Consider the following 72,089-nt stretch of genomic DNA (forward strand, 5'->3'; position numbering starts at 1 on the left):
ATAACCACTTTACAATATGTATTGTTTTTTTTTATTATTGTTTTTTGGGGGGTGGGGTAAGGGGGGGGAGAAGGATTACTTTATCCTATCCCAGGTATTCCTTAAAGAGGTGGGGTTTCAAGTGTCTCCGGAAGGTGGTGAGTGACTCCGCTGTCCTGGCGTCGTGGGGGAGGTTGTTCCACCATTGGGGTGCCACAGCAGCGAACAGTTTTGACTGGGCTGAGCGGGAACTGTGCTTCTGCAGAGGTAGGGGGGTCAGCAGGCCAGAGGTGAATGAACGCAGTGCCCTCGTTTGGGTGTAGGGACTGATCAGAGCCTGAAGGTACGGAGGTGCCGTTCCCCTCACAGCTCCGTAGGCAAGCACCATGGTCTTGTAGCAGATGCGAGCTTCAACTGGAAGCCAGTGGAGTGTGCGGAGGAGCGGGGTGACGTGAGAGAACTTGGGAAGGTTGAACACCAGACGGGCTGCGGCATTCTGGATGAGTTGTAGGGGTTTAATGGCACAGGCAGGGAGCCCAGCCAACAGCGAGTTGCAGTAATCCAGACGGGAGATGACAAGTGCCTGGATTAGGACCTGTGCCGCTTCCTGTGTAAGGCAGGGTTCGTACTCTCCGAATGTTGTAGAGCATGAACCTACAGGATCGGGTCACCGACTTGATGTTAGCGGAGAAAACGACAGGGTGTTGTCCAGGGTCACGCCAAGGCTCTTCGCACTCTGGGAGGAGGACACAACGGAGTTGTCAACCGTGATGGTGAGATCATGGAACGGGCAGTCCTTCCCCGGGAAGAGCAGCTCCATCTTGCTGAGGTTCAGCTTGAGGTGGTGATCCGTCATCCACACTGATATGTCTGCCAGACATGCAGAGATGCGATTCGCCACCTGGTTATCAGAAGGGGGAAAGGAGAAGATTAGTTGTGTGTCGTCTGCGTAGCAATGATAGGAGAGGCCATGTGAGGATATGACAGAGCCAAGTGACTTGGTGTATAGCGAGAATAGGAGAGGGCCTAGAACTGAGCCCTGGAGGACACCAGTGGTGAGAGCACGTGGTGCGGAGACAGATTCTCACCACGCCACTTGGTAGGAACGACCGGTCAGGTAGGACGCAATCCAAGAGTGAGCCGCGCCGGAGATGCCCAGCTCGGAGAGGGTGGAGAGGAGGATCTGATGGTTCACAGTATCAAAGGCAGCAGACAGGTCTAGAAGGACAAGAGCAGAGGAGAGAGAGTTAGCTTTAGCAGTGCGGAGAGCCTCCGTGACACAGAGAAGAGCAGTCTCAGTTGAATGACCAGTCTTGAAACCTGACTGGTTTGGATCAAGAAGATCATTCTGAGAGAGATAGCAAGAGAGTTGGCTAAAGACGGCACGCTCAAGAGTTTTGGAGAGAAAAGAAAGAAGGGATACTGGTCTGTAGTTGTTGACATCAGAGGGATCGAGTGTTGTTTTTTTGAGAACGGGTACAACTCTCGCTCTCTTGAAGACAGGAGGGACATAGCCAGCGGTCAAGGATGAGTTGATGAGCGAGGTGAGGTAAGGGAGAAGGTCACCGGAGATGGTCTGGAGAAGAGAGGAGGGGATAGGGTCAGACGTTTCTTGTAGTTGGCCACCAGTTTTGCACACATCTCAGGAGGAATTTTGTCCCACTCCTCTTTGCAGATCTTCTCCAAGTCATTAAGGTTTCGAGGCTGACGTTTGGAACTCGAACCTTCAGCTCCCTCCACAGATTTTCTATGGGATTAAGGTCTGGAGACTGGCTAGGCCACTCCAGGACCTTAATGTGTTCTTCTTGAGCCACTCCTTTGTTGCCTTGGCCGTGTGTTTTGGGTCATTGTCATGCTGGAATACCCATCCACGACCCATTTTCAATGCCCTGGCTGAGGGAAGGAGGTTCTAACCAAGATTTGACAGTACATGGCCCCGTCCATCGTCCCTTTGATGCGGTGAAGTTGTCCTGTCCCCTTAGCAGAAAAACACCCCCAAAGCATAATGTTTCCACCTCCATGTTTGACGGTGGGGATGGAGTTCTTGGGGTCATAGGCAGCATTCCTCCTCCTCCAAACACGGCGAGTTGAGTTGATGCCAAAGAGCTCCATTTTGGTCTCATCTGACCACAACACTTTCACCCAGTTCTCCTCTGAATCATTCAGATGTTCATTGGCAAACTTCAGACGGCCCTGTATATGTGTTTTCTTGAGCAGGGGGACCTTGCGGGCGCTGCAGGATTTTAGTCCTTCACGGCGTAGTGTGTTACCAATTGTTTTCTTGATGACTATGGTCCCAGCTGCCTTGAGATCATTGACAAGATCCTCCCGTGTAGTTCTGGGCTGATTCCTCACCGTTCTCATGATCATTGCAACTCCACGAGGTGAGATCTTGCATGGAGCCCCAGGCCGAGGCAGATTGACAATTCTTTTGTGTTTCTTCCATTTGCGAATAATCGCACCAACTGTTGTCACCTTCTCACCAAGCTGCTTGGCGATGGTCTTGTAGCCCATTCCAGCCTTGTGTAGGTCTACAATCTTGTCCCTGACATCCTTGGAGAGCTCTTTGGTCTTGGCCATGGTGGAGAGTTTGGAATCTGATTGATTGATTGCTTCTGTGGACAGGTGTCTTTTATACAGGTAACAAGCTGAGATTAGGAGCACTCCCTTTAAGTGTGTGCTCCTAATCTCAGCTCATTACCTGTATAAAAGACACCTGGGAGCCAGAAATCTTTCTGATTAAAAGGGGGTCAAATACTTATTTCCCTCATTAAAATGCAAATCAATTTATAACATTTTTGACATGCGTTTTTCAGGATTTTTTTGTTGTTATTCTGTCTCTCACTGTTCAAATAAACCTACCATTAAAATTATAGACTGATCATGTATTTGTCAGTGGGAAAACGTACAAAATCAGCAGGGGATCAAATACTTTTTTCCCTCACTGTAGTTGTGATCTTGCTTTATTCCTCTCAGAAATTGCTTAAGTTATTTCATGGACTAATTCTATGTAATTTAACACATATTTTGGTGATTTGTTAATGTGGGACCTACTTGGATTTATTTGCAAAAAAAATCTTGACTGGGGTGGTTGTTATCCTTATACTATTAAACAAGGAAACTGATCATTGTAATTTGTTTTCCTCAGAATGTAAAGTAGGTGAAATGTTTTACTGAAGTCCAGGACAAAATAATAATTTTTCATGTGAACTAATATGAAAATGAGAAACCAAGCCTGTCTTTGAAATGTGTTAATTAATGCTACCTTGTTATGTTGAATCTGAAAAGCCGTGAGGAAATATGAAATGAACTTGAGGCTAACTTGTGTCCTTTAACTCAGACTAAATGATGACCGTGATGCTCTACTTTAACTAGAGTTCTGTGACTCTGGACCTCAAAGGAACAGCGATGTGGTTTAGGACCATTTTAGATGGTTTTGATCATTATTTGATCTATTAAACTTTTGTTGCCACCCAACACATATCTGAATACTGAAAGGTATTTGAAGTTTCCCCTTAGCAAAAAAAAAGCTTGGTCTCTGGAGTAAAAGTAAAACACACTGTTTTTTAACGACACCAGCAAATATGAGAATTGGGTGCAATTCTACATGGGTGCAAATACTATGATTTTTTTTTTTAAATCAATCTAGTGATTACTTGGCTTTGCTCTAAGGCAAAAATGCTTTGGAATTTATCCAGGTTGTGTACGTGTGCATATGAATATAAATAATATCTATATATTTTATGAAAATATGTCTGACATTTTTCTGTTGTAAAGCATCTGTTCATATTTGTTCTTCTTGCGTTACATTTGGACTTATTGCTGATTCTACTGTTGTTGTATTATGTGCTTCACGTTGGGTGATCTGGACTTTTAAACAAAAAAAATGACAAATAAATCAGGTATCAATTGGGTCCTTTCTATCTATGGTTTTATTCAAACATTTAATTACAGTATTCTAGTAGCTACCTTCAACGTTAGGTAATAGAACCAAATTGTTTACTGTACATGCTCTTTGAAAGCTTGCAGTCATTTTGCTTACAATAAAGATATGAGAATAATAGTCTGATATACAGTATCCATTTCATGGTTTCCTGAGCAGATTTGTCTAACTTGTTAAAAATAATAATTATGTTATTAGAACGAATCAACATGACTGATTGGACAAGGAGAATGGCTTTAAAAAGTAATGTTTATTACAAAGTTAAAATACATTTTAAAATGTTTCAAGTCTTCCCACAGTGATTGAGTTAATGATAATGATTGAGTTAATGATAATGACTACGTCTCAAATTGCACCCCATTCCCTATATCGTGCACTACTTTTGATCATGACCCATAGGGCTCTGGTCAAAAGTAGTGCACCAAATAGGGAATGAGTACCATTTGGGACACACCCCCATCAGTCCTTAAAAAGCAGATTGTCATCATTTGGACAGTATTCATTAAATAGGTATATATTTTTGTTGTATGGTTTAGTGTCAGTGGATTAAAAGAACATTCATGCACTATATTGTTTGTATGCTGGAGAAATGTGATAGCGAGGATGGAAAACAACTGTGGTTATTTCTCATAGCAAATCATAATTAATCGTCTTCATCATCAAATGCCACCCCGGTTGCTTGACGCTTTCTGAAAAAGGTCAGAAAAACATAAATAATAGTCAACTTGTCTCTTTACATTATTTGTACCCAGATGCATGTAAATACAGTCCATTGCTACGTCCCAAATGCCACATTATTCCAGTTATAGTGTACTTCTTTTGACAAGGGGCCCATCCCTTTAAACTAGTGCACTATTTAGGGACAAGGGCCTATCCATTTATAGTGCACTACTTTTGATCTGAGACCTATGGGCCCTGGTAAGAAGTAGTACACTATATATGAGATAGGGTGCCATTTGGGACACAGGCACTGTCCTGATCTCAGAAGGTACCTACCTCTTAGTTCCTGGGTTGATGAGAGAATCTCCTGGGAGACGCTTCTTGACTGCCATATTTTGGCCACTCTGCTGCCGTTTCCTTGGCTCAAAGTCTGAAAAGAGCAAGAGTACCATTTACTATACAGTACCAGTCAAAAGTTTGGACACACCTACTCATTCAAGGGTTTTTCTTTATTTTTACATTGTAGAATAATAGTGAAGACATCAAAACTATGAAATAACACATATGGAATCACTTAGTAACCCAAAAAGTGTTAAACAAATCAAAATAAATTTAATATTTTAGATTCTTCAAATAGCCACCCTTTGCCTTGATGACAGCTTTGCACACTCTTGGCATTCTCTCAACCAGCTTCATGAGGTAGTCACCACGAATGCATTTCAATTAACAGGTGTGCCTTCTTAAAAGTTAATATGTGGAATTTCTTTCCATCTTAATGCATTTGAGCCAATCAGTTGTGTTGTGACAAGGTAGGGGGGTATACAGAAGATAGCCCGTGTAGCTCAGTTGGTAGAGCATTGCGTTTGCAACGCCAGGGCTGTGGGTTCGTTTCCCACGGAGGACCAGTATGAAAAATAAAAATAAATGTATGCACTAACTGTATGTCGCTCTGGATAAGAGCGTCTGCTAAATGACTAAAATGTAAATAGCCCTATTTGGTAAAATACCAAGTCGATATTATGGCAAGAACAGCTCAAATAAGCAAAGAGAAACAACAGTCCATCATTACTTTAAGACATGAAGGTCAGTCAATACGGAAAATGTCAAGAACTTTGAAAGTTTCTTCAAGTGCAGTCGCAAAAACCATCAAGCGCTATGATGAAACTGGCGCTCATGAGGACCGCCACAGGAATGGAAGACCCAGAGTTACCTCTGCTGCAGAGGCTAAGTTCATTAGAGTTACCAGCCTCAGAAATTGCAGCCCAAATAAATGCTTCACAAAGTTCAAGCCACAGACACATCTCAACATCAACTGTTCAGAGGAGACTGTGTGAATCAGGCCTTCATGGTCGAACTGCTGCAAAGAAACCACTACTAAAGGACACCAATAAGAAGAAGAGACCTGCTTGGGCCAAGAAACACGAGCAATGGACAGTAGACTGGTGGAAATGTGTCCTTTGGTCTGCAGTCCAAATTGGAGATTTTTGGTTTCAACCGCCGTGGCTTTGTGAGACACAGTGTGGGTGAATGGATGATCTCCGCATGTGTATTTCCCACCGTAAAGCATGGAGGAAAATGTGTTATGGAGTGGGGGTGCTTTGCTGGTGACTGTCTGTGATTTATTTAGAATTTAAGGCACACTTAACCAGCATGGCTACCACAGCATTCTGCAGCGATACGCCATCCCATCTGGTTTGGGCTTAGTGGGACTATCATCTGTTTTTCAACAGGACAATGACCCAACACACCTCCAGGCTGTGTAAGGGCTATTTGACCAAGAAGGAGTGTGATGGAGTGCTGCATCAGATGACCTGGCCTCCACAATCACCCGACCTCAACCCAATTGAGATGGTTTGGGATGAGTCGGATGGCAGAGTGAAGGAAAAGCAGCCAACAAGTGCTCAGCATATGTGGGAACTCCTTCAAGACTGTTGGAAAAGCATTCTAAGTGAAGCTGGTTGAGAGAATGCCAAGAGTGTTTAAAGCTGTCATCAACACAAAGGGTAGCTACTTTGAAGAATCTAAAATATTAAATATATTTTGATTTGTTTAACACTTTTTGGGTTACTACATGATTCCATGTGTTATTTCATAGTTTTGATGTCTTCACTATTATTCTACAATGTAGAAAATAATTTAAAAAAGAAAGAAAAACCCTTGAATGAGAAGGCGTGTCCAAACTTTTGACTGGTACATTTACATTTACATTTTAGTCATTTAGCAGACGCTCTTATCCAGAGCGACTTACAGTTAGTGCATACATAATTTTTTTCATACCCCTCGTGGGAATCAAACCCACAACCCTGGCGTTGCAAACGCCATGCTCTACGATCTGAGCTTCATCCCCTGCCGGCCATTTCCTCCCCTACCCTAGACGACGCTGGGCCAATTGTGCGCCGCCCCATGGGTCTCCCGGTCGCGGCCGGCTACGACAGAGCCTGGATTCGAACCAGGATCTCTAGTGGCACAGCTAGCACTGCGATGCAGTGCCTTAGACCACTGCGCCACTCGGGAGTATGGTACTGTACATCATCGTTCCTAATACACCTCTATATCTATGAGGATGCGCTATGTTCTATTGTAATTTACCAAGGCAATAAAAAAAACATCCATGGAAAAAATAAGATGAAGAGAACTTAGCACAGCACCTGTATTCCGTTTGTGCGGACTCTTCCCAGGACTGAATGAGGCAGGGCCTGCTGGACAGAACACAGTAACACAACAGAGAACATAAAGAGTATGTGTGTTAAGAGTACACATGCATTCTGTAACAGCAGTTAGCAAGACCTTCCCTAGATCAGAAAGAGTACAGTATGTGAGGAGAACTTTGTATGCTGTATGAGAGCGTTGTCCCTAACCTCACCAGTATTGTTTAAATGGGTCAGGCTGTCCGCCATTCTAAACAGCAGTTCTCTCAGAACCTCTTTAGCCTCTTGTTCTTTCAGTCTGGACAGAGTCACACTCAGCCCTCCTGGACTGGCCCCTACATAGAGCACTGCACTGGTGTCCTGCACCGATACTGACACACTCCCACTCCCACACGCAGACCTGGAACAACGTAGGAGAGGGGAGGAATAAAAGGAATATGCAAGTATTGTAAAGGCATGGAAAGTGAAAAGGATCTCAAGGAGTGCATGAGGTCCTTGGATTAAAATAAACTGGGAAATGGGATAAACATACTTGATTTTCAGGATATAATCCTCTGTTGACTTTAAGGCAAACTTCTGTCTCTGAAAATAAATGTGCATGTCATTTTGTTATCATATACAGAGGGGGAATGCCAATATAATTAGTTAAGAAATTACTACTTTTTACAGGATACGTACAAACTGGTTCAACGTCTCCTCAGTGAAATCTGTGCACCACACATCAGAGGCATTTGTCAAGCTGAAACAGAAAACAAGTATGATGTTAGCTGCATGTGTTACTACACCAATATCATGGATCTTTCTTTACAGGTTAATATTATACCAATCTCTATATGGCACCACTAGAGGTAGCTTTGTTGTTATTGTTGTTAGCACTAGCCTGAACACTGCAGCACGAGTTTACTGTGTTTCACCCGAGTCGATGAGATCGCCTCTCTATTTGAGCAAACATGTATAATCGCTACTGTATAATAAATAGTTAGCTACATGTCCAAAACTACTGTAGCGCGCTAGGTCAGTTCTCTGGTCAGTTTACGTTGTTAGAAACGCATGGTTTCTACCCATACGGAAATGGGTAGATAGCTATCAACACTCACCCAACAATGAATATCCCAGATTTTGTATGCGTGTAGCATATTAGTTTAGACTGGTCCTTTTTATCTACCACGGTGCAGTACGATGATTGGGTCAACGGTAGATTTCCATCCATATTTTGTGTTGGTGTAGGCTGATGGTCAGGGAACCTCCACTGTGTGTGGTTACCAGTGCTACCCCACGTCTCTGTAACATTGTGCCACGTTTCGATGCTGAATGTAGCCCTCCAGTCGGAGACGTCGCAGCGTTAATCAGGAAGTGTTTGCCAGCCGAATAGCTGCTTCACATGTATGTTTCTAACTTCTTTCTCAGAATATATGTTGATCTGTAAACAAAGATCGCTTATTGGGATATTATGTACGTTAGAATTAAGTCGAAATACTATAGTTTGAACGGTGTAGCTAGCTAGATGTTCGTCTTGATGCCTGTTGCTAGCCTTGTAGGGAGGTCAATTATAGCTAGCTAGTGCTTGTTTTGCTAAATATGTGCGCTAGCTGAAGGCTAGCTTGTTCGTGTTGCATGTATCTCAACCAGCAGTTCAATAGTTAGCTAGGTAGTTAGTTAACTAATATTTGATGCAATTCTATGTTATGTTACCCATGTTCATGTTGTTGATGGTGATAGTGGGCTGTGTTATCTTGGCATAATAATTGTTGACACTGTCCATATTTACAGATTTGACCGGTGCTGTGGTCCAGTAATATGCAGAACATCTTGCGATGGCTTGGAAGTCAAGGACCCGCAGTCTACAGGTGTTCGACACAGAGCTGAGTGCCGACACAGTGGAGTGGTGCCCCATCTCACAGTGGCACAACATACTGGCATGTGGAACATATCAACTGCAGAAGGGGCCAGATGCGGTAAGACTGTAGACACTATTGTTAGACAAACAGACAATCAAAGCCAAGGTACTTTTGTATATATAGGGTATGTGGATACCCCTTCAAATGAGTGGATTCCGCTATTTCAGCCACACAGCCATGCAATCTCCATAGAAAACATTGGCAGTAGAATGGCCTTACTGAAGAGCTCAGTGACTTTCAACATGGCACCGTCATAGGATGCCACCTTTCCAACAAGTCAGTTCGTCAAATGTCTGGCCTGCTAGAGCTGCCCCGGTCTACTAAGTGCTGTTATTGTGAAGTGGAAACGTCTAGGAGCAACAACGGCTCACAGAATTGGAGTGGTGAAGCATGTAACACGTAACAATCGTATGTTATCGGTTGCAACTGTTAAACTCGCAGCTATTGGACTCTGGAGCAGTGGAAACGCGTTCTCTGGAGTGATGAATCACCCTTCACCATCTGGCAGTCTGGGTTTGGAGGATGCCCGTAGAACGCTACTTGCCCGAATGCATAGTGCCAACTGTAAAGTTTGGTGGAGGAGGAATAATGGTCTGGGGCTGTTTTTCATGGTTCGGGCTAGGCCCCTTAGTTCCAGGGAAGGGAAATCTTAATGCTACAGCATACAGTGACATTCTAGTCTATTCTGTGCTTCCAACTTTGTAGCAACAGTTTGGGGAAGGTACTTTCCTGTTTCAGCATGACAATGCCCCCATGCACAAAGTGAGGTCCATACAGAAATGATTTGTCGAGATCGGTGTGGAAGAACTTGACTGGCCTGCACAGAGCCCTGACCTCAACTCCATCAAACACCTTTGAGATGAATTGGAACGCAACTGCGAGCCAGGCCTAATCGCCCAACATCAGTGCCCGACCTCACTAATGCTCTTGTGGCTGAATGGAAGTAAGTCCCCGTAGCAATGTTCCAACATCTAGTGGAAAGCCTTCCAAGAAGAGTGGAGGCTGTTATAGCAGCAAAGGAGGGACCAACTCCGTATTAATGCCCATGATTTTGGAATGAGATGTTTGATGAGTAGGTGTCCACATACTTTTGGCCATGTAGTGTATGACTGTATACACCCGATGTATTTCACTGACTGTATATCAGAAAGTTGTTACTTCTCATACACGTTGAGACTCTGGTGTGTGTATAAGGTGGTGTGACAGTTCTCTCATTGTGCAATCATCAGGGAGCAGAGGACGCGGCTACTCGGATTGGCCGACTGTACCTGTTCAAGTTTCGTCAACAAGGACCTATGTGTCCGCCCCTCAGTGAGCTGCAGCGGATTGACACACCAGCAATATTAGATCTGAAATGGTAAGATAATGCAAACAGCTACAAACTTTTTTCAGTTTGGGCTCGTTTCCTAGACTAGACTAAAAAGCTATTTCAATGGAGGTTCTCCACCTGGCCTTGATGATGACTTTGTTGCTGTACCTCTTTTCTCAGGTGTCATGTGCCAGTGTCAGAGAGGCCTCTGTTGGGCATGGCTACAGCAAGTGGGGAGCTACAGCTGCACCGACTCATAGACAGTCAGGTTGATAAGATTCACTCACTGTCGAATATCCATGTCCATTATGCTAAAGTGTGTTTGGGCTAGGTAACTTCCCCAAATTCCCTGGTTTTCCAGATATCCCGATTGCAATATTACTGGAATCAGGATGGAATAAGCACAAAATCCGGGTTTCTGAAAAACGAGGGAATTGTGCAACCCTAGCTTTGGGCCCTGCTCTTATGGATATGTGTCTCCAGTAGGAAGGCCGCTGTGCTCTGAAGACTGTGAGCAGTTTGGGACTGGGACCTGATAAGTTGGCTCTGTCATTAGACTGGTCCACTGGAAGAGGTAACAGGTGAGGATCATGGCTTCATTTGGGATATACTGAACGCTGCATGGGAGGTTACTAAAGACCACAGATTGGACAACTAATGTTCTAATAATCAGTAACATTTCAAAATGTAAGCATATGCGCGGTAAGTTTGTTTGTATGTTTCGAGTTAATAATAAGGAATTGTATGCATCTATAGTCACATTTGCGTAGTGGCATACAGTTGAACAGAGGCGTTTTATTTTTGATTTCCACACATGGGGATTTTTTTTTAGCAGGGTCTTGAAATAAATGGGCCTTTTTAGAAACGTAATTTACATGATAAAATACATAATTTGTATATTTTTGGGGGATAGAACAGCTTTAATATTGCAGATTGTAGGTTCTATCAATTTAATTGTTTGCATAATTTCTAATCCCCCTTATTTTCATTTTATTTTTAAACCTTGAGACATGGATTGTGTTTGTGTGTCATTCAGAGGGTGAATGGGCAAGACAAAAGATTGAAGTGCCTTTGAACGGGGTATGGTAGTAGGTGCCAGTCACAACTGCAGCGCTGTTGGGTTTTTCACGCTCAACAGTTTCCCGTGTGTATCAAGAATAGTCCACCACCCAAAGGACATCCAGCCAACTTGACACAACTGTGGAAAACATGGGCCAGCATCCCTGTGGAACGCTTTCGACACCTTGTAGAGTCCATGCCCCGACGAATTGAGGCTGTTCTGAGGGCAAAAGGGGGTGCAACTCAATGTTTTGTACACTCAGTGTATATTATAGGTTACAGTAGGCTACTAAATAAACTTTCCAGTTGCACTGAATGATGAAGATGAAGCTTAGACTACTCACCTGTGATGGCCGATGCACTCGTGCCAATAGCTTATCTCAAGATAAGCTACATAGAAAAACAGTGTTGTTCGCTCAGAATCGCTCAAAAGTTGTTGCAAAAAAAATTGTTGGCTTCTATGGACAGATTAGTCTTCTCTTTTCAATTGTACTTCCCACGGCTATGCATTTTAAGTCATTTTACGTTTTAATACTGTTAGGGATAGAACAGCACAATAGAATTGTTTAGGATATAGAACTAATTTATGTCATTAAAAGTAGTGCACAATATAGGGAATGGGGTACCATTCGAGACGCAGCCGGTGTATCCTCTCTTCCTCTCTGCAGTAGTGACGTGCGTGTGGTGACCAGTGACTCTGCAGGCTGTGTCAACGTCTTGTCCCTAGGGGAGAACAGTCTGACTGCTGTATCACAGTGGAAGGCCCATGACTTTGAAGCCTGGATCTCAGCCTTCTCTTACTGGGATACTCAGCTTGTCTACTCCGGTAACACTCGCTCTCAAAACACATCTATCTAATACAGGCTGCTTAGTGCTCATTACCCTCCTGTCAAGTTATGTGTTGCCCATCCTATTTTCTGTCTATCGGTCTGTGTTTCTGCACCTAAATGTTTGCCCCTCCTTGTGTGATGATGATGTTTACACTTTGCCTTAATAAGATGATCAGGGTTGTCATGCTTTTTGAGCAGACAGGGGATCTTCATGTTTTAAAAAGTATTGTGACATGCATCCTATGTTTTTATCTTCCATAGCAGCAAGCTGGTGACCTCATGTTTACTGTTGTCTGCATGCTAGCAGAATAATTTCAACATTACCAACCTGTCCTGTGTGTGTGTGTCTGTGTTGTCATGTGTGTGTGTCTGTGTTGTCATCTGAATGAAATGCACCTGGCAGGCGGGGATGACTGCAAACTTAAGGGATGGGATCTTAGGATGGGTCCCTCTTCGCCCACATTCACCAGCAAGAGGTGAGAGATACCAATGAATGTTGACACAATACGCGGTCAAAATGCATTCGCCATACCCATGGCAAAGGAAGTAGATGCATCAGAAACATGTCTTAAATCAACATGTAACCAATAATACATTTTATTTTTCTTCTTGAAGGCACTCGATGGGTGTATGCAGTGTACACAGTAGCCCACATCGGGAGCGCATTCTAGCCACAGGCAGGTAAATGAACATTGATTTCACTATTTGAGTCAAGTGTTTTATTTTCACAAGGCCAGGCTGATATTGTAATATACTATAATCCTTGTATTCATCAAGCTCCCCTTTATATTCACTATGTGTTCCTGGGAGAGAAGCTGAGTAATCAATTGTTTCTATCAACATACTAATTGATGTTACGGATTGGTGTCAAACCTTAAGGCCCGTACGATCACTATAGTGCTTGCGTCCGAAATGGCACACTGTTCACAATGTAGTGCACTACTTTTGACCAGGGCCCCTAGGGCTCTGTTCAAACGTAGTGCACTATATAGGGAATAGGGTTCCATTTGAGATGCAGTGAATCATGTGAACTCTCTCCTGTCCTGTAGCTATGACGAGCAGGTGCTCCTGTGGGATGAGAGGAACATGCGTCAGCCTCTCAGTGAGAGTGCTCTGGGTGGAGGAGTGTGGAGACTGAAGTGGCATCCTACCCATGAGCACTTGCTGTTGGCTGCCTGCATGCACAACGACTTCCACATCCTTCACTGCCAGCAAGCTCTGGGTGAGTCTGACTGTCTGGGACGTGATGCTGGTCACATGAAAACTTGCCGCTTTGCCACAACTACCATGTCTGTCTGATTAAAGAGCTGGGTCGTATTCACACGGAACCAACTGAAACAGGGAGGGGCCTACCTGAATTTGTCCAATAAGAAACACTTAGTATTTAATTGCAAACGTTTTTCTACCCTGTGTTCTAATGAATAAGACCCAAGTAATGTGGTCCTCTGTAGCTCAGCTGGTAGAGCGCGGCGCTTGTAACGCCAGGGTAGTGGGTTCGATCCCCGGGACCACCCATACACAAAAATGTATGCACACATGACTGTAAGTCGCTTTGGATAAAAGCGTCTGCTAAATGGCATATTATTATTATAAGTAATGTTTTGTCATTTTGTCAAACCTGTAATATTGACTTATTCCTCTAGAGGGCAGCGGAGGAGCGTGTTCTGTCCTAGCCTCCTACATCCTCCACAACTCCCTGGCCTATGGGGCTGACTGGTCCCAGGTTTCCCTGGAGGAGCCTCCTCCCTGCTCCCCTCTGGAGACCACAGAGCCAAGACAGTCCCATACAGAGAGCCATACAGGAGGACACCTGAGGATTCAATATGAATCTCCCACTGCCAGCTTCGACACCTCCTTGGAGGATGATGCAGGACGTTACATACCTGAGAGTTTATCCCCGCCATCTGCTAGCTCTGTGGCAGGCCCACCTCCCTGTCCTAACCCTGCAGAGGACAGCCCTGCAGTGTCCTGCCTAATGGCCAGCTGCTCATTCTATGACCACATGCTTCATGTGTGGCGCTGGGACTGGACCCCACAGGAGGTAGCCTGCACTGGGATGGCCCAGGGGGAGGGAGAAAGAAGGGCTGTGGGCGAAGGAGATGGTGGCCAGGCAGGAGCACCAGCAAAGGATGCAAAGTGCACTACACATAGAGAATAGGGTGCCGATGGGAATGCAGCCGAGGTTTGGAGACATGTTTTTGCTTATTGGTCAAGCCCATTAAATCAGGAGGCAAAGACCGAAGAATGCATATGATATCTCACCATAGCAGTATCTCACTACTACTAGAGGACTGTTCCTGCCTCGCTTATTTGAATGTTCACTTTCAAACAAAAACCACAAAGAACCAGCACCAATTTTATCATATTTTTTCAGAGCTTTTTTGATTGTCAATTGTTGCAAAAATCTCAAATGTTTACTTTTCTGTAAACATGATGGTTTCGTTCCAATACTGCATACATGATGTGAAAGCACCTGGCATTTATTCAACCATTCTTGGATAAAATAGGCCTACTTTGAGTCACTTGCAGATATCTGAACTGTTTATGATTGTGTAGATAAATATCATTCCACCCTGATTAATAATGTATTTAATGAAAAACCAACACCTTTTAGGTCAGTAAACATATTGGATCTTAAAGTACATATTAGATCTGAAAGCTTCCCTGATAAGTGGGTCATGGATTATGTTCCAGGAAAAACATTTGTTAAATCCACTTGTACAATTGTACTTTCATGTATATAATTTTTTGAGCAATACATTTGCTGTGTTTGAATCCCCTGGCTTCTATTGTTCTGTTAACACTGACTTTCTTTTATTTATTTAACCTTTATTTATCCAGGTTAGTCTCATTGAGATAAAATCAATTTTTCAAGAGAGACCTGGTCCAACAAAGAAAGCAGCAGCGGAGAAAAATGTTTGAGACAAATATCAGACATACTGTAGCAACTTACAGACATAGACACACCATATTTTATTAATTTTTTGACTTACGGTACTTGGTGGTGGATATCAAAGCTTAGTTGGACATCATGCAGACGGTTGCGGTCAAATATATTGGCACCCTTGCACTTTACAATGGAGTGCAATGGAGCAGAATGTTCTGTTTTCTCTTTTTAAAAACTGGTTGAATGGCTATTTTTAACCTGTAGGCACCTGCATCTTAACAAAGGTGAGATAAATTACACAGTAAATGAGAATAACTTAGCAACCTCTTGACCTCCCAACACAAACAAAATGGTCCTTGATGCTCAGACAGAGTTCCAGATGGATCGAACTGTGGGGTCTAGTTATTGTATAAAGTTCTTGGGATAGAGTTTGAATAACATTTAACATTTACATTTAAGTCATTTAGCAGACGCTCTTATCCAGAGCGACTTACAAATTGGTGCATTCACCCTATAGCCAGTGGGTTAACCACTTTTTTTTTTTTTGGGGGCTAGACGGATTACTTCATCCTATCCCAGGTATTCCTTAAAGAGGTGGGGTTTCAAATGTCTCCGGAAGGTGGTGAGTGACTCCGCTGTCCTGGCGTCGTGAGGGAGCTTGTTCCACCATTGGGGAGCCAGAGCAGCGAACAGTTTTGACTGGGCTGAGCGGGAACTATGCTTCCGCAGAGGAAGGGGAGCCAGCAGGCCAGAGGTGGATGAACACAATGCCCTCGTTTGGGTGTAGGGACTGATCAGAGCCTGAAGGTACGGAGGTGCCGTTCCCCTCACTGCTCCATAGGCAAGCACCATGGTCTTGTAACGGATGCGAGCTTCAACTGGAAGCCAGTGGAGTGTGCGGAGGAGGGGGGTGACGTGAGAGAACTTGGGAAGGTTGAACACCAGACGGGCTGCAGCATTCTGGATGAGTTGTAGGGGTTTAATGGCACAGGCAGGGAGCCCAGCCAACAGCGAGTTGCAGTAATCCAGACGGGAGATGACAAGTGCCTGGATTAGGACCTGTGCCGCTTCCTGTGTAAGGCAGGGTCGTACTCTCCGAATGTTGTAGAGCATGAACCTGCAGGATCGGGTCACCGCCTTGATGTTAGCGGAGAACGACAGGGTGTTGTCCAGGGTCACGCCAAGGCTCTTCGCGACTCTGGGAGGAGGACACAACGGAGTTGTCAACCGTGATGGCGAGATCATGGAACGGGCAGTCCTTCCCCGGGAGGAAGAGCAGCTCCGTCTTGCCAGGGTTCAGCTTGAGGTGGTGATCCGTCATCCATACTGATATGTCGGCCAGACATGCAGAGATGCGATTCGCCACCTGGTTATCAGAAGGGGGAAAGGAGAAGATTAGTTGTGTATCGTCAGCGTAGCAATGATAGGAGAGGCCATGTGAGGATATTACAGAGCCAAGTGACTTGGTGTATAGGGAGAAAAGGAGAGGGCCTAGAACTGAGCCCTGGGGGACACCAGTGGTGAGAGCACGTGGTGCGGAGACAGCTTCCGCCACGCCACTTGGTAGGAGCGACCGGTCAGGTAGGACGCAATCCAGGAGTGAGCCGCGCCGGAGATGCCCAGCTCGGAGAGGGTGGAGAGGAGGATCTGATGGTTCACAGTATCAAAGGCAGCAGACAGGTCTAGAAGGACAAGAGCAGAGGAGAGAGAGTTAGCTTTAGCAGTGCGGAGAGCCTCCGTGACACAGAGAAGAGCAGTCTCAGTTGAATGACCAGTCCTGAAACCTGACTGGTTTGGATCAAGAAGGTCATTCTGAGAGAGATAGCAAGAGAGTTGACTAAAGACGGCACGCTCAATAGTTTTGGAAAGAAAAGAAAGAAGGGATACTGGTCTGTAGTTGTTGACATCAGTGGGATCGAGTGTTGGTTTTTTGAGAAGGGGTACAACTCTCGCTCTCTTGAAGACGGAAGGGACATAGCCAGCGGTCAAGGATGAGTTGATGAGCGAGGTGAGGTAAGGGAGAAGGTCACCGGAGATGGTCTGGAGAAGAGAGGAGGGGATGGGGTCAAGCGGGCAGGTTGTTGGGCGGCCTGCAGTCACTAGTCGCAAGATTTTATCTGGAGAGAGAGGGGAGAAAGAAGTCAAAGCATAGGGTAGGGCAGTGTGAGCAGGACCAGCAGTGTCATTAGACTTAACAAACGAGGATCGGATGTCGTCAACCTTCTTTTCAAAGTGGTTTAACATGTAGGCCTACTACTAACTAAGTAAACCATTGTACCCAGAAAATGACATACCTTCCTCTTTACTACATTGGAGTACAAATACTTCCCTGATGAAACCCTCTCAGAATACAATGCACACTGGGCTGGGGGCCTGGGGCTGGAGGTATCAAATCACATTTTATTGGTCACATATACAGTGGGGAGAACAAGTATTTGATACACTGCCGATTTTGCAGGTTTTCCTACTTACAAAGCATGTAAAGGTCTGTAATTTTTATCATAGGTACACTTTAACTGTGAGAGACGGAATCTAAAACAAAAATCCAGAAAATCACATTGTATGACATAAGTATTTGATCACCTACCAACCAGTAAGAATTCCGGCTCTCACAGACCTGTTAGTTTTTCTTTAAGAAGCCCTCCTGTTCTCCACTCATTACCTGTATTAACTGCACCTGTTTGAACTTGTTACCTGTATAAAAGACACCTGTCCACACACTCAATCAAACAGACTCCAATCTCTCCACAATGGCCAAGACCAGAGAGATATGTAAGGACATCAGGGATAAAATTGTAGACCTGCACAAGGCTTGGATGGGCTACAGGACAATAGGCAAGCAGCTTGGTGAGAAGGCAACAACTTTTGGCGCAATTATTAGAAAATGGAAGAAGTTCAAGATGACGGTCAATCACCCTCGGTCTGGGGCTCCATGCAAGATCTCACCTCGTGGGGCATCAATGATCATGAGGAAGGTGAGGGATAAGCCCAGAACTACACGGCAGGACCTGGTCAATGACCTGAAGAGAGCTGGGACCACAGTCTCAAAGAAAACCATTAGTAACACACTACGCCGTCATGGATTAAAATCCTGCAGCGCATGCAAGGTCCCCCTGCTCAAGCCAGCGCATGTCCAGGCCCGTCTGAAGTTTGCCAATGACCATCTGGATGATCCAGAGGAGGAATGGGAGAAGGTCATGTGGTCTGATGAGACAAAAATAGAGCTTTTTGGTCTAAACTCCACTCGCCATGTTTGGAGGAAGAAGAAGGATGAGTACAACCCCAAGAACACCATCCCAACCGTGGAGCATGGAGGTGGAAACATCATTCTTTGGGGATGCTTTTCTGCAAAGAGGACAGGACGACTGCACCGTATTGGGGGGAGGATGGATGGGGCCATGTATCGCGAGATCTTGGCCAACAACCTCCTTCCCTCAGTAAGAGCATTGAAGATGGGTCGTGGCTGGGTCTTCCAGCATGACAACGACCTGAAACACATAGCCAGGGCAACTAAGGAGTGGCTCCGTAAGTATCTCAAGGTCCTGGAGTGGCCTAGCCAGTCTCCAGACCTGAACCCAATAGAAAATCTTTGGAGGGAGCTGAAAGTCCGTATTGCCCAGTGACAGCCCCGAAACCTGAAGGATCTGGAGAAGGTCTGTATGGAGGAGTGGGCCAAAATCCCTGCTGCAGTGTGTGCAAACCTGGTCAAGACCTACAGGAAACGTATGATCTCTGTAATTGCAAACAAAGGTTTCTGTACCAAATATTAAGTTCTGCTTTTCTGATGTATCAAATACTTATGTCATGCAATAAAATGCAAATTAATTACTTAAATCATACAATGTGATTTTATGGATTTTTGTTTTAGATTCTGTTTCTCACAGTTGAAGTGTACCTATGATAAAAAATTACAGACCTCTACATGCTTTGTAAGTAGGAAATTCGGCAGTGTATCAAATACTTGTTCTCCCCACTGTACATATTTAGCAGATGTTAATGCGGGTGTAGCGAAATGCTTGTGTTCCTAGCTCCAACAGTGCAGTAGTATCTTAACAATTTCACAACAATACACACATCTAAAAATAAAATAATGGAATTAAGAAATATATAAATATTAGATCGAGCAATGTCGGAGTTGCATTGACTAAAATACAGTAGAATAGAATACAGTATATACATATGAGATGAGTAAAGCAGTTTGTAAACATTTTTGAAGTGACTGGTGTTCCATTATTAGAGTGGCCAGTGATTCCAAGTCTATGTATATAAGACAGCAGCCTCTAAGGTGCAGGGTTGCGTAACCGGGTGGAAGCTGGCTAGTGATGGCTATTTAACAGTCTGATGGCCTTGAGATGGAAGCTATTTTTCAGTCTGTCGGTCCCAGCTTTGATGCACCTGTACTGACCTCGCCTTCTGGATGATAGCGGGGTGAACAGGCCGTGGCTCGGGTGGTTGATGTCCTTGACGATCTTTTTGGCCTTCCTGCGACATCGAGGGCTGTAGGTGTCCTGGAGGGCAGGTAGTTTGCCCCCGGTGATGCGTTGGGCAGACCGCACCACCCTCTGGAGAGCCCTGCGGTTGCAGGCGGTGCAGTTGACGTACCAGGCAGTGATACAGCCCGACAGGATGCTCTGAATTGTGTATCTGTAAAAGTATGTGAGGGTTCTATGGGCCAAGCCAAATTTATTCAGCCTCCTGAGGTTGAAGAGGCGCTGTTGCGCCTTCACCACACTGTATGTGTTGGTGGACCATTTCAGATCGTCAGTGATGTGTACGCTGAGGAACATTCCACCTTCTCCACTGCGGTCCCGTCGATGTGGATAGGGCCATGCTCCCCTTGCTGTTTCCTGCAGTCCACGATCAGCTCCCTTATTTTGTTGACATTGAGTGAGAGGTTAATTTCCTGGTATGGCTGGAGGCTGGCGCTTTAACCTGGCAGGCGCTTTGGCTGGGTCTGAAACGGGTTGGGAATAGGGCTGGGGCTTCAGCTTGGCTAAGGTTTGGGACTTGAACTTGCCTTTGGCTGGTGCTGTGGCTAGGGGTTGGGCTGGAGACAGGCCTAGGGCTGAGCCTTGGGCTTGGGCTTGGGGTTGGGGCTTACCTTTGGCTGGGGCAAGGGCTGAGGCTGGGGCTGGCTCTGGGGTTGAGGCTGGACCTGGGTAGCCTCGTACGAAACATCCTGATCTTGCGAGCTTACATTCTGTTTCGCAACACTAGGATGGTTCGTACGAGGCTAGGGCCTGGGGCATCCACGGGGGTACAAGGTGAGGACCACACTTTCTTCCTCTCTCTGTCTTTGTCTGAAGAAATTGACTTTGAAAAACGTGAGTTATAATTATCATGAAAAAAACATTTCACAAGGACAAAAGCCCATCCTCATCAGCCAAGAAAACCACCTATATTCGAATCAATCAAATCAATATATAAAATAACCTATACACGCACCTAAAAATATGAGTGATAATAGTTAAAGGTAGACTCAGCGATATGACGTAGATGCAGAAAGTAAACAGCAGAATCAGCAACAACTAAGAGCGTTGAAGCGCAAGGCTCAACTTCTCCGCTGTTTTGGTCCCGTGGCTACCCGTGCACATGCCTAGATACTGTGTGTGACTTTGAGAGCGAAGTCTTGCATCTCGCTCATCTCAATATCTGCGATGCTGCCCATGGCAACATTTCGCAAAGTCTACCTTTAACCACAGTTTCCAAACCCAGAGGCGCAACATTGCGAGACTACCAGGAATCCTTGCGAAGCAGCCCAGGCCGGGGTTGGGGGTTTGAGATGTCAATGAGAGAAGTGAAGAATTATTCCTTAGTTGTTGATTTTCTCTAAATCTAAAGGCACAACCTAGATTCAAGCCAATGTCTTAAGGAGTTGAGCATGTTGGTTGACTTCAGGAATCAGTGGAGGGAACATGCCCCGATCCACATCAACAGGACTGCAGTAGAGAGAGTCACAAGTTTTAAGTTCCTCTGCGTCCACATCACCGAGGACTTGTCATTGACCAACAACACCACCACTCTTGTCAAGAGGGCGCAACAGCGTCTTTACTTCCTAAGGCGGCTGAAGAAATTCGGCATGCCACCCCGGGTCCTCTCCAAATACAACCACTACACCATCGAGAGCATCCTGGATGGTTGCATCACGGCCTGGCATGGGAATTGCTCAGTCCACAACCGTCCAGCGGTTGGTGAAGATGGCCCAATATATCACTGGGACTGTGCTGCCACCCATCCAGGACATCTACTTGAAACGGTGCCTGAGGAAGGCACACAGCATCATCAAGGACCCCACACACCCCAGCCACGAGCTGTACTCTCCCTTACCGTCGGGCAGACGGTATCGGAGCCTGACGTCTGATACCAACATATATAGCGGCTTTAGGTGAAGCTGGTAGTGATGAGACATAGGATGTTGATTGACTGATATAGTAGTCTTATTGATGATGTCACAGATGATGGTTAAATCCAGTTGGAGATTAGTGAGGATCCGCGACAGCCCCATGGTGGTCACTTCACATCCTTTCAGGATTGTGATATACAGTACCTAGAGACTCACTTTGCTGCTTCATCTTCAGACAATCCATTAGGTGAATCTGCCTGGAGAATCTGCCACAAGCCTACACCTGCGCTTGCACACAAACACGAAAAGTAGATTCATCAAGTCTAAGCACATTACATTTTCAGTGTATTTTTTAAAATTTATTATTTTTTTACCCCCTTTTTCTCCCCAATTTCGTGGTATCCAATTGGTAGTAGTTACAGTCCCTGTCCCATCGCTGCAACCCCCGTACGGACACAGGAGAGGCGAAGGTCGAGAGTCCTCCGAAACACAACCCAACCGACCCGCACTGCTTCTTGACACAGTGCGCGCTTAACCCGGAAGCCAGCCGCACCAATGTGTCGGAGGAAACACCATACACCTGGCGACCGAGTCGGCGTGCACTGCGCCCGGCCCGCCACAGGGGTCGCTATGGCGCGATGGGACAAGGACATCCTTGCCGGCCAAACCCTCCCCCTACCCTGGACGATGCTGGGTCAATTGTGCGCCGCCTCATGGGTCTCCCGGTCGCGGCCGGCTACGACAGAGCCTGGATTCAAACCAGGATCTCTAGTGGCACAGCTAGCACGGCGATGCAGTGCCTTAGACCACTGCGCCACTCATTTTCAGTTTCAAGTTTTATTCCAAATCAAATGTTATATGTCACATGCTTCGTAAACAACAGGTGTAGACTAACAGTGAAATTCTTACGGGCCCTTCACAACAATGCAGAGAGAAATAAAATAGAGAAATAATAGAAAAGTAAAATATGTAATAAGAAAAGTAATAATAAATACACAATGAGTAATGATAACTTGGCTATATACACGGGGTACCAGTACCGAGACGATGTGCAGGGGTACGAGGTAATTGAGGTAGATATGTACATATAACTAGGAAAAAAGTGACAGATACAGTGGGGAAAAAAAGTATTTAGTCAGCCACCAATTGTGCAAGTTCTCCCACTTAAAAAGATGAGAGAGGCCTGTAATTTTCATCATAGGTACACGTCAACTATGACAGCCAAATTGAGAAAAAATTATCCTGAAAATCACATTGTAGGATTTTTAATGAATTTATTTTCAAATTATGGTGGAAAATAAGTATTCGGTCACCTACAAACAAGCTAGATTTCTGGCTCTCACAGACATGTAACTTCTTCTTTAAGAGGCTCCTCTGTCCTCCACTCATTACCTGTATTAATGGCACCTGTTTGAACTTGTTATCAGTATAAAAGACACCTGTCCACAACCTCAAACAGTCACACTCCAAACTCCACTATGGCCAAGACCAAAGAGCTGTCAAAGGACACCAGAAACAAAATTGTAGACCTGCACCAGGCTGGGAAGACTGAATCTGCAATAGGTAAGCAGCTTGGTTTGAAGAAATCAACTGTGGGAGCAATTATTAGGAAATGGAAGACATACAAGACCACTGATAATCTCCCTCGATCTGGGGCTCCACGCAAGATCTCACTCCGTGGGGTCAAAATGATCACAAGAACAGTGAGCAAAAATCACAAAACCACACGGGGGGACCTAGTGAATGACCTGCAGAGAGCTGGGACCAAAGTAACAAAGCCTACCATCAGTAACACACTACGCCGCCAGGGACTCAAATCCTGCAGTGCCAGACGTGTCCCCCTGCTTAAGCCAGTACATGTCCAGGCCCGTCTGAAGTTTGCTAGAGTCCATTTGGATGATCCAGAAGAGGATTGGGAGAATGTCATATGGTCAGATGAAACCAAAATAGAACTTTTTGGTAAAAACTCAACTCGTCGTGTTTGGAGGACAAAGAATGCTGAGTTGCATCCAAAGAACACCATACCTACTGTGAAGCATGGGGGTGGAAACATCATGCTTTGGGGGTGTTTTTCTGCAAAGGGACCAGGACGACTGATCCGTGTAAAGGAAAGGATGAATGGGGCCATGTATCGTGAGATTATGAGTGAAAACCTCCTTCCATCAGCAAGGGCATTGAAGATGAAACGTGGCTGGGTCTTTCAGCATGACAATGATCCCAAACACACCGCCCGGACAACGAAGGAGTGGCTTCGTAAGAAGCATTTCAAGGTCCTGGAGTGGCCTAGCCAGTCTCCAGATCTCAACCCCATAGAAAATCTTTGGAGGGAGTTGAAAGTCCGTGTTGCCCAGCGACAGCCCCAAAACATCACTGCTCTAGAGGAGATCTGCATGGAGGAATGGGCCAAAATACCAGCAACAGTGTGTGAAAACCTTGTGAAGACTTACAGAAAACGTTTGACATGTGTCATTGCCAACAAAGGGTATATAACAAAGTATTGAGAAACTTTTGTTATTGACCAAATACTTATTTTCCACCATAATTTGCAAATAAATTCATTAAAAATCCTACAATGTGATTTTCTGGATTTTTTTCCTCATTTTGTCTGTCACAGTTGACGTGTACCTATGATGAAAATTACAGGCCTCTCATCTTTTTAAGTGGGACAACTTGCACAATTGGTGGCTGACTAAATACTTTTTTCCCCCACTGTAATAAACAGTAGCAGTAGCATATGTGATGAGTAAAAAAAAAATGAGTGCAAGAAGGGTCAATGCAGATAGTCCAGGTAGCTATTTGGTTAACTATTTAGCAGTCTTATGGCTTGGGGATAGAAGCTGTTCAGGGCTCTGTTGGTTCCAGATTTGGTGCATCGGTACCGCTTGCCATGCGATAGCGGAGAGAACAGTCTATGACTTGGGTGGCTGGAGTCTTTAACTATTTAACTGACCTCCCTATAGGCTGTCTCATCATCGTTGGTGATCAGGCCTACCACCGTCGTGTCGTCTGCAAACTTAATGATAACTGTTGGAGTCGTGTGCGGACACACAGTCATGGGTGAACAGGGAGTACAGGAGGGGACTAAGCATGCACCACTGAGGGGCCCCAGTGTTGAGGATCAGTGTGGCAGATGTGTTGTTGCATACCTTCACCACCTGGGGACGACCCGTCAGGAAGTCCAGGATCCAGTTGCAGAGGGAGGTGTTCAGTTCCAGGGTCCCTAGCTTAGTGATGAGCTAGGAGGGTACTATGGTGTTGAACGCTGAGCTGTAGTCAATGAACAGCATTTTGACCTACAGTAGGTGTTCATCTTGTTCAGGTGGGAAAGGGAAGTGTGGAGTGCAATAGAGAATGCGTCATCTGTGGATCTGTTGGGGCGGTATGCGAATTGGAGTGGGTCCAGGGTGTATAGGATGATGGTGTTGATGTGAGCCATGACACGTCTTTCAAAGCATTTCATGGCTACAGATGTGAGTGCTACGGGGTGATAGTCATTTAGGCAGGTTACCTTGGCGTTCTTGGGCACATGAACTATGGAGGTCTAATTGAAACATGTAGGTATTACAGACTGGGTCAGGGAAAGGTTGAAAATGTCAGTGAAGACACTCGCCAGCTGGTTAGCGCATGCTCTGAGTATGCGTCCTGGTAATCCGTCTTGTGAATGTTAAACTGTTTAAAGGTCTTACTCACACAGAGCGTGATCACACAGTCGTCCAGAACAGCTGGTGCTCTTATGCATGGTTCAGTGTTGCTCGCCTCGAAGTGAGCATAGAAGGCATTTAGCCTTTCTGGAAGGATTGCATCACTGGTCAGTTCGCAGCTGGGTTTCCCTTTGTAATCCATGATAGTTTGAAAGCCCTGCCTCATCCGATGAGCATCAGATTTGTAGGATTCGATCTTAGTCCTGTATTGAAGCTTTGCCTGTTTGATGGTTCATCGTAGGGCATAGCGGGATTTCTTATAAGCGTCCAAATTAGTGTCCCGCTCCTTGAAAGCGGCAGCTCCAGCCTTTAGCTCAGTGCGTATGTTGCCTCTAATCAATGGCTCCCGGTTGGGATAATTACGTATGGTCACTGTGGGGACGACATCGTCAAAGCACCATACACTCCTCAATGCCATCGGATGAATCCTGGAACATATTCCAGTCTGCGCTAGCGAAACAGTCCTGGAGTTTAGCATCCGCTTCATCAGACCACTTCCGTATTGAGCGCGTCACTGGTACTTCCTGTTTTTAGTTTTTGCTTGTAAGCAGGAATCAGGAGGATAGGGTTATGGTCAGATTTGCCAAATGGAGGGCGAGGAAGAGCTTTGTATGCGTTTCTGTGTGTGGAGTAAAGTTGATCTAGGGTTTCTTCACCTCTAGTTGCACACGTGACATGCTGGTAGAAATGAGGTTAAACTGATTTCAGTTTTCCTGCATTGAATTATTAGTCGTATGTACGGGATAAACATTGTATACACCGTCCAACGAAATGCTTACTTCCAGGTTTCTTCTCGACAATGCAACAATAATAAGAAACAATAGAATATAAGAATATGAACATAAAGAAAATGGCTCCGTAGAATAGAATACATTTTTTAGCATTGCCGGTATAAGGGGTTAGATTCAATCAGTAGCGTGGAAGATCAGCCTTATAGCTGGATAATTTTCTATTGAACTGACATATGCAGCGTTTACCATTTAGGGTGAATCCAGTCTTCGCTAAAGCGGGAACATTGTCTTTGAATTTAAATCGCACAATAGTGCGGCTCTTCGGTGCTACGGATTGAATCTAGGCCCTTAGGTCTCTGATCTCATCCACTTGCAATGTGTAACACAGCATTTTGCGGCAGAACACTCAACATTGGATATTGTAGTGGATAGGAGTGCGAATTGGAATAAGGGTATGATTAGCTGCTATGACAATAATAGCAGAACAATTACTATATCAAATGTTAGGAAGGTATTTCAAATGTCATAGTCCACCAACAAGCAGTTTAAAGACACTTCTCATGGCTTTTACGGTTGTCCTAACACTTTAGCTACAGCTAACAATTTGAGCCTAATTGCACAGATTTATGCTTTAAGTACTCTACAGGTTTTAATTGTTACTTTTTTCACCTCTTGACCAAAATTGTTTAATTGTCATCCCACAGAGACCGACAGAGACACTCTACACTCACCTGTCCTAGACACACACACAAACACACACTAGATATACCTTCATTAAGGATAGCTTTGTTGAGGCTTGCTGCTAACGGGACACTCACTAGAGCGAACAGCAGTATCGCAATCTGGATCTTCATCCCTTCCTTAAGCAGAACTGGTCTTTCTCTATGAAAGCACAGAGAGCACACCAGGTTAACACAAATTCTGAGTCTGCTGTGACAGGGATGGACCGAGTTACGTACACTTAGTCATGTTTGTCCACCTGTATACATCTGAGATGAGCCCCAGTGAAAGCAAACATACCTCTGAGAGTTGGAAGATGCTGGTTGTCTAGCTGATGTCTTCTGGACTGGTAGAGTAGTGGATATAATTTGCATCCCTGTCTTATTCTCTGACTGCAGGTACCTGCCCCGCCCTTCCACACCTCTTGACAAACCAGGCTGTTGACCTTGGCCAGGGCCCCAGGACCAGTGGAAGCAAAATAGCTCCATAACATCAAAGATCCACCACCATATTTTACCGTACGTACAGTGCCTTGCAAAAGTATTCGCCCCCCTTGGCGTTTTTCCTATTTTGTTGCATTACAACCTGTAATTTAAATTGATTTTTATTTCATGTAATGGACATACACAAAATAGTCCAAATTGGTGAAGTGAAATGAAAAAAATAACTTGTTTCAAAAAATGTATAACGGAAAAAATGTATAAAGTGGTGCGTGCATATGTATTCACCCCCTTTGCTATGAAGCCCCTAAATAAGATCTGGTGCAATCAATTAACTTCAGACGTCACATAATTAGTTAAATAAAGTCCACCTGTGTGCAATCTAATTGTCACATGATCTGTCACATGATCTCAGTATATATACACCTGTTCTGAAAGGCCCTAGAGTCTGCACCACTAAGCAACACCACTAAGCAAGGGGCACCACCAAGCAAGCGGCGCCATGAAGACCAAGGAGCTCTCCAAACAGGTCAGGGACAAAGTTGTGGAGAAGTACAGATCAGGGTTGGGTTATAAAAAAATATCTGAAACTTTGAACATCCCACGGAGCACCATTAAATCCATTATTAAAAAATTGAAAGAATATGGCACCACAACAAACCTGCCAAGATAGGGCCGCCCACCAAAACTCACGGACCAGGCAAGGAGGGCATTTATCAGAGAGGCAACAAAGAGAACAAAGATAACTCTGAATGAGCTACAAAGCTCCACAGCAGAGATTGGAATATCTGTCCATAGGACCACTTTAAGCCAAACACTCCACAGAGCTGGGCTTTACGGAAGAGTGGCCAGAAAAAAGCCATTGCTTAAAGAAAAAAATAAGCAAACACGTTTGGTGTTCGCCAAAAGGCATGTGGGAGACTCCCCAAACATATGGAAGAAGGTACTCTGGTCAGATGAGACTAAAATTGAGCTTTTTGCCCATTGCTCGTCCCCCTCCCGAATCCTCACCAGGTTGTGCAAGTCCAGCTTGGTGAAGACCCGGGCTCCCTGCAGTGACTCGAATGCCGTTGTCATCAGGGGGAGTGGGTAGCGGTTCTTAACCGTGATGTCGTTGAGTGCCCGATAATCAATGCACGGCCGCTGCCCACCGTCCTTTTTCCCCACGAAGAAGAAGCCTGCGCCCGCGGGTGAGGTAGAGGGACGGATGTGACCCTCGACGAGTGCTTCGTCGATATACTCCATCATGACCAGCGTCTCCGGCCGGGACAAGGAAAACAATTGCCCTCGTGTGGGCATGGTGCCCGGCAGGAGATTGATAGCGCAGTCGTATGGCCTGTGAGGAGGTAGGCCCATGGCACGCCTCTTACTAAACACCTCCCCCATATCCCAACACTCCCGGGGAACGCCTGCCAGGTCTGGGCCGGTGACGGAGTCTGTAGCGGTTCGGAGTGCGGGACCTGGGGAAGAGGTGAGGACTGGTAGGTGGTCTGGGACGGTGGTTTGGGCTGATGAGTGGTCGGTGGAGACCGGAACACGACGGGGGCGGAGCCTCCCTCCAGGATGAGCCACCCTGTGGACCAGTACATCCGGGGTTTGTGGGCGACCAGCCAGGGGTGCCCGAGGATGAGGGTACACTCCGGAGAGTCCACAATGAAAAACTGGATATCCTCCCATAGCCCCACCGCCACCCAGACATGCACGGGGACAGTGCGCCGGGTGATGAAGCCCGACCCCCATCCAGGCCCATGACCGGAACCGGCTCGGAGAGTAACGGAACGCTCCACCCTTGGGCCAGCCCCGCGTCCATCAGGTTTCCTGCAGCCCCAGAATCCACCAGTGCATGGGCCCGACGCGCAACGCGGGCCCACTGAACCCTGATGGGGAGAAAAGTCTGGAAGTTTCTGGAGTTGGGTTTCGGTTCCGGCTCACTAGCACCCCTCCCGATACTAGCGAGCCCTCCCTTTTTCCCGGCTTCTCAGGGCATGAGTCACAGGGGTGACCTGCCTGGCTGCAGTACAGGCAATGTCCCTGGCGCAGACGCCTCTGCCTCTCCATCCTGGACAAGCGCATAGCCTCCTCCTGAGGCGTCTCCTCCCTGAATCGGCGGAAAGCCTCCGGGTTGATATGGGGACGCGGAGGTGCGCCTTGCGTCATCCCTCTCTCATGCGCCCTCTCACGATGCCGATTGTCTAACCGCACCGAGAGTTTGACGAGGCCGTCCAGTCGCTCAGGCAGCTCCCTGAAGGAGAGTTCGTCCTTCATCCCCTCCGATAGCCCCTGCGTGTAAAGGACGACCAGGATGGCATCATCCAATCCTGCCTCTCGAGCCCGGGTCCGGAACTCCACGGAGTAGTCTGCCACTGAACGGTCACCCTGCCGACAGGCTGTGAGTTGCCTCCCGGCCTTGTGCCCTGACACCACCCGAGGGATGTCGAACACCTTGCGTAGCTCCCGGGTGAATTTTGTAGGAATCGGGGGACGCCGGAGTGATGATGTAGGCCACCCGGCCCTGCTCCGTCTGGAAGGAGGAGGGTTGTAGGCTGAATACCAGGGAACACTGGGTGAGGAATTCCCTGCAGCCCTCTGGACGTCCGTCATACCTCTCCGGAGGTGGTAGGTGGGGTTCCCGCGATGTCGCAGGCGAGACTGGAGATGCCGCTGCTGGCTGCTGGGGCTGGTCAGGTGTCCACCAGGCTCTGCACGGCAATCGTCAGCTGGCGGAGATTCTTGATGATCTGCTGCAGGCTGCGGTCGTGTTGGTTCAGCATAGCTCCCTGTGTTGCCAATACGTTCCGATACTGTGCTGCCTCCGCTGGGTCCATATTGGCTCAGTTTTCTGTAAGGGTTGGTGTGAGGTGTGACCCAGGTGCGGTGCAGGATATACAGTAGGCAGTAGGCAGAGATGGTGAAACAAGGATCTTTACTGGTGGTCCCGAAGCCAGAATACAAAAATGGACTCATCACGATAAAAGAAAGGCGGAGCAAATAAGTCTCCAAAAACCGGCTGACAGCAAAATACGAAATACTACCTACGACTGAAACAAATAACGAAACAGGGAGAACACTTCTCAAGTACCTGTACATAGGTCTCCGATCAGACACTGAGTAGTACTGTTGGACATAGAGAAACTAACAGAGAAAAACTGAGCAAGGGAACCAGGGAAGTGAGGGCATAAATACACAGGTGAACAGGTAGACACAGGTGACACCAATAGGATACTGATTAGTCCAGACTGTGAGTGAGGAGGTGCCTAAGGTTGTCGGAGGATGACACCTAGTGGGTCGCTCCGGAACTGCAACCCCCTCCTGTAACAATTTTCCACAACAATTTGCCGTCAACAAACAGGATGATTGATTCTGCCCGCTGAGCTTTCCAGTGGGAGTCTGCGAGGAAAACCGGTTGCACATTTTATGAAGTGTGAGGGAAATTCCCGTCTGACCAAAAGACGACGAGACCCACCCAGAACAGACCCTTACTGTGAGCTGCCCAGGAGGAGACACATCATCCTCGAACAGTTGAGGGACGGCAACTGATTTCAGTAAGTCAATTTAAATGAATCTGTATAAAAACAAAAGAAAATGATTAAAAATAAAATCAAGGCGAGTATGCATAAAAAGGTACCCATAGTCTTATAGAGAGAAGGCTATTCACTAGTTTTATGAGAAGACTAGAGCGAGGGTGTAAAGGTACCATGGAAAGCCCAGCTGACAGCTGTCTGTAGGTATTTATAAGAAACGTCTACGTGGTCTGCAGCCACTACAAATAACACAGTGTTTTTGAATACGTGGTGTTATTAAATATGTACAGGAGATACATATGGTCCATAGTATGTAACGACAAGAGAATCGTTGAAGATGCACATGAGTGAGTTTGGGAATAGTACTTAGTGAATGTGGATGTGAAAGTTGTGTGATTGTGAGATATGACATATTAAGCTGATTGAAATGGGATAATAAATTTAATGAAATGATTACTATTAAGATTGGAATTTGGATAATGAGATTGAAATGTGAATATTAAGATTGATTGAAATTTGGATATTAAGCTGATTGAAATGTAGAGATGGCAATTTAACTATAATGTACTGAGTGAATGAGAGCTGTCAGGGGACTAGCTCCAGTCTGAATGTGAGCTGAATTTTCCAGTACCATCTATAATGTTATCTATGCGTTCTGTCCACCACCACCCATCGTAGTCTGGGACTACTAATAATAGCATGTGGTGTTTTTGAACACGGTGTTGTTTTATATGTATAGGAAGTAGCGGTCTATAGGCATTTCTGAATTGTCTATTTGGTCTGGGACCACTGTCTCTGGGAGGCTAGAACCGGTGAAGATACATATGGTGAATAGATGCACATGGAGTGGTGTGGGTGTGAATATCTAGGTATAGTTATATAGGGAAAATAATGAATACCCCAACCAGTTCTGTGTGAGTTGAGTTTGTTTTATCTATAACATTATCTAGGGGTTCTGTCCACCACCGCCCATCGATCTACAGGTAGTGAGCACTGACAGGAGAAACCATTGAAAAGTTTGAGAGGGTAACAGCTGAGATGGGTAAGGGCTGTAACAATGTTCATTGATGCCCCCGGACACTGATATTTCCTTGAGAACATGATATGTGTACCTCTCGGGCTGCTGCGCTGTGGTTGTTGCTGCGATGTGAACATGAATAACTAAAGATTTATAGCGTTGTATGGAGATATGAAAGAAGAGAGGATTATTCCCGAATATGCTGTTAAATAGAACAACTAGTGTAAATATCTAAACCCCTGTATGAATAGAACACTAGTCTAGATGAGAACACAATGTATAATGGGGTCATTATGATGATCTGATGAAGTAAAATAGAAAAATAATAATATCCAACTTGCACACCCACACGTAGACGTACTTAAGTGGTGTAAAAAGTATTCTGAGGAATGTTCAGAGTGGTCCTTTTATGGATCATTTGACAAAGATAAGGTTAAAGCATTGTACGGGACTTGACTTACCCCTCACCAATAAAACTATAAACGCTTATGAGATTTCTTCCACCCTAGTAATACATTTTGAAATAAACCCCATACCCTGTTGATTTTCTGTATTCATTTACTCAACCGTTTAACTTGCTAGGTAGTGACTTATTATGGACAGAGCACCATGCCATCTACAGGGGACTACATTTGTGTGCCCTTTAAGGTGCATCCTTTCTAACCTGTGAAAAACCCACTAAAACCAAATAAAAAGACCCCACACAATATTAACACCACTAACAAATATTCATAACAGGTGTGTTGTGTGTGGGTGCTTGCAAACCATAGAGTAAACCTAAAACCCATCAGATGATACAGTGTCCCGTTGAGCAGAACAAACACCTTCTAAAGTAAACAATCCCATAGCTCCTTTCCGGTAATCTTATCATTTTAACCTGTTGCATTGATTTAGTCAAAATATAAAACCTGTTGTTTAACAAATCTAGGACCTTGAAAAAGTTGGTGCTGTCTTATCAGCTTAATATTCGGTACTAAACCATTTACTTGGATCTCCCTTAATTTTAAACACTATTCCTCGTAATGGAAACAGATGATCCTTTTAAATGATATTACCTTCTTGCCTAAATTCACGGGTGTTACCCAAACTATAAAATTGAGTAATAATAATTAGAAATGGTCAAAAAACGTCTCCCATTCAACTATTCATACCTTTGCTCCAAATGTCCCATTTTGTCCCTTACAGCCTGTTTGAGTTCAGTGAGTACTACTCATTTTCACTCGCGGATTATCTATTTTGTCAGTCTCAAGGCTCAATCACTCTATTCATCATTTAACCTTGTATTTAAACCTCCACTTCTTCAATTTACTAAAATATGGCATTATTAGAGTGCTACAGTGAGGGGGAAAAAGTATTTGATCCCCTGCTGATTTTGTACGTTTGCCCACTGACAAAGAAATGATCAGTCTATAATTTTAATGGTAGGTTTATTTGAACAGTGAGAGACAGAATAACAACAACAAAAATGAAGAAAAACGCATGTCAAAAATGTTATAAATTGATTTGCATTTTAATGAGGGAAATAAGTATTTGACCCCCTCTCAATCAGAAAGATTTCTGGCTCCCAGGTGTCTTTTATACAGGTAACGAGCTGAGATTAGGAGCACACTCTTAAAGGGAGTGCTCCTAATCTCAGTTTGTTACCTGTATAAAAGACACCTGTCCACAGAAGCAATCAATCAATCAGATTCCAAACTCTCCACCATGGCCAAGACCAAAGAGCTCTCCAAGGATGTCAGGGACAAGATTGTAGACCTACACAAGGCTGGAATGGCCTACAAGACCATCGCCAAGCAGCTTGGTGAGAAGGTGACAACAGTTGGTGCGATTATTCTCAAATGGAAGAAACACAAAATAACTGTCAATCTCCCTCGGCCTGGGGCTCCATGCAAGATCTCACCTCGTGGAGTTGCAATGATCATGAGAACGGTGAGGAATCAGCCCAGAACTACACGAGAGGATCTTGTCAATGATCTCAAGGCAGCTGGGACCATAGTCACCAAGAAAACAATTGGTAACACACTACGCCTTGAAGGACTGAAATCCTGCAGCGCCCGCAAGGTCCCCCTCCTCAAGAAAGCACATATATAGGGCCGTCTGAAGTTTGCCAATGAACATCTGAATGATTCAGAGGAGAACTGGGTGAAAGTGTTGTGGTCAGATGAGACCAAAATGGAGCTCTTTGGCATCAACTCAACTCGCCGTGTTTGGAGGAGGAGGAATGCTGCCTATGACCCCAAGAACACCATCCCCACCGTCAAACATGGACGTGAAAACATTATGCTTTGGGGGTGTTTTTCTGCTAAGGGGACAGGACAACTTCACCGCATCAAAGGGACGATGGACGGGGCCATGTACCGTCAAATCTTGGGTGAGAACCTCCTTCCCTCAGCCAGGGCATTGAAAATGGGTCGTGGATGGGTATTCCAGCATGACAATGACCAAAAACACACGGCCAAGGCAACAAAGGAGTGGCTCAAGAAGAAGCACATTAAGGTCCTGGAGTGGCCTAGGCAGTCTCCAGACCTTAATCCCATTGAAAATCTGTGGAGGGAGCTGAAGGTTCGAGTTGCCAAACGTCAGCCTCGAAACCTTAATGACTTGGAGAAGATCTGCAGAGAGGAGTGGAACAAAATCCCTCCTGAGATGTGTGCAAACCTGGTGGCCAACTACAAGAAACGTCTGACCTCTGTGATTGCCAACAAGGGTTTTGCCACCAAGTACTAAGTCATGTTTTGCAGAGGGGTCAAATACGTATTTCCCTCATTAAAATGCTAATCAATTTATAACATTTTTGACATGCGTTTTTCTGGATATTTTTGTTGTTATTCTGTCTCTCACTGTTCAAATAAACCTACCATTAAAATGATAGACTGATCATGTCTTTGTCAGTGGTTAAACGTACAAAATCAGCAGCGGATCAAATACTTTTTTTCCTCACTGTATCAAAAAAACACTAATAACATATTACCATTCACATACTGTCAACACTCATTACATTTTACATCAACCCTCTTTATCAATGTCTTTGTCACTGTCACTTATCGTAAGGTTTAGAAAACAAAACAAACCAAACATGATAATTCTCTCCTTATTAGAAGGCATTGTTTTCATTGCAGTCTACCCTAACAATGTTACTCTATATTTTATGACCAACCTCTGTTGGATTTTCACTTTCTGCTTATAACTTCAATTTAATGTTGTTGTAGCCTTGTTTTATTATGCAATTATTAATGGCCATGTTTAGTTAATTAAATTGAAAGTTATCAATTGTGATCATGGTCACAGCTCTATCACAATTGCAGATCAGCTGTTATAAGAATGCATTAGATTTAGGTAACAGTCTGTCAGATTAGGCTACAGGCAAGCATCTATTCAGTTCATATCCATATTATTAATATTTGATTCAGTGATTGAAATTACGACCCCATTCTCAGTAGCCTATTCCAGCAGGCTATGGGGCAACACAACTTCTTACCTCGAAATCGCCTCGCTATTCATGTTTAATAAATTAGTTTGACAATTTGAACTAAGCAAGCTACTAAATCGTTCAGCTTACATCTTGCGACATCTATCGTATCAAATGATCCATAAGGGAACACTCTGAACCTCTCCGAATACTTTTCCCACCATTTATGTACGTCTACGTTTGGGAGTCCAAGTTTGTATATTATTATTATTTTCATTATTACTTTATCAAACTCTAGTAATCGATTATACACACACACACACAATTTCTCATGTTGTCATATCTTCACAGAATCCCTATATAGCGTTATAAATCGAAACGTATCACATTTTCAATCAACGTATAATGCTAATTTCTATATCTTAACACTTATTTCCACCCTCACACAACTCTCATATCACATTCACACAGTACTCTTCCCAAACACACTTAATCAATATTTTTATATCCTGCAGGAATATTTTCTTACTTCTATAGGTGGATTTGGTTTATAACTTTCACATGTGCACCTAACTATTTTAAACCGCTGCATATCATTAACTTATCTACTAATTATTATGCAGTCGGACATCCTAATCCTATTTATGTTACTATTATTTCAAAATGTCATATCTTCAGTAGTTCAAATTTCCTCGGACCAGTTCACACAGCAGGTCTCTTCTAACGTTAGTTTTAGCCAGTTCACACTGCAGGTTTATTTTAAACCTAATCCTTACCTAGGTTCTGACCCGTTCACACATCAGGTCTCTCAGCCAGTACACACAGCAGGCTTCTCTAGACCAGTACACATAGCAGCACACCACCCACCGCTTCCAAGTATATTACTCGCTAATGTTCAGTCTTTGGATAACAAGGTCGACGAGCTCAGGGCAAGGATTTCTTTCCAGAGAGACATCAAGGCCTGTAACATACTTTGTTTCACGGAAACATGTCTCTCTGGGATATTCTGTTGAAATCGGTCCAGCCAGATGGGTTCTCAGTTCATCGCGCAGACAGAAATAAGTATCTATCCGGGAAGCAGAAGGGCAGAGGTGTGTGTTTCATGATTAACGACTCATGGTGTAATTGTAGTAACATACAGGAACTCAAGTCCTTTTGTTCACCCGACCTAGAATACCTCACAATCAAATGCCGACCATATTATCTCCCAAGATAATTTTCTTTGGTTATAGTCACGGCCGTGTATATCCCCCCTCAAGCCGATACCATGACGGCCCTAAAAGAACTTCACTGGACTTTATGCAAACTGGAAACCACATATCCTGAGGCTGCATTTATTGAACTAAATGACTATCGCCCCGTAGCACTCACCTCTGTCATCATGAAGTGCTTTGAGAGACTAGTCAAGGATCATATCACCTCTACCTTACCTGTCACCCTAGACCCACTTCAATTTCCTTACCGCCCCAATAGATCCACAGAGGATGCAATCACCATCACACTGCACACTGCCCTATCCCATCTGGACAAGAGGAATACCTACGTAAGAATGCTGTTCATTGACTATAGCTCAGCATTCAACACCATAGTACCCTCCAAGCTCATCATTAAGCTTGAGGCCCTGGGTCTGAATCCCGCCCTGTGCAACTGGGTCCTGGACTTCCTGACAGGCCGCCCCCAGGTGGTGAAGGTAGGAAACAACATCTCTACTTCGCTGATCCTCAACACTGGGGCCACACAAGGGTGCGTGCTCAGCCCCCTCCTGTACTCCCTGTTCACCCATGACTGTGTGGCCAAGCACGCCTCCAACTCAATCATCAAATTTGCAGATGACACAACAGCAGTAGGCTTGATTACCAACAATGACGAGACAGCCTACAGGGAGGAGGTGAGGGCTCTGGGAGTGTGGTACCAGGAAAATAACCTCTCACTTAACGTCAACAAAACAATGGAGATGATCGTGGACTTCAGGAAACAGCAGAGGGTGCACCCCCCTATCCACATCAACGGACCGCAGTGGAGAAGGTGGAAAGCTTCAAGTTCCTTGGTGTACACATCACTGACAAACTGAAATGGTCCACCCACGTAGACAGTGTGGTCAAGAAGGCACAGCAGAGCCTTTTCAACCTCAGGTGTCTGAAGAAATTTTGCTTGGCACCTAAAACCCTCACAAACTTTTACAGATGCACAATTGAGAGTATCCTGTCGGGCTGTATCACCGCCTGGTACGGCAACTGCACCGCCCGCAACCGCAGGGCTCTCCAGAGGGTGATGCGGTCTGCCGAACGCATTACCGGGGGCAAACTACCTGCCCTCCAGGACACCTACAGCACCTACAGCACCCATAGCTTCAGCGTGTAAATCAGCTAGAAAGATGTGTCGGCATCGAGTAATTGTCTCTGGCCCCCTCCCAGTTAGGGGAAGTGACGAGCTCTACAGCAGAGTCTCAGCACTCAATCGCTGGTTGAAAACTGTTTTCTGCCCCTCCCAAAAGATAACATTTGTGGATAATTGGCCCTCTTTCTGGGACTCACCCACAAACAGGATCAAGCCTGACCTGCTGAGGAGTGACGGACTCCATCCTAACTGGAGGGGTGCTCTCCTCTTATCTACCAACATAGATAGGGCTCTAACTCCTCTAGCCCCACAGTGAAATAGGGTGCAGGCCAGGCAGCAGGCTGTTAGCCAACCTGCCAGCTTAGTGGAGTCTGCCAATAGCATAGTCAGTGTAGTCAGCTCAGCCATACCCATTGAGACTGTGTCTGTGCCTCGACCTAGGTTGGGCAAAACTAAACATGGTGGTGTTCACCCTAGCAATCTTATTAGGATAAAGACCTCCTCCATTCCTGCCATTATTGAAAGAGATCGTGATACCTCACATCTCAAAATAGGGTTACTTAATGTTAGATCCCTCACTTCAAAGGCAGTCATAGTCAATGAACTAATCACTGATCATAATCTTGATGTGATTGGCCTGACTGAAACATGGCTTAAGCCTGATGAATTTGCTGTGTTAAATGAGGCCTCACCTCCTGGTTACACTAGTGACCATATTCCCCGTGCATCCCGCAAAGGCGGAGGTGTTGCTAACATTTACGATAGCAAATTTCAATTTACAAAAAAAAAATGACGTTTTTCATCTTTCGAGCTTCTAGTCATGAAATCTATGCAGCCTACTCAATCACTTTTTATAGCTACTGTTTACAGGCCTCCTGGGCCATATACAGCGTTCCTCTCTGAGTTTCCTGAATTCCTATCAGACCTTGTAGTCATAGCAGATCATATTCTAATTTTTGGTGATTTTAATATTCACATGGAGAAGTCCACAGACCCACTCCAAAAGTCTTTCGGAGCCATTATCGACTCAGTGGGTTTTGTCCAACATGTCTCTGGACCTACTCACTGCCACAGTCATACTCTGGACCTAGTTTTGTCCCATGGAATAAATGTTGTAGATCTTAATGTTTTTCCACAAAATCCTGGACTATCGGACCACCATTTTATTACGTTTGCAATCGCAACAAATAATCTGCTCAGACCCCAACCAAGGAGCATCAAAAGTCGTGCTATAAATTCTCAGACAACACAAAAATTCATTGATGCCCTTCCAGACTCCTTCTGCCTACCCAAGGACGTCAGAGGACAAAAATCAGTTAACCACTTAACTGAGGAACTCAATTTAACCTTGCGCAATACCCTAGATGCAGTTGCACCCCTAAAAACGAAAAACATTTGTCATAAGAAACTAGCTCCCTGGTATACAGAAAATACCCGAGCTTTGAAGCAAGCTTCAGGAAATTGGAACGGAAATGGCGCCACACCAAACTGGAAGTCTTCCGACTAGCTTGGAAAGACAGTACCGTGCAGTACCGAAGAGCCCTCACTGCTGCTCGATCATCCTACTTTTCCAAATTAATCGAGGAAAATAAGAACAATCCAAAATTTCTTTTTGATACTGTTGCAAAGCTAACTAAAAGCAGCATTCCCCAAGAGAGGATGGTTTTCACTTCAGCAGTGATAAATTCATGAACTTCTTTGAGGAAAAGATCATGACCATTAGAAAGCAAATTACGGACTCCTCTTTGAATCTGCGTATTCCTCCAGGGCTTAGCTGTCCTGGATCTGCACAGCTCTGCGAGGGCCTGGGATCGGGAGAGACACTTAAGTGTTTTAGTACTATATCTCTTGACACAATGATGAAAATAATCATGGCCTCTAAACCTTCAAGCTGCATACTGGATCCTATTCCTACTAAACTGCTGAAGGAGCTGCTTCCTGTGCTTGGCCCTCCTATGTTGAACATAATAAACAGCTCTCTATCCACCGGATGTGTACCAAACTCACTAAAAGTGGCAGTGATAAAGCCTCTCTTGAAAAAGCCAAACCTTGACCCGGAAAATATAAAAAACTATCGGCCTATATCGAATCTTCCATTCCTCTCAAAAATTTTAGAAAAAGCTGTTGCGCAGCAACTCACTGCCTTTCTGAAGACAAACAATGTATACGAAATGCTTCAGTCTGGTTTTAGACCCCATCATAGCACTGAGACTGCACTTGTGAAGGTGGTAAATGACCTTTTAATGGCGTCAGACCGAGGCTCTGCATCTGTCCTCGTGCTACTAGACCTTAGTGCTGCCTTTGACACCATCGATCACCACATTCTTTTGGAGAGACTGGAAACCCAAATTGGTCTACACGGACAAGTTCTGGCCTGGTTTAGATCCTACCTGTCGGAAAGATATCAGTTTGTCTCTGTGAATGGTCTGTCCTCCGACAAATCAACTGTACATTTCGGTGTTCCTCAAGGTTCCGTTTTAGGACCACTATTGTTTTCACTATATATTTTACCTCTTGGGGATGTTATTCGAAAACATAATGTTAACTTTCACTGCTATGCGGATGACACACAGCTGTACATTTCAATGAAGCATGGTGAAGCCCCAAAATTGCCTTCGCTAGAAGCCTGTGTTTCAGACATAAGGAAGTGGATGGCTGAAAACTTTTTACTTTTAAACTCGGACAAAACAGAGATGCTTGTTCTAGGTCCCAAGAAACAAAGAGATCTTCTGTTAAATCTGACAATTCATCTTGATGGTTGTAAAGTCGTCTCAAATAAAACTGTGAAGGACCTAGGCGTTACTCTTGACCCTGATCTCTCTTTTGACGAACATATCAAGACTGTTTCAAGGACAGCTTTTTTCCATCTACGTAACATTGCAAAAATCAGAAATTTTCTGTCCAAAAATGATGCAGAAAAATTAATCCATGCATTTGTTACTTCTAGATTAGACTACTGCAATGCTCTATTTTCCGGCTACCCGGATAAAGCACTAAATAAACTTCAGTTAGTGCTAAATACGGCTGCTAGAATCCTGACTAGAACCAAGAAATTTGATCATATTACTCCAGTGCTAGCTTCCCTACACTGGCTTCCTGTTAAGGCAAGGGCTGATTTCAAGGTTTTACTGTTAACCTATAAAGCGTTACATGGGCTTGCTCCTACCTATCTTTCCGAGTTGGTCCTGCCGTACATACCAATACGTACGCTACGGTCACAAGACGCAGGCCTCCTAATTGTCCCTAGAATTTCTAAGCAAACAGCGGGAGGCAGGGCTTTCTCCTATAGATCTCCATTTTTATGGAACAGTCTGCCTACCCATGTGAGAGACGCAGACTCGGTCTCAACCTTTAAGTCTTTACTGAAGACTTATCTCTTCAGTAGGTCATATGATTGAGTGTAGTCTGGCCCAGGAGTGTGAAGGTGAACGGAAAGGCTGGAGCAACGAACAGCCCTTGCTGTCTCTGCCGGGCCGGTTCCCCTCTCCACTGGGGTTCTCTGCCTCTAACCCTGTTGCAGGGGCTGAGTCACTGGCTTGCTGGTGCTCTTTCATGCCGTCCCTGGGAGGGGTGCGTCACTTGAGTGGGTTGAGTTACTGACGTGATCTTCCTGTCTGGGTTGGCGCCCCCCTTGGTTTGTGCTGTGGTGGAGACCTCTGTGGGCTATACTCGGCCTTGTCTCAGGATTGTAAGTTGGTGGTTGGGGATATCCCTCTAGTGGTGCGGGGGCTGTGCTTTGGCGGAGTGGGTGGGGTTATATCCTTCCTGTTTGGCCCTGTCCGGGGTTTCTTCGGATGGGGCCACAGTGTCTCCGGACCGCTCCTGTCTCAGCCTCCAGTATTTATGCTGCAGTAGTTTATGTGTCGGGGGCTGGGGTTAGTTGGTTATACCTGGAGTACTTCTCCTGTCTTATCCAGTGTCCTGTGTGAATTTAAGTATGCTCTCTCTAATTCTCTCGTTCTCTCTTTCTCTCTGAGAACCTGAGCCCTAGGACCATACGTCAGGACTACCGGGCATGATGACACCTTGCTGTCCCCAGTCCGCCTGGCCTTGCTGCTATTCCAGTTTCAACTGTTCTGCCTGCGGCTACGAAACCCCTACCTGTCCCAGACCTGCTGTTTTCAACTCTAAATGATCGGCTATGAAAAGCCAACTGAGAGACCTGAGCCCTAGGACCATACGTCGGGACTACCGGCCGTGGTGACTCCTTGCTGTCCCCAGTCCGCCTGGCCTTGCTGCTATTCCAGTTTAAACTGTTCTGCCTGCGGTTATGGAACCCCTACCTGTCCCAGACCTGCTGTTTTAAACTCTAATGATCGGCTATGAAAAGCCAACTGAGATTTATTCCTGATTATTATTTGACCATGCTTGTCACTTATGAACATTTTTGAACATCTTGGCATGGTTCTGTTATAATCTCCACCCGGCACAGCCAGAAGAGGACTGGCCACCCCTCATAGCCTGGTTCCTCTCTAGGTTTCTTCCTAGGTTTTGCCTTTCTAGGGAGTTTTTCCTAGCCACCGTGCTTCTACACCTGCATTATTAGCTGTTTGGGGTTTTAGGCTGGGTTTCTGTACAGCACTTCGAGATATTAGCTGATGTAAGAAGGGCTATATAAAATAAAATTGATTGATTGATTGATGCCGTCTTTAGCAAACTCTCTTGCTATCTCTCTCAGAATGACCTTCTTGATCCAAACTAGTCAGGTTTCAAGACTGGTCATTCAACTGAGACTGCTCTTCTCTGTGTCACAGAGGCTCTCCGCACTGCTAAAGATAACTCTCTCTCCTCTGCTCTTGTCCTTCTAGACCTGTCTGCTGCCTTTGATACTGTGAACCATCAGATCCTCCTCTCCACCCTCTCCGAGCTGGGCATCTCCGGCGCGGCTCACTCTTGAATTGCATCCTACCTGACCGGTCGCTCCTACCAAGTGGCGTGGCGAGAAGCTGTCTCCGCACCACGTGCTCTCACCACTGGTGTCCCCCAGGGCTCAGTTCTAGGCCCTCTCCTATTCTCGCTATACACCAAGTCACTTGGCTCTGTCATATCCTCACATGGCCTCTCCTATCATCGCTACGCTGACGACACACAACTAATCTTCTCCTTTCCCCCTTCTGATAACCAGATGGCGAATCGCATCACTGCATGTCTGGCAGACATATCAGTATGGATGACGGATCACCACCTCAAGCTGAACCTCGGCAAGACGGAGCTGCTCTTCCTCCCGGGGAAGGACTGCCCGTTCCATGATCTCACCATCACGGTTGACAACTCCGTTGTGTCCTCCTCCCAGAGTGCGAAGAGCCTTGGCGTGACCCTGGACAACACCCTTTCGTTCTCCGCTAACATCAAGGCGGTGACCCGATCCTGTAGGTTCATGCTCTACAACATTCGAGAGTACGACCCTGCCTTACACAGGAAGCGGCACAGGTCCTAATCCAGGCACTTGTCATCTCCCGTCTGGATTACTGCAACTCGCTGTTGGCTGGGCTCCCTGCCTGTGCCATTAAACCCCTACAACTCATCCAGAATGCCGCAGCCCGTCTGGTGTTCAACCTTCCCAAGTTCTCTCACGTCACCCCGCTCCTCCGCACACTCCACTGGCTTCCAGTTGAAGCTCGCATCTGCTACAAGACCATGGTGCTTGCCTACGGAGCTGTGAGGGGAACGGCACCTCCGTACCTTCAGGCTCTGATCAGTCCCTACACCCAAACGAGGGCACTGCGTTCATCCACCTCTGGCCTGCTGGCTCCCCTACCTCTGCGGAAGCATAGTTCCTGCTCAGCCCAGTCAAAACTGTTCGCTGCTCTGGCACCCCAATGGTGGAACAAGCTCCCTCACGACGCCAGGACAGCGGAGTCACTCACCACCTTCCGGAGACATTTGAAACCCCACCTCTTTAAGGAATACCTGGGATAGGATAAAGTAATCCTTCTACCCCCCCCTTTACTGGCCACTTTAAGAAATAGAACAGTAGTCACTTTAATAATGTTTACATATCTTGCATTACTCATCTCATACGTTTATACTGTATTCTATAATATTCTACTGTATCTTAGTCCATGCCGCTCTGTCATTGCTTGTCCATATATGTATATATTCTTAAATTCCATTCCTTACTTAGATTTGTGTGTATTGGGTATATGTTGTGAAATTGATAGATATTACTTGTTAGATAGTACTGCACTGTCGGAGCAAGAAGCACAAGCATTTCGCTACACCCGCAATAACATCTGCTAAACACGTGTATGTGACAATATTTTTTTTATTTTTTTTTATTTGTGGTCGAGTGCACCGGGTGTTGTTTACCCCACCCTGGCTTAGTTTCTCAGGAAGAGGATGCTTTAGAGCAATAACGAGTCTGTTTCTGCTCCTTGAGCTATCTATTGTTGCTAGATGTGTCCTTGGCTGTACGCTCAGAACGGCTGTGGGAGTGAAAGTGGGAGAGAGGAACCAACCCTGAGGCGGGGGAAGTGGTGAAACTATCTTGTAGTTTCACCCCTCCATATGTGCACAGCAATATGCCTTTGTTCCTTTAAGCAGAGACCTCTTTACTATTACTAAGCTCCTCTACTAAGCTCCTATTATAAAGCTGCAAATAATGATCTAATAGATCCTGCAAACGTATCATTTTTCCCTCACAGGACTGATAGACAGTGCCAGCCCAGTGAATACATATTGATCCCTCCAAAGCATTACACATGAATCTTAAAATGATACACTTTTAATAAATATTGAAGCAGAAAGTGAATATCCAACAGAGATTGGTAATAAAAGAGTAACTTTTTGAAGGTATACTAAAATGAAAACAATGCCTTCCAATATGGAGAAAGTTATCATGTTTGTTTTGTTTTGTTTTAAACCTTGCAATAGGGGGAAAAGCAGAATGTTGTTTGAGAGTGATCTGTGTGTTTTAGCAATAGTGATTGAGGTATTCCTATTGGGAAGGGAGTTCAAATTGAGTGAAACAGATATGGAGACTAGTGAAAGTAACAAAATGAATGGTAATAAGCTTTCAGATAGCAATCCAATAATGCAATATCTTAGTAATTTGAAGTAAGACAGAGGGATTGAGCATTGTGACTTAAATTAGAGGCCGCTCACTCTTAAAGGCCTGGTCCACTGCTCTCGTGTTTAAGTAATCTGTTGTTTGGGTTAGAGATAACCTTCCTGTGGAACAATAGATAGCTGCCAGTACACACTGAACTCAAACAGGCTGTAATAGAGACAGTGGGGAAATTAGGGACAGTTTGTACAGTCAAAAAGAGTAAGATTACAAGAGAGGGGCTCTGGTATTGTTTACTTTAGAAGGTGCCTAATTCAACTTTACGGGACACCATATCATCTGATGTGTCTAATGTATAAATGTGTCTGAAGTATAATTCTGTATACGACTGATGGAATGTCCGCTACCAAATGTTTATCAATGATTCTGTATCTCTCCCTTTGAAAGGCTTCCTAAGGCAAGTGCCTTGGGAGAGCAGTTAAAGGTACCCGGATCCAGCTGTTAAGGGAGCTCCCAAATTAAGTAAGGCCTGGCCATTTTGTTTGTTTTTACCCTACGATTTTTTACTATATACACGCCAGCACCCACACACAACCCACCTGTTATGAATATTTGTTAGTGGTGTTAATACTGATTTATGGTGTGGCGTCTTTTTATTTGGTTTTGGTGGGTTTTTCACGGGTTAGAAAGGATGCAACTTAAAGGGTACACAAATGAAATTTTCGGAAGTTTTTATTGTCAGAATGTTGGTTGCACACATGCCAATTCTCTTGATAAGAAATGTACTGAAAAACCCAATGTAAACCTGATACACAAAATGTTTGAAATGTTTGAAATATCTTTAAATAATGTCTGAGGTACAGGAAAACAAAACTCACTTAATAGGGCTAACTGACCTCTGACCTCTGTTCTGACTTCATGGTGAGGCCTGATCACCCTCACTACAAAAGACTGGAGACATTGGGTGAGATTTAAATGGGCTATGTAAACACTAATAATTAGAAGAAGCTTATAATTTATCAATAGTCCTATGTGTGATTCGGACCACGAGAAGGACAGAGAGAGAGCACTGCCCCTGAATGAGGGTCTAGTCTATTTTACCATTACCTTATGGGATACAATTATTTCCTTATGGAGTTATCAAGAGTTGTAATTAACGCCAAGGTAGTGGGTTCGATCCCCAGGACCACCTGTACACAAAAATGTATGCACGCATGACTGTAAGTCTCTTTGGATAAAAGCGTCTGCTAAATGGCGTATTATTATTATTATTATTATTATTATTATTATTATTATTATTTGATTTGTTATTCTAATTTTTTGTTTTTTTGGGACTCATGAATCACGATGTGAGTTGTGTCCAAAGGGGGAATTACTTTTCCCCTAACGGTCCCCTGGGCCTTTGGTAAATATGAATTACTGGTCCCCTACCAGTCCCCTGGGCCTTTGTTTTAGGAATCAGTGTTAAGAATATTGGTAGTAGTAATAATTTGTCATACAGTAAATAATTTGCCTGGATTTCCTGAGTTAGGTAGTAGTAATAATTTGTTATACAGTAAATAACTTGTCTAGATTTCCTGATCAGAAATGCCCTAAACTAAACTGTTGTTCAAGTCTGTCCTCTCTCGAGGTAATGGCGAAGGTGACCACAGATGGTATCTAGATGCATGGAAGATAATTAGGCCAAGAACAGTATGAAACTCACCCCCTCTAACCGGCTGAAATAAAGGCGAAAATGGCGTTCAATATGGTCCTTCACCACTTCTACCTTGAGACCTGAGTCCGAGCCACATCCATTCGAAGCTATCAACTGCCTTTTCTCTCATGCCTTTTCTCTCAGAAGTGCGACATGAGTCCATGTGGAGTGAGCATGGAGAGATATCCCATCCAAACTTCTCTCATGCTGCTGGTATACTGGTAGGAAAATGGACAAGTCATAATGGACTGTAAAGGACAGTGGCGGCTCAGGTGAGAGACTATCAAGGGCCATCCACTTTGGACATGTGCCACTGGAGGACGAACTGAAACACTGTCTGAAGAAGAACATGAAGAAACGCCAGAAGGAGAGTCGTGGGAGGGAGCGGGGTGGTCAAGCATACCCGTAATTGATTTAGGCTTATTCAAAATTATTTGGGGTATCAGGTTGATTGTGGAGGTATGCACACTGCAAAAATATATAGTAATTTAGACTAAGAATGCATTGAGATACCAATCTGTCATTACCACAAGTGATGAGTTAATGTACATTCTGCCAGTATCAGTGTGTGCTAAGTTGAGGGTCTTAAATTAATGTGATAGAACCAACATGAAGCACTAAAGACTGTCATTCTAAATTTGAGTTGGATAATTTATCAATAGTTATAATTATGATTTGGAAAGGCGAGGCTTCTAGAGACAGAGCTATGCCCCTAAAATGTGAGGAAAGATACTAGATTGTAGCTTGGGCTAACCTTGCCGCAATCGCATTCTTATCAAGGTTGGTGTGAAACTGTTATAACGTGTTCGCTCTCTCTTCCCTGTGAAAGTCAATATGCATGTGCCCTAGACCAAATTCGGGAGATCTCTAGAGACGTACAGAAAATTGGCAATGCTAAAATAATTGTGTCATTAAAATGCTGTAAGGCGATCTGTGCCTCTCTGGCTAGTAAGATTTCAGCAGCTATCATGTTTTCTGCTCCTCCATAGGATGGTGAAACTAATGAGCTGCCAACTCTGGATGAGCTCCCATTTCCCCCTGTAGATACGGATGATGAGTAATGATTGAAGGTTGTTTTTGTTTAACAAGAATTGTTAAACAACATGGTTTTATATTTTAATTAAGTTTATGTCCCAGGGACAGTTAGTGAAAAACATAGGTCAATCCAACCCGATTGTGGTAAGAGATATGGAAACAGTGGTTAACATTGAGAGATTTATTCACCTCTGAATCTACAGATCCCTTGTGTATGTGTGTGTATTTTTGATACTCACTTCCGTTGATTATAACCTTTTGAGTGTAGATTTTAGCATTATTATGATTTATTATAATGATGTAGTTAATAGAAGTATAACCTTTATTATGATTTATTATTATGTAATTTGATAGAACCTCCTTTTGATAGAAGCTTAAATCTAATGCTTACATTAAAATGTAATGATTATTATCACACAAGTGATAAGAGGATGGACATTTTTATGTTGGTGCATTTCTATTTACCAATTTCCATGTTCTATGTTTGTGCTTTTCTATAAACCAATTTCTGTGTTCATGCAAGTGAGTGTTTAACAAATCTTCACCATCAGTGTCTGCAATTTGGCAGTATGCCCAGAACCTTGTTTAGAGAAGGGATATCTCAGTTTCAAGGGCTCCGCTTAGAGAGAAGAATCCTCGTGAGGTATTGGTCTGTCACATGCATGACCCAGTATTGGTCGGTCACATGAATGAGCAAAAACTGGTTTTTAGAAATGTTTGCTAATTTATAAACACCCCCGGAAATATCACATTTACATAAGTATTTTTCAGTTGGCAAACACCAAGGCTGTCATGTGCCTTTTACTGAGGAGTGGCTTCAACCTTATATAGACAGGTGTGTGCCTTTCCAAATCATGTCCAATCAATTGAATTGACCACATGTGGACTCCAATCAAGTTGTAGAAACATCTCAAGGATGAGCAATGGAAAAGGGATGCACCTGAGCTCAATTTCGAGTCTCATTGCAAAGGGATGTGAATACTTATGTTAATAAGGTATTTCTGTTTTCTATTTTGTATACATTTGCACCAAAAAAAAACTATTTTCGCTTTGTCATTATGGGGTATTGTGTGTAGATTGCTGAGAACATTTTTATATTTAATCAATTTCAGGATAAAGCTGTAACTTAACAAAATGTGGAAAAAGTCAATGTCCTGTTTCCGAAGGCACTGTATTTGGACCATGACTGCATGATTTGGACGGTTAAGCTAACATTTTAAAATGTGTCTCTATACTCCAGCATTTTGGATTTGAGATCAAAAGTTTAGTATTTTAGTGAAGCTGGTGGTGGCACAGGCATGTCTTTATATATATACGGCTCTAAAATAACTTTAGTTAAGCTGTTGGTGGTAAGGCAATATGTTACGTCATCAAAACGCGTCTTGCTTGCTGTGGATCGCGCCCTTCCGAGCGACAGCGTGTGCGTTTGTAGCTACGAACAGCTGACACAAGATTAGTCAAGTTTCAGTTTTTCTATCAACATATCATTTCTTAGGTGAGTCTTAATTTGTAATTGCAATTTGCAAAAGTGTATCATTCGCAGATGAAACCTTCCCTTAAATCGTGTTAGCTATCTTTACAAGGGCGTTGCTAACGTTAGCTAGCTTTCTAGTTGACATACACGTTTCTGCCTAGACGTGATGTGTCCATGCCTGTGTTGACAATTCACCTAGCTAACGTTACATGAAAGAAACGTAGCAAGCTAGCTTGTGGCGAATTTAGCGCACTAGTCTCTACCGAGATACTGAGGGAAAGTTGGCCAACGTTTTCTAGCATAGCTAGCTAACGTACGGTAGCTAGCTAGTAAGGTCTCTCTAGTCTAGGTAACTATCTAACGTTAGCTACTGTAGCTAGCTATGCCTTTGACAGCTTTGCAGAATAGCAAAAATATCCTCTAACTATGTAGGGCTAACGTTACAGTACTTTTATTATAGTAAGAGCCCAAAGCTATGAAGGTATTAAGCTACAGAAGTTGCCTCGTGAGTTGAGGCTAGTGGTGGTGGTCAGATATGCCAAATCATTGTTTTGATTTTCTAGCTACGAAGAGGGCTAGTCATATCCATCTTGCAGTGAAACTAGCAATGTTTCAACTGTCTGTTAACTATGACGGGACTCTTGCTCGTGATGTTACTCCCAGCAATGTGATTTGAATCAGAAATTCGGACTTTTATGATACACCACCAACAAAACAAACTCCAATTGTTCTTGATATTATAATCTGTTTCCAGAGCACATCTGTGTAACCACACTCCTCCAATGAAAACATACATATCACCCAGTGATCAAATACAATCAAATGTATTTGTAAAGCCCGTTTTAGATCAGCAGATCTCTCAAAGTGCGTATACAGAAACCCAGCCTAAACCCCCAAACAACAAGCAATGCAGATGTAGAAGCACAGTGGCTAGGAAAAACTCCCTAGAAAGGCAGGAGCCTAGGAAGAAACCTAGAGGAACTAGGCTCTGAGGGGTGGCCAGTCCTCTTCTGGCTGTGTGCCGGGCGGAGATTATAAGAGTCCATGGCCATTAAGGCCAGATTGTTCTTCAAGATGTTAAAACGTTCATAGATGACCAGTAGGGTCAAATAATAATCACAGTGGTTGTAGAGGGTGCAACAGGTCAGTACCTCAGGAGTAAATGTCAGTTGGCTTTTCATAGCCGGGCATTCAGTGGTGGAGAGAGGGGGAGAAAGATGAAAACAGCAGGTCCGGGACAAGGTGGCACGTCCGGTGAACAGGTCAGGGTTCCATAGCCGCAGGTAGAACAGTTGAAACTGGAGCAGCAGCACGACCAGGTGGACTGTGGGCAGCCAGGAGTCATCAGGCCAGGTAGTCCTGAGGCATGGTCCTAGGGCTGAGGTCCTGCGGGAGGGGAGGGAGAGAGATAATTACACCAGATATAACAGACCGACCCTAGCCCCCTGGCACATAGACTATTGCAGCATAGATACTGGAGGCTGAGGCAGGGGGGTCGGGGGACACCCCCCCCACTTTGCCAAAGCACAGCCCCCACACCACTAGAGGGATATCAACAGACCACCAACTTACTACCCTGAGACAAGGCTGAGTATAGCCCACAAATAACTCCTCCACCGCACGAGCCCGAGGGGGCGCAAAACCGACAGGAAGATCACTTCAGTGACTCAACCCACTCAAGTGAAGCACCCCTCCTAGGGACTGCATGGAAGAGCACTAGTAAGCCTGTGACTCAGCCCCCGTCATAGGGTCAGAGGCAGAGAATCCCAGTGGAGAGAGGGTGAAGGAAGGTACCAGAATTGTTTATATAAATACAAAAAACATACATACGGAGCCTTATATACAAAGCAAGCCTTACATATGGATGGGGTAGCCATAAGATTTCGCCTTTATGCCCCCTGTATTTACATTTTGTAAATATAGCTGCACGCAGCAATGAACGGGGTTCCCAGGATTATAGAACGGACGCAAGATCAGTTGGATAACTAAGCAAGCACACTATCATGTAGGAACTATCTTCCTTTATGTGCAATCATGAGTCTAAATACAAAATCTGGAGTGAATCTGACATATGGTTCATGAGGAAAATATGATTTTGAACATTAATGTTACGTATGCAAAATATGTGTTGATAGGTTCCTTGATTTTTTTGTTGTTGATATTAATACCAAATTTGGGGTGGTTCATCTTAGGGACGTCCATGATAGCAATCACAAGTTTCAAGTTGATAGGCCACTGTGGAGTGGATTTACAGGGGTTTTAAATGAACATGTAAAGTCTGATTTGTTAATTTGTCAACTCAGCCATCTTTTGACCAATCCCTTAGCTTTTCTCGTACCATGGGCCTCCATTCCACATGGTCCTTTGGTTCATGAGAATTACATTTTAAAGTATTTTTAGCATATTAGTGTATATGCTAATATGCATCTACTGGTATAGTGTGGCCATCTTTGAATGCATCAATGTTATTTTTGCAAACTTTTTTAGGGACTATTGTGATGAACACAAAGACCAACTTTGGAGTGAATCTGACTTTTAGTCCATGAGAAGATTTTGTATTATTATTTTAATCATTAGCGTTACATAGGCAAAGTTAATTGTTAATAGTTCACTTATTTTTAAAGATATCAATGCCAAATTTAACATGATTCATCATGGTCATGTTTTTGACCCTAAAACGTTTCAAGTTTATAGGCTGTTGTGAAGTGGGTTTACAAATGAATTAAATGGTCAAATCTGAATTCCTGATTTATCAATAACTAAGGGCTGATCCGGGAGCACCATGAATAACGGGCAATAGGTGCCAGTGGATATGGTTCAACCGCCACAGGTCTGTCCGGCAAGAACAATTCTTGATGTCTTGAGAAAAGGTTATTAGATATTGGGTTCAACCACACCACACTGAGTCCTTTGTATTGACAGCTCACCTAACTGAGTGTATAAGAGGTGGTTCTATGGAAAATAATGGAAAGGAATGACCATGAGTATAGGCTTACATACAATATACAGGCCCAGTAGACTGTGGAGGAATACATGCTAGTATCTAGAATACACAGAATGACACAGTGGCCAGTTTATTAACCACCCCGTTCACAAAAATGGTTAGCTCCAAAATGAGTGACCTAAGCGACTTTGAGCGTTGTATGATTGTCGGTGCCAGGCGCGGCGGTTCCAGTATCTCAGAAACGGATGGCCTCCTGGGCTTTTCACTCACAACAGTGTCTATGGTTTACAGATAATGGTGCGACAAACAAAAAAACATCCAGTCAGCGGCAGTCCTGTGGGCGGAAACCGCTCGTTGATGAGAGGTCAAAGGTGAATGTTAAGAGTCGTGCAAGCTAACAGGCGTGCCACAAACAGGAAAATGACAGCGCAGTACAACAATGTTGTGCAGAACGGCATCTCGGAACGCACAACTCGTAAAATTGGTTATTGCAGCAGACGACCACACCGGGTTCCACTCCTATCAGCTAAAAACAATGACTGTTCCATCATGCTGATGGCAGTCAGGATTTTGTGTAAGCAGCATGAGTCCATAGCCCCACCCTGTCTGGTGTCAACAGTACAGGCTGATGGTGTAATGGTGTGGGGAATGTTTTCCTGGCACACATTAGGTCCCTTGATACCAATTGAGCAACGTTTCCATGCCTCGAAGAATTTAGGCAGTTCTGGAGGCAAAGGGACTGTCCGACCCGGTACTAGATGGGTGTACCTGATAAAGTGTTTCAGAAAGTATTCAGACCCCTTGACTTATTCTATTTTGTTACGTTACAGCCTTATTCCAAAATGGATTAAATTGTTTTCCCCCTCATCAATCTACACACAATACCCCAGAATGACAAAGCAAAAACAGTTTTTTCGAAATGTTTGATAATTTATATATATATAAAAAAAAACGGTTAACATTTACGTAAGTATTCAGACCCTTTACTCAGTACTTTGTTGAAGCACCTTTGGCAGCGATTACAGCATTGAGTCTTCTTGGGTATGACGCTACAAGCTTGGCACACCTGTATTTGGGGAGTTTCTCCCATTCTTCTCTGCAGATTCTCTCAAGCACTGTCAGGTTGGATGGGAGCGTTGCTGCACAGCTATTTTCAGGTCTCTCCAGAGTTGTTCGATCGGGTTCAAGTCCGGGCTCTGGCTGGGCCACTCAAGGACATTCAGAGACTTGTCCCGAAGCCACTCCTGCGTTGTGTTGTCTGTGTGATTAGGGTCATTGTCCTGTTGGAAGGTGAACCTTCACCTTCTGAGGTCCTGAGCACTCTGGAGCAGGGTTTCATCAAGGATCTCTCTGTACTTCGCTCTGTTCATCTTTGCCTCGATCCTGACTAGTTTCACAGTCCCTGCCGCTGAAAAACATCCCCACAGCATGATGCTTGCTTATTAGAAAACAGCGCCGGAAGAAGATGGCTGCCGTTTTACAGCCCTCTAACCAATTGTACTACTATGTGTGTTTTTCCGCGTTATTTGTAATTTATTTTGTACATAATGTTTCTGCCATCGTCTCTTATAACCAAAGAGAGCTTCTGGATATCAGGACAGCGATTACTCACCTCGCGTTGGACGAAGACTTTTTCTTCAACGAGGCGTTCGCGAAGGATATTCTACAGACTCCCGACAAGGCCCAGATCCCCGTCATTCGCGTGAGGAAGAGACGGAGATATCGTGGACGCAGATCCGGGTGCCTTGTAAGATCCGACGGCGAACGAGTAAACTGCCTCTCCCATCAATCCTATTAGCCAATGTTCAATCTTTTGAGAATAAAATTGACGATTTAAGATTACGGTTATCCTACCAACGGGACATTAAAAACTGTAATATCTTATGTTTCACGGAGTCGTGGCTGAACGACAACAATGACAACATTCAGCTAGCGGGCTATACGCTACATCGACAGGACAGAACGGCAGACTCTGGTAAGACAAGGGGTGGCGGTCTGTGTATATTTGTAAACAACAGCTGGTGCACAAAATCAAATACTAAGGAAGTCTCGAGGTTTTGCTCGCCTGAGGTAGAGTATCTTATGATAAGCTGTAGACCACACTATTTACCAAGAGAGTTTTCATCTATATTTTTCATAGCTGTCTATTTACCACCACAAACCAATGCTGGCATTAAGATTGCACTGAATGAGTTGTACAAGGCCATTAATCAACAGGAAAACGCTCATCCAGATGCAGCGCTCCTAGTAGCCGGGACTTTAATGCAGGGAAACTTAAATCCGTTCTACCTCATTTCTACCAGCATGTTAAATGTGCAACCAGAGGGGAAAAAACTCTAGACCACCTTTACTCCACACACAGAGACGCATACAAAGCTCTCCCTCGCCCTCCATTTGGCAAATCTGACCATAACTCTATCCTCCTGATTCCTGCTTATAAGCAAAAACTGAAGCAGGAAGCACCAGTGATTCGGCTAATAAAAAAGTGGTCAGATGACGCAGATGCTAAGCTACAGGACTGTTTTGCTAGCACAGACTGGAACATGTTCCGGGATTCTTCAGACAGCATTGAGGAGTACACCACATCAGTCACTGGCTTCATCAATAAGTGCATCGATGATGTCGTCCCCCACAGTGACCGTACGTACATACCCCAACCAGAAGCCATGGATTACAGGAAACATCCGCACTGAGCTAAAGGGTAGAGCTGCCGCTTTCAAGGAACGGGACTCTAACCCGGACGCTTATAAGAAATCCCGCTATGACCTCCGACGAACCATCAAACAGGCAAAGAGTCAATACAGGTCTAAGATTGAATCATACTACACTGGCTCTGACGCTCGTCGGATGTGGCAGGGCTTGAAAACTATTACAGACTACAAAGGGAAGCACAGCCGCGAGCTGCCCAGTGACACAAGCCTACCAGACGAGCTAAACCACTTCTATGCTCGCTTCGAGGGAAGCAACACTGAAGCATGCACGAGAGCACCAGCTGTTCCGGACGACTATGTGATCACGCTCTCCGTAGCCGATGTGAGTAAGACTTTTAAGCAGGTCAACATTCACAAGGCCGCAGGGCCAGACGGATTACCAGGACGTGTACTCCGAGCATGTGCTGACCAACTGGCAAGTGTCTTCACTGACATTTTCAACATGTCCCTGACTGAGTCTGTAATACCAACATGTTTCAAGCAGACCACCATAGTCCCCGTGCCCAAGAACTCTAAGATAACCTGCCTAAATGACTACCGACCCGTAGCACTGACGTCTGTAGCCATGAAGTGCTTTGAAAGACTGGTCATGGCTCACATCAACAGCATAATCCCAGAAACCCTAGACCCACTCCAATTTGCATACCGCCCCAACAGATCCACAGATGATGCAATCTCTATCGCACTCCACACTGCCCTTTCCCACCTGGACAAGAGGAACACCTACGTGAGAATGCTATTCATTGACTACAGCTCAGCATTCAACACCATAGTGCCCTCTAAGCTCATCACTAAGCTAAGGATCCTGGGACTAAACACCTCCCTCTGCAACTGGATCCTGGACTTCCTGACGGGCCGCCCCCAGGTGGTAAGGGTAGGTAACAACACATCTGCCACACTGATCCTCAACACGGGGGCCCCTCAGGGGTGCGTGCTCAGTCCCCTCCTGTACTCTCTGTTCACCCATGACTGCATGGCCAGGCACGACTCCAACACCATCATTAAGTTTGCCGACGACACAACAGTGGTAGGCCTGATCACCGACAACGATGAGACAGCCTATAGGGGAGGAGGTCAGAGATCTGGCCGTGTGGTGCCAGGACAACAACCTCTCCCTCAACGTGACCAAGACAAAGGAGATGATTGTGGACTACAGGAAAAAAAGAGGACTGAGCACGCCCCCATTCTCATCGACGGGGCTGTAGTGGAACAGGTTGAGAGCTTCAAGTTCCTTGGTGTCCACATCACCAACGAACTATCATGGTCCAAACACACCAAGACAGTCGTGAAGAGGGCACGACAAAGCCTATTCCCCCTCAGGAGACTAAAAAGATTTGGCATGGGTCCTCAGATCCTCAAAAAATTCTACAGCTGCACCATCGAGAGCATCCTGACTGGTTGCATCACCGCCTGGTATGGCAACTGCTTGGCCTCTGACCGCAAGGCACTACAGAGGGTAGTGCGTACGGCCCAGTACATCACTGGGGCAAAGCTCCCTGCCATCCAGGACCTCTATACCAGGCGGTGTCAGAGGAAGGCCCTCAAAATTGTCAAAGACTCCAGCCACCCTAGTCATAGACTGTTCTCTCTGCTACCGCACGGCAAGCGGTACCGGAGTGCCAAGTCTAGGTCCAAAAGACTTCTCAACAGCTTCTACCCCCAAGCCATAAGACTCCTGAACAGCTAATCATGGCTACCCGGACTATTTGCACTGCCCCCACCCCATCCTTTTTACGCTGCTGCTACTCTGTTAAGTATTTATGCATAGTCACTTTAACTCTACCCACATGTACATATTACCTCAACTACCTCTACTAGCCGGTGCCCCCGCACATTGACTATGCAACGGTACCCCCCTGTATATATAGCCTCCCTACTGTCACTTTATTTTACTGTATATATAGCCTCCCTACTGTCACTTTATTTTACTTCTGCTCTTTTTTTCTCAACACTTTTTTGTTGTTGTTTTATTCTTACTTTTTTGTTTAAAATAAATGCACTGTTGGTTAAGGGCTGTAAGTAAGCATTTCACTGTAATGTCTGCACCTGTTGTATTCGGCGCATGTGACCAATAAAATTTGATTTGATTTGATGCTGCCACCACCATGCTTCACCGTAGGGATGGTGCCAGGTTTCCTCCAGATGTGACGCTTGGCATTCAGGCCAAAGAGTTCAATATTGGTTTCATCAGACCAGAGAATCTTGTTTTTCTCAAACTAAGAGATGTACCACATACCGAATTTGGTGTTATTGGGACTTATGGTTCATGAGAATACGTTTTTCCAAAATGTCGACGATAGAGGAACATCTACCCTGATGGACCTTATGAGCCCTTGAGGTAGATGTGTTCAGCGTGAGGAAAGACACCTATATACAAAGTTTCAAGTCTTTAGGTCAAACGGGGTGGCGGATATGAGGGTTAAGTGAGACTGCGTATAAAAGCTCCACCAATAGGCCAATTCGCTGTGAACCCCTAATTACACAGAGCGTAAGGTCGGAATCTTATGGCTAACGGATGGGGCAAGAACACAGAAATTGTAATTTTGCTTCACATTTCAAAATGCTCAAATAAAATAGGGGGAGTTGAGAAATTGCCATATTTTGACTGTCATATGCACTGACTCAAAGACCAGTCTGCCAGTAGTGTCATATCACTGTGAAGTACAAACAAAGAAATAGACAGGTCTGTGAAAAGCTGCAGTACTCGTATTCCCAATCTTATTGGTAACTTTAGGTCAGTGTAGAGATTATATTGTTATAGCATGTATGACACTTTCTTGGAATCACTGATCAGATTCGCAGGGTTTTTTCTGGATCAAAATTGGACTTAGGTGGTGGGATTGTTGGGGGCGTAGACATGGGCTTGGCAAATTGTGCGGTCGCCGAGCTGACATTTTAGAGGTCCTCCTGTTGGCCGCAGTGACAATGTAGCTTTTTTAAAGCTAATTTCCTGCAATTCTACACATTTTGCCATGGCTTACGCAATCCGAGTGACTCAAATAGAACAAAATCAGTTTTATTTTAGATTCTCTCTGACTGTCTTACTTTTATTTTGTTAATTGTTATCTTTCAAAGATACTCTTATTTAAACATATATAGGTCCATTAACTTTTCTACATACATTATTTGGTTTTAGTCAATTAAGTTTACACATGCTTTTCGAACTAAAATTTTTTTATTCTCTAAAAGTAATTAAATAAATGTGTTCTTTTGGCAGTGAATTTACATGCATTTTTCAGACATTACTCATTTCTAAACAACCATGTATCCTCTTATACTTGTTTCCTCTCCTTGAATCCTCTCCTCACTTCCCTCAGAGTAGGAAGTGAGTGAAGGTTAGGAGAGGGAGTCGAGGAAAGGCTATTGAGATTCAGCCTGGGTTAGTTTGAAACGTGTTGCACTATGCTGCTGTATGATCTTCATCACTTCTTTGTAATGAGTGAGTTTAAACACTTTTGCATCTATAACCATAGGCTACTCTGTAGACCTACACAAAACAGCATTCTCTCTTGTTTGGTATTTTGGATTCTAATTTCTTCATGCCTCTAGATGGCAGTCTAGCAAAGCTGATTTCCATGCTGAACAGGCCTTCCCCTGCACATGTTGCGCTCTGCTGTCTGTCTCTGTTCTTGTAGCTTTAAGGCCCACTGGTGGTGGACATGAGTGGCTTTTATCCATTGCTGGAGATATGCAGTGTTTGTGTATGAATTCCAAAGGGTTATGTGGATAAAACGTATGAGAGAACACAGCTTTGTAGGCATTTTGAGTGTGTGTGTGTGTGTGTGTTCATAAAAAAAAAAAATGTATGTACCAATCCTGGATTGCCCGTTTACATTGTCATGTATTTTACGGTCCTAGCCTACTTGATATGCGTTTCAAGTTTTTCCGTTGTTTTGGTCTTTTAAAGGTCCTGAACAGTCATGCTGATTCCAATTAAAATAGCCTTTTGAGTGACTAAATATCACCCATAATATTTTTGTGTGGAGAAAAAGTACTTTATCTCTTGTGGCTAACTACCAGGATGTTTGATAAGACCGGTTGAGTGGGCGGGGATCTTGGCTGACAGCTCTTTCAAACACCTATGTCAAGAAAATTGGATGCAGTGTTGCAGTAAAATAATCTCAAGCAAATTTGGTGATACACAAAGAAACTCAAACAACATTGAAATTACATCAATGATGTTAATTGCTTTTATATATCTCCCATTTGGCATGTCTCTTGTGATGCGGTTCACAGCAGCAGCAACGGATGTATTGACTTGACAACTGCGTCAGAGTTTTGAACGACCCTTCCCCCTCTTTTGTTCCATGCTGACTGAAAGCTAGTTTCTGGCTAACTAGGTGAACACCTGACACCAATGAAAGGGAAGACATATAAGTATCTTTTCCATAGATTAATAGTGTAACTTGTAATTATATTTGCTGACACCCTACACCCTAAATTTTGGCACCAGTAGAGTATCTATCTAACTATATAAACCACGCCCTTCCGCAAACACGCCTTCTCCAATGTTGGTTACAAGGCGGTACTTAAATTAGGAAAGCGACTATCATCTTACCATTGGTGTATTAAAATGAGAGTTAGTGACGTCAACCTATCCCCTTAATAATCCCGCCGCCTGAATCCAAATGTTTGACATGGGGAAGGGAGCAGTAACTTTTTATGATCACACTTTATCAATGTAGAAGCAACAGTCATTTTTCATACTTGGTCATTATACTTTGATCTGGTTTCATCGAAATAACATTTCATGAAAAAGATGATTTGGCTTTTCATGGCCAACTCCTCAAATGTATCTACTGGCATTAAATCGCAGCGATATCATTCCACCACAGCTTCCCATGTTGATAGGGTATTGTAAATAGTCATTCTGTGCTTGTTAATTTAATTTCCATTGATAGCTCTGTTAGCTCCCATAAGGAACCCACTATTGTTAGCTCCACCTATGCTATTAATAGTTTTATATCAAGCTGTCGTTTTGCTACATGTGCTCATAAGCATAGGGGTATTGTCAATAATAATCTTGTACACATTTACCTGAATTCTACTATTAGCTCTGCAACTTTGAATCCAATCAGGAAGCCTATTTTGGCTAGCTCATCCAGTTCTATTGACTCTTGTCACCATGGATACTCCTGCTGTTTTCAAATCTTGCAGAGCACTTGGACTGTTATTTATAAATGTGAGAAGCCTGATGTGTAAACTGGACTTTCTGGGTGCATGACACTAGCCCAGACGTTCTGGTTATCTCACAGACCTGGCTGAATAATTCCATTATGGATAAGGACGTTGCCATTGCGGACTACAACATTTTCAGAAGTGATGGGCAAAAAAAAGGGGGGGGTTGCTATTTATGTAAGACCTTCTCTTATGGCATCATGCTCTCTTAAAAGTGTCCATAAACCCAAATATGCAAATGTATTGCTGTGGTCTACCGTGTAAATGAAAATTCTCACCCAGGCGTTCCTTAATGATCTATATTATTCTGAGCTTTTTTTCAACTAGCTGCATACCAGACACTGTTTTACCACTTGAATTTTTCTCATCCATGATAAACATGCCCCTTTCAAGCGATTCAGAGTTTTAAAAAAACGAACAAATCCCTTGTACTGTCCAGTGCTCTCAGACCTCCTCTTGATAAGAAATCAAGCCTGGGCGAAGCTAGACTAACTGGCTCTTTAGCTGATTGGCGGCACTGCATCTCAGTGCTTGAGGCGTCACTACAGACCCCCTGGTTCGATTCCAGGCTGTATCACAACCGGCCGTGATTGGGAGTCCCATAGGGTGGCGCACAATTGGCCCAGCGTCGTCCGGGCTTGGCCGGTGTAGGCCGTCATTGTAAATAAGAATTTGTTGTTAACTGACTTGCCTAGTTAAATAAAGGTACAAATAAAATAAATATTGGCAGCTATTTAGGCAATTGAGAAATACACTACATGACCAAAAGTATGTGGACACCACCTCGTCGAACGTCTCATTCCAAAATGATGGGCATTAATATGGAGTTGGTCTCCCCCTTTGATGCGATAACTGCCTCCACTCTTCTGGGAAGGCTTTCCACTAGATGTTGGTACATTGCTGCGGGGACTTGCTTCCATTCAGCCATGAGCATTAGTGAGGTCGGTCACTGATGTTGAGCGATTAGGCCTGGCTCGCTGTCGGCGTTCCAATTCATCCCAAAGGTGTTCGATGGGGAGGTCAGGACTCTGTGCAGGCCAGTCAAGTTCTTTCACACCGATCTCGACAAACCATTTCTGTATGGACCTCGCTTTGTGCACGGGGGCATTGTCATGCTGAAACAGGAAAGGGCCTTCGCCAAACTGTTGCCACAAAGCTGGAAGCACAGAATGATCTATACTGAACAAAAATATAAATGCAACAATTTCGATTTTATTGAGTTACAGTTCATATAAGGAAGTCAGTTAATATAAATACATTCATTAGGCCTTAATCTATGGATTTCACATGACTGGACAGGGTCGCATAGGCCCACCCACTGGGGATCCAGCCCCAGCCAATCAGAATGAGTTTTTGCCCACAAAAGGGCTTTATTACAGACATAAATACTCCTCAGCACCCCACCCTCCCCCTCAGACGATCCTGCAGGTGAAGAAGCCAGATGTGGAGTTCCTGGTCTGGCGTGGTTACATGTGGTCTGTGGTTGTGAGGCCGGTTGGACGTACTGCCAAATTTTCTAAAATGATGTTGGAGGCGGCTTATGGTAGAGAAATAAACATTTAAATACCCCATTCAACAGCTCTGGTGGACATTCCTGCAGTCAGCATGCCAATTGCATGCTCCCTCAAAGATTGAGACATCTGTGGCATTGTGTTGTGTGACACAACTCCACATTTTAGAGTGGCCTATTATTGTCCCCATCACAAGGTGCACCTGTGTAATGATCATGCTGTTTAATCAGCTTCTTGATATGTCACACCTGTCAGGTGGATGGAGCATCTTGGCAAAGAAGAAATGCTCAATAACCGGGATGTAAACAAATTTGTCCACATAATTTGAAAAAAATTAGATTTTTGTGGTCATGGAAAATGTATGCAATATTTTATTTCAGCTCATGAAACATCGGACCAACACGTTACATGTTGCGTTTATATTTTTGTTCAGTATAGAATGTCATTGTATGCTGTAGCGTTAAGATTTCCCTTCACTGGAACTAAGGTGGCCTAGCCTGAACCATGAAAACAGCCTCAGACCATTATTCCTCCTCCACCAAACTTTACAGTTGTCACTATGCATTGGGGCAGGTAGCGTTGTCCTGCAACTGCCAAACCCAGATTCATCCATCGGACTGCCAGATGGTGAAGCATGATTCATTGCTCCGGAGTCCAATGGTGGCGAGCTTTATACCACTCCAGCCGAAGCTTGTCATTGCGTATGGTGATCTTAGGCTTGTGTGCAGCTGCTCGGCCATGGAAACCCATTTCATGAGGCTCCCAACGAACAGTTATTGTGCTGACGTTGCTTCCAGAGGCAGTTTAGGAACTCGGTAGTGAGCGTTGCAACCGAGGACAGACTATTTTTACGCGCTATGCGTTTCAGCAATCGGCTATCCTGTTCTGTGAGGTTGTATGGCCTACCACTTCGCAGCTGAGCCATTGATGCTCCTAGACGTTTCCACTTCACAATAACAGCACTTACAGTTGACCGGGGCAGCTCTAGCAGAGCAGAAATTTGATGAACTGACTTGTTGGAAAGGTGGCATCCTTTTGATGGTGCCACGTTTAAAGTCCGAGCTCTTCAATAAGGCTATTCTACTGCCAATATTTGTCCATGGAGATTGCATGGCTGTGTGCTCAATTTTATACACCTGTCAGCAACGGGTGTGGCTGAAATAGCCGAATCCACTAATTTGAAGGGGTGTCCACATACTTTTGTATACAGTGCCTTCGGAAAGTATTCAGACCCCTTGACTTTTTCCACAATTACCAAAAAAAAAATGTTTTTTTTAAATCTCTGTAATTAGATGTTCTGGTCCCCATTGGTTAGTTGAAAGGAATGATCTTAGACCTCTATGTTGATAAATGTCTGTTTCTTTTGTAATTTTATATATCGTGTATGTATGATGTGTTTATTCAGGGCACATCTGTAAAAGAGACCCTAGTCTCCGTATGACTTTCCTGTCAAAATAAAGGTTAAATAAAAATAACCAAATCTGCCGCGATGCAGACGTTATAAAGTGGATAGTAAAATAACACTACATGAAACATTAAAAGTTATTTCAGTCAATGCTGACATGCAGTACAGACAGAGCTGTATAGCCTGTTTCTTCAGGGAGTATCATTGTTAGTTCTTCTGAGTATCATTGGAGACTAGCCTAAATTGTATGACTCGAGTCTCCCTTTTGAAATGTACAAGGCAGGCAGCTTAAGAACTGTGAGGTGGGAGTTTCGACTGTAGGATAGAATGATTGCCGTCAAAGTTGCAGAGAAGCAGCCTTCCTTTATCACGGGGGCTGCCTGCATGGGGACCAGGTGTGCTGCTGTGTGAGGCTGTGCCTCCCTGCGTCATTGGGACTACCGTGCTAGCCTCTGAGTGATTTTACTTACGGTGTGATCTGTTATAGAGCGAGAGAGGACAGGGATGATGATGATGAATGGAGGGGGAGGGATGGTGGGTTGAAGAGGTATTTAAAGACCTCTTTGGTTGGTTTGTCGTCTTGTGCAGACTTAATGTCTGCTTTGTGCCTTCTACTGAAGTTTAATCATTTCCATTTTCCTACAGTAAAATTTGTATTGGAAGAAGGTGCTGAACCCTTCTCACTATTTCTGTCTCTCTCTCCCCTCACGCTCTCTCTTCCTCACCCTCTGTCTTCCACCCCCCTCCTCTCTCTCTCTCTCAGGTGTCTCTAGGTATGGATATGGAGAGTGCCAACTCGGTGGTTCTACAGGCCCTGACCCAGGCCACCAGTCAGGATACTGCTCTACTGAAGCCTGCTGAGGAGCAGCTACGACAGTGGGAGACACAACCAGGCTTCTACTCTGTCCTGCTGGTATGTCTAACGCACACACACAGGCAAACACAGGCACCAACGTCTGTATTGGAGCTTACCACATATCATGCATTGATTTGTGCGAAGCGTTGATTTCCTCAAGTTAAGATTGTTCCCCTAATTATTACACGATGGATAGGATATGGGCTAGAAAGTTTCAGGATGTCAATGTTTGGCTGGAAGGTTTTGGGTCAATTTATGCAGACATTTTTTAAAAGGTAGGCTTTCTGTGGGCCCAACATTTGGATCATCTTAATTTATGCAAAGCTGTGGTGATGTGATACAAAATGCAACTGGGTTCTCAAATGTCAGAGAAGGCTGGATATCTATTATAATAATAATAATAATAATAATAATAATAATAATAACGGCAGTAGTGGTGATCAGCTTGTGTGGTTTCCATAAAAAATATGTGGGCAGTTTTGCACTGACTACAATCACTACTAACAAATCACCACACCCTCACTACTAAAAAATAAAAATAAATAAGAGAGTGACAGGAATGGAGAGACGGAGCGACAGAGAGAAATAGATGGTATGCTTACTGGTGCTCAGCTGTATGCTAACCTTGACTGTCATGATCCCATTGTCACATTGCATTAGTCCCTGTCACAAATGACAGGCCATTAGATTACACACAATGCCCCAGTCTAGCCCAGGTTAAAGTGTCACTGTGCTGCTGTCAGAGCCATGGGGTAAAGCATAGTAGCAGGATACTGTGTGTGTGTGTGTGTGTGATAATCCACAGGGGCTGTAAAGGAATCTAAGCTGTCCCATCCTCCTCACGATCTCTCCTCATTCAGTCAGTGTACTGTAGATAGTCTTTGTTGATCTCTATCCATCAGCTATCCAACACCTTGTTACAGTAGGTGGTTGTTAGCCACTCCTAGGGTTGCAAAGCTACAGGTAATTTACCAAAGTTTCCAGAATTTTTTATAATGAACAGAAAATCCATCTTAACATTGGTATTTTAAACTTGAATAACATATACAGTGAGGGAAAAAAGTATCTGATCCCCTGCTGATTTTGTACGTTTGCCCACTGACAAAGAAATGATCAGTCTGTAATTTTAATGGTAGGTTTATTTGAACAGTGAGAGACAGAATAACAAAGAAATCCAGAAAAACACATGTCAGAAATGTTATAAATTGATTTGCATTTTAATGAGGGAAATAAGTATTTGACCCCCTCTCAATCAGAAAGATTTCTGGCTCCCAGGAGACTTTTATACAGGTAACGAGCTGAGATTAGGAGAGCTCTCCAAGGATCTCAGGGACAAAATTGTAGACCTACACAAGGCTGGAATGGGTTACAAAACCATCGCCAAGCAGCTTGGTGAGGTGACAACAGTTGGTGCGATTATTCGCAAATGGAACAAACACAAAAGCACTGTCAATCTCCCTCGGCCTGGGGCTCCATGCAAGTTCTCACCTTGTGGAGTTGCAATGATCATGAGAACGGTGAGGAATCAGCCCAGAACTACACGGGAGGATCTTGTCAATGATCTCAAGGCAGCTGGGACCATAGTCACCAAGAAAACAATTGGTAACACACTACGCCGTGAAGGACTGAAATCCTGCAGCACCCGCAAGGTCCCCCTGCTCAAGAAAGCACATATACAGGCCCGTCTGAAGTTTGCCAATGACCATCTGAATGATTCAGAGGAGAACTGGGTAAAAGTGTTGTGGTCAGATGAGACCAAAATGGAGGTCTTTGGCATCAACTCAACTCGCCGTGTTTGGAGGAGGAGGAATGCTGCCTATGACCCCAAGAACACCATCCCCACCGTCAAACATGGAGGTGGAAACATTATGCTTTGGGGGTGTTTTTCTGCTAAGGGGACAGGACAACTTCACCGCATCAAAGGGACGATGGACGGGGCCATGCACCGTCAAATCTTGGGTGAGAATCTCCTTCCCTCAGCCAGGGCATTGAAAATGGGTCGTGGATGGGTATTCCAGCATGACAATGACCGAAAACACACGACCAAGGCAACAAAGGAGAAGCACATTAAGGTCCTGGAGTGGCATAGCCAGTCTCCAGACCTTAATCCCATAGAAAATCTGTGGAGGGAGCTGAAGGTTTGAGTTGCCAAACGTCAGCCTCGAAACCTTAATGACTTGGAGAAGATCTGCAAAGAGGAGTGGGACAAAATCCCTCCTGAGATGTGTGCAAACCTGGTGGCCAACTACAAGAAACGTCTGACCTCTGTGATTGCCAACAAGGGTTTTGCCACCAAGTACTAAGTCATGTTTTGCAGAGGGGGCAAATACTTATTTCCCTCATTAAAATGCAAATCAATTTATGACATTTTTGACATGCGGTTTTCTGGATTTTTTTGTTATTCTCTCTCTCACTGTTCAAATTAACCTACCATTAAAATTATAGACTGATCATGTCTTTGTCAGTGGGCAAACGTACAAAATCAGCAGGGGATCAAATACTTTTTTCCCTCACTGTGTGTGTGTGTGTGTGTGTGTGTGTGTGTGTGTGTGTTAGTTATACGTTTTACAGTGCATTCGAAAAGTATTAAGACCCTTTTACTTTTTCCACATTTTGTTACATTACAGCCTTATTCTGAAATTGATTAAATTGTTTTTCCCCTCATCAATCTACACACAATACCCCATTAATGACAAAGCAAAAACAGGTTTTTATAAATTTTTGCAAATTTATAAAATAAACTAAACGGAAATATTACATTTACATAAGTATTCGGACCCTTTACTCAGAACTTTGTTGAAGCACCTTTGACAGCGATTACAGCCTCGAGTCTTCTTGGGTATGACGCTACAAGCTTGGCACACCTGTATTTGGGGAGTTACTCCCCTTCTTCTCTGCAGATCCTCTCAAGCTCTGTCAGGTTGGATGGGGAGCGTCGCTGCACCGCTATTTTCAGGTCTTTCCAGAGATGTTCGGTTGGGTTCAAGTCTGGGCTCTGACTGGGCCACTCAAGGACATTCAGAGACTTGTCCCGAAGCCACTCCTGCGTTGTCTTGGCTGTGTGGTTAGGGTTGTTGTCCTGTTGGAAGGTGAACCTGCTCTGGAGCAGGTTTTCATCAATGATCTCTCTGTACTTTTCTCCATTCATCTTTCCCCTCGACCCTGACTAGTTTCCCAGTCCCTGCCGCTGAAAAACATTCCCACAGCATGATGCTGCCACCACCATGCTTCACCATAGGGATGGTGCCAGATTTCCTCCAGATGTGACGTTTGGCATTCAGGCCAAAGAGTTAATTATTGGTTTCATCAGAGAATCTTGTTTGTCATGGTCTGAGAGTCCTTTAGTTGCCTTTTGGCAAACTCCAAGCAGGTTGTCGTGCCTTTTACTGAGGAGTGGCTTCTGTCTGGCCACTCTACCATAAAGGCCTGATTGGTGGAGTGCTGCAGAGATGGTTGTCCTTCTGGAAGGTTCTCCCATCTCCACAGAGGAACTCTGAAGCTCTGTCAGTGACCATTGGGATCTTGGTCACCTCCCTGACCAAGTCCCTTCTCCCCCGATTGCGCAGTTTGGCCGGGCGTCCAGCTCTAGGAAGAGTCTTGGTGGTTCCATTTAAGAATGATGGAGGACGCTGTGTTCTTGGAGACCTTTAATGCTGCAGAAATGTTTTTGTACCCTTCCCCAGATCTGTGCCACAACACAATCCTGTCTAGGAGCTCTACGGACAATTTAGTCAACCTCATGGCTTGATTTTTGATCTGACATGCGCTGTCAGAACTGTGGGACCTTATATAGACAGGTGTGTGCCTTTCCAAATCATGTCCAATCAATTGAATGTACCACAGGTTGACTCCAATCAAGTTGTAGAAACATCTCAAGGATCATCAATGGAAATAGGATGCACCTGAGCTCAATTTCGAGTCTCATAGTAAAGTGTCTGAATACTTATGTAAATAAGGTATTTCTGTTGTATTTTTATTAAATTGCAAAAAATTCTAAACATGTTTTCGCTTAGTCTTTATGGGGTATTGTGTGTAGATTGAGGATTTTTTATTTATTTAATCCATTTTAGAATAAGGCGGTAATGTAACAAAATGTGGAAAAAATCAAGGGGTCTGAACACTTTCCGCATGCACTGTATATATGTGTCCATATTGTGCATGAACTTCTAGTAGATAGACCATATGGTTCAAGAGAAAATAGCCTAATTTAAAAAGCATCTAATCAACAAAGGCATTATTTTCAATTAACTCTTCCAACTTTTTTCACAACTGCAAACAGTTTGACGAGAAAACATTGTCAACAAATACATATTGACATAGTAAAAAAAAAGTTATGGTTTATATTTAGGTTAATGTTTTAAATCTTTGTATTTTTAAAATCATCATATTTCATATATTTTACATGTGATGAGGCCACACAGAGGGCCAGAGATTATTAGACACGTGATAGTCTGAAGGACCCAAAGCAGCCATTGGGATGTCTTGTGATAGATTACATAAAATCATTGAAAGATACCAAAATTCTGGTAGTTTACTGGTACACTTCGAAAGTTTCCAGTAATATACCCTCCCTTTGCAACCCTAGCCACTTCAGCCACCACACTGGGGCTGCACTGCCAGATGCTTTTTTTACCCACACAACAACACAGTTTGAATCAGCTCCGAGCCTAGAACTCTCTGCTGTATTCAGACAGTCAGAACTGAGTTAATATCAGAGAACATGGTTGTACTCTGCCCCCACTCACCCCTGAGAGAAGTGTGTGTGTGTACCGTGGAGTGTGTGTGTGTGCTGTATTCAGACAGTCAGGACTGAGTTAATATCAGAGAACATGGTTGTACTCTGCCCCCACTCACCCCTGAGAGAAGTGTGTGTGTGTGTGTGTGTGTACCGTGGAGTGTGTGTGTGTGCTGTATTCAGACAGTCAGGACTGAGTTAATATCAGAGAACATGGTTGTACTCTGCCCCCACTCACCCCTGAGAGAAGTGTGTGTGTGTGTGTGTACCGTGGAGTGTGTGTGTGTGCTGTATTCAGACAGTCAGGACTGAGTTAATATCAGAGAACATGGTTGTACTCTGCCCCCACTCACCCCTGAGAGAAGTGTGTGTGTGTGTACCGTGGAGTGTGTGTGTACAGCGACGTGTGGCAGCACTCTGCTGTGATTGTCTCTGACTCTGACTGCCTACTCCAGAATGCGAGCTCCCAGCATGCCCCTCTCATGCACCCCCATATGCTGGTACATATTTTTTTAATGAGCCCAATGTTTGGGCTCTCTCGCGCTCTCTCTCTCTCTCTCTCTCTCAAAATCCTTGTAGGACAACTAAGATGCAGCCAGCCAGTGTGCCATCATTTGGGGAGTGGCTTTATTAATATACACTACACAACTCAGAGGCCCAATTCGAAACCAGCCCCTAACCCAAGGCTGTAAGCACTTTGTGTAGTTTCTGAAACGACTCCTTGGATAGCTGTGAAATTCCACCTGCTGCCAAGGACAAGTTGGAGCCATTTAACACAGTGATTTATATTGATTCCTCCCACCTACTAAGTTATTTAAACTCTGCCTTGTGTTTTGTGTCCTGTAGAATATCTTCAACAACCACATGTTGGATGTGAACGTCCGATGGCTTGCTGTGCTCTACTTCAAAAACGGCATCGACAGGTACTGGAGGAGAGTCGCACCAAAGTAAGCATTCTCTCTTCTACCTCCCTCTCTTCTTCTCTTGCTTTTTACTCGTCTTCTCTCTCTTCTAGCCGTTCTACGATGAAAAAAAAATCTTCCCACACCTCTCCCATCGTCATGTTTCAGTATTAATGGCAAGTTCTGCAAATTGATTGGGCTCAGCTGTGTGTTTTGTGTGATCACATTGCTATTCATTGGCACCATTCTCTTACGTCTGTCTAGTTTAGGTCATACTGATAGTGTTGTACATACACAACCTATGGGATGGCATTCTCCAGTCACACCTATGACATTGTTCTGGGGTTGCTGACTAGCCTAATGTTTCAAGTTCACCCACAGGTCCACCGAACAAAGACTGTCTTTAACCACCTCACCTCAAAGACAATCAGTTCTGCCTCTGGAATCTCCAGACATTCTTTTCTTTTTTACCTCTCCTTTCTTTTCTTTTGTAGGTGTAGGTAGTTCATTGTCATTTATCAAACAGAGCCTTTGTCACCTCTGCTTGCTGTGGAAGGTGCAATCAACTCCTGGCCATTGATTTGTGCTTAATGCACCCAGTGCCTACAGAAGTTGCCCAATTTACTAGGGGAAACTACCTGCGGGCCTGTTGCAAACTTCTACCGGGGTTAGGACTTCTGCTACTTTTTATGGGATGGGGGTGCGCTTCCCTCTTCCTCTGTCCCTCTTCTTCACATCACACTTCACTCAATCCCCTCTCTCTTCTCTCTTCCTCAAGGATGAGACTCAATCAAGCTCTCCCTGTCTTCCTTTCCCTCTCTCTCTCCTCCTTTAATTCCTATTTTCTCATCCACCGCTGCCACCTCCACTTCCTCACTCTTCTTAACATTCTTACCTCTCTCCATAATTCTCTCTCTCGCGCTCTGTCTCGCGCGTTCTCCCCTCCCTCTATCTCTCTCTCTCCCTCTATTAACAATAGAACCGCTGGGCCTCGAGGGACCGCCTTCAAGCTAATGAGCAGTCCTTCTGACTGCAACATTCTAACAGTGTAATTAATACATTTCATATATGCTATTGCAAAGATAATAAATTGGTGTTTATGATAAAATGGGAAAATTAGAATATTAATTTTATTTCAAGTAACACAATAGCATTTTCATTAGTTTGTTACTGTAGGCTATATGTAAAAACCAAAAAACACATTCGGTGGGCTGATATAGGTACATACCATTGTAAGATTATAATTAGAACAGATCAATACAATATAATGGCCTGCACTGTTCTTCATTCACAATTGGTGATTACATAATTATGCATCTTTCGCTTCCCCTTGCTCATCAACTGACCCATTCAACCCCTTTCTCCCCATCATACTTTATTTAATTTATTTAATCTCTTATGTGTGAAATTAGTTAAGGTTTAGGTTCAGTTTCGAGGGTGATTATCAGCTAGGCACTTTCAACTGTGGGGAGAAGTAGGGGCAACGGGGGAAAATCATTCAAAAAATGACATGCCCTCCTAAAACTGGTTATAACTCCAGTTCTGTTTGTGATATTTAAGACTAACAACGACAGTGTTATATAGACTTATTTAGGAAAAGTCAAGAATGGAGGGCGGCATGACTTTAAAAATGGCAGAGTAATACATTTGTTTTATTTACAGTGAGGAAAAAAGTATTTGATCCCCTGCTGATTTTGTACGTTTGCCCACTGACAAAGACATGATCAGTCTATAATCTTAATGGTAGGTTTATTTGAACAGTGAGAGACAGAATAACAACAACAAAAATCCAGAAAAACGCATGTCAAAAATGTTATAAATGGATTTACATTTTGATGAGGGAAATAAGTATTTGACCCCTCTGCAAAACATGACTTAGTACTTGGTGGCAAAGCCCTTGTTGGCAATCACAGAGGTCAGACGTTTCTTGTAGTTCGCCACCACTTGCAGATCTTCTCCAAGTTAAGGTTTCGAGGCTGACGTTTGGCAACTCGAACCTTCAGCTCCCTCCACAGATTTTCTATGGGATTAAGGTCTGGAGACTGGCTAGGCCACTCCAGGACCTTAATGTGCTTCTTCTTGAGCCACTCCTTTGTTGCCTTGGCCGTGTGTTTTTGGTCATTGTCATGCTGGAATACCATCCATGACCCATTTTCAATGCCCTGGCTGAGGGAAGGAGGTTCTCACCCAAGATTTGACGGTACATGGCCCCGTCCATCGTCCCTTTGATGCGGTGAAGTTGTCCTGTCCCCTTAGCAGAAAAACACCTCCAAAGCATAATGTTTCCACATCCATGTTTGACGGTGAGGATGGTGTTCTTGGTCATAGTCAGCATTCCTCCTCCTCCAAACACGACGAATTGAGTTGATGCCAAAGAGCTTGATTTTGGTCTCATCTGACCACAACACTTTCACCCAGTTCTCCTCTGAATCATTCAGATGTTCATTGGCAAACTTCAGACGGGCCCTGTATATGTGCTTTCTTGAGCAGGGGGACCTTTGCGGGCGCTGCAGGATTTCAGTCCTTCACGGCGTAGTGTGGTACCAATTGTTTTCTTGGTGACTATGGTCCCAGCTGCCTTGAGATCATTGACAAGATCCTCCCGTGTAGTTCTGGGCTGATTCCTCACCGTTCTCATGATCATTGCAACTCCACGAGGTGAGATCTTGCATGGAGCCCCAGGCCGAGGGAGATTGACAGTTCTTTTGTGTTTCTTCCATTTGCGAAATATCGCACCAACTGTTGTCACCTTCTCACCAAGCTGCTTGGCGATGGTCTTGTAGCCCATTCCAGCCTTGTGTAGGTCTACAATCTTGTCCCTGACATCCTTGGAGAGCTCTTTGGTCTTGGCCATGGTGGAGAGTTTGGAATCTGATTGATTGATGGCTTCTGTGGACAGGTGTCTTTTATACAGGTAACAAACTGAGATTAGGAGCACTCCCTTTAAAGTGTGCTCCTAATCTCAGTTCGTTACCTGTATAAAAGACACCTGGGAGCCAGTAATCTTTCTGATTGAGAGGGGGTCAAATACTTAATTCCCTCATTAAAATGCAAATCAATTTATAACATTTTTGACATGCGTTTTTCTGGATTTTTCTGTTGTTATTCTGTCTCTCACTGTTCAAATAAACCTACCATTAAATTTATAGACTGATCATGTCTTTGTCAGTGGGCAACGTACAAAATCAGCAGGGAATCAAATA

At 44.3% G+C, this 72,089-nt stretch overlaps 2 protein-coding genes and 1 pseudogene across 4 annotated transcripts; 2 read left to right on the forward strand and 1 right to left on the reverse strand.

The window, feature by feature from the left end:
• Positions 1 to 4,153: 4,153 nt before the first annotated feature.
• On the reverse strand, positions 4,154 to 8,518 carry paxx (PAXX non-homologous end joining factor). Of its 2 annotated transcripts, none has more exons than XM_041901613.2 (7): positions 8,328 to 8,518; positions 7,909 to 7,969; positions 7,763 to 7,812; positions 7,446 to 7,630; positions 7,231 to 7,278; positions 4,919 to 5,012; positions 4,154 to 4,611 (listed from the first exon to the last, which is right to left on the reverse strand). In XM_041901613.2, exons 1-7 carry the CDS (start codon positions 8,438 to 8,440, stop codon positions 4,566 to 4,568), a joined length of 597 nt encoding a protein of 198 aa, XP_041757547.2. In that variant the 5' UTR covers positions 8,441 to 8,518; the 3' UTR covers positions 4,154 to 4,565. The 2 variants fall into 2 exon arrangements, with proteins under 2 accessions (XP_041757547.2, XP_041757546.2); XM_041901612.2 differs by having other exon boundaries at positions 7,231 to 7,281.
• Positions 8,519 to 8,521: 3 nt separating this feature from the next.
• Positions 8,522 to 27,225, forward strand: dph7 (diphthamide biosynthesis 7). Of its 2 annotated transcripts, none has more exons than XM_045225803.1 (10): positions 8,522 to 8,613; positions 9,001 to 9,185; positions 10,358 to 10,485; positions 10,618 to 10,705; positions 10,924 to 11,018; positions 12,165 to 12,322; positions 12,730 to 12,802; positions 12,942 to 13,007; positions 13,376 to 13,548; positions 27,107 to 27,225. In XM_045225803.1, the coding sequence occupies exons 2-10, from the start codon at positions 9,045 to 9,047 to the stop codon at positions 27,196 to 27,198; spliced, it is 1,014 nt and encodes a 337-aa protein (XP_045081738.1). In that variant the 5' UTR covers positions 8,522 to 8,613; positions 9,001 to 9,044; the 3' UTR covers positions 27,199 to 27,225. The 2 variants fall into 2 exon arrangements, with proteins under 2 accessions (XP_045081738.1, XP_041757545.2); XM_041901611.2 differs by lacking the exon at positions 27,107 to 27,225 and adding an exon at positions 13,970 to 15,101.
• A 21,341-nt stretch (positions 27,226 to 48,566) lies between these two features.
• Positions 48,567 to 72,089, forward strand: part of LOC121584014 — an 80,196-nt pseudogene continuing 56,673 nt past the window's right edge.

Source organism: Coregonus clupeaformis, chromosome 16 (assembly GCF_020615455.1).
Source record: "Coregonus clupeaformis isolate EN_2021a chromosome 16, ASM2061545v1, whole genome shotgun sequence".
NCBI lineage: Eukaryota > Metazoa > Chordata > Actinopteri > Salmoniformes > Salmonidae > Coregonus > Coregonus clupeaformis.

What these genes read in the sequence shown, in the direction of transcription:
- dph7 (XM_041901611.2), top strand. Translation starts at nt 9,045, where the DNA reads ATGGCTTGGAAGTCAAGGACCCGCAGTCTACAGGTGTTCGACACAGAG. An exon ending in ACCGACTCATAGACAGTCAG is followed by an intron (nt 10,706 to 10,923) that starts GTTGATAAGATT and finishes TGTCTCCAGTAG; the next exon opens with GAAGGCCGCTGTGCTCTGAA. An exon ending in TACTCAGCTTGTCTACTCCG is followed by an intron (nt 12,323 to 12,729) that starts GTAACACTCGCT and finishes TGCACCTGGCAG; the next exon opens with GCGGGGATGACTGCAAACTT.
- paxx (XM_041901612.2), bottom strand. Translation starts at nt 8,440, where the DNA reads ATGGATGGAAATCTACCGTTGACCCAATCATCGTACTGCACCGTGGTA. An exon ending in TCTGGGATATTCATTGTTGG is followed by an intron (nt 7,970 to 8,327) that starts GTGAGTGTTGAT and finishes TTTCTGTTTCAG; the next exon opens with CTTGACAAATGCCTCTGATG. An exon ending in ATCAACCCAGGAACTAAGAG is followed by an intron (nt 4,612 to 4,918) that starts GTAGGTACCTTC and finishes GACCTTTTTCAG; the next exon opens with AAAGCGTCAAGCAACCGGGG.